At 41.8% G+C, this 72,089-nt stretch overlaps 5 non-coding genes across 5 annotated transcripts; all 5 read left to right on the forward strand.

Annotated features, from left to right (window-relative positions):
• The first annotated feature begins 26,049 nt into the window (after positions 1-26,049).
• On the forward strand, positions 26,050-26,123 carry TRNAN-GUU (transfer RNA asparagine (anticodon GUU)). The gene has a single exon. It is a non-coding gene; the product is annotated as a tRNA-Asn (tRNA).
• Positions 26,124-33,766: 7,643 nt separating this feature from the next.
• On the forward strand, positions 33,767-33,840 carry TRNAN-GUU (transfer RNA asparagine (anticodon GUU)). Its single transcript has one exon. It is a non-coding gene; the product is annotated as a tRNA-Asn (tRNA).
• Positions 33,841-34,747: 907 nt separating this feature from the next.
• On the forward strand, positions 34,748-34,819 carry TRNAD-GUC (transfer RNA aspartic acid (anticodon GUC)). The gene has a single exon. It is a non-coding gene; the product is annotated as a tRNA-Asp (tRNA).
• A 25,911-nt stretch (positions 34,820-60,730) lies between these two features.
• Positions 60,731-60,804, forward strand: TRNAN-GUU (transfer RNA asparagine (anticodon GUU)). The gene has a single exon. It is a non-coding gene; the product is annotated as a tRNA-Asn (tRNA).
• A 904-nt stretch (positions 60,805-61,708) lies between these two features.
• TRNAD-GUC (transfer RNA aspartic acid (anticodon GUC)) lies at positions 61,709-61,780 on the forward strand. The gene has a single exon. It is a non-coding gene; the product is annotated as a tRNA-Asp (tRNA).
• Positions 61,781-72,089: the final 10,309 nt, after the last annotated feature.

Raw genomic sequence — 72,089 nt, forward strand, 5'->3', positions numbered from 1 at the left:
CAGCTCTCACTCGCACTACTTTCATGCCAACAACACTGCTACTTTCGACTCTCTTACCAGAAGTTTCATTAATCTCAAAGTCACCATTTTCACACATAATGGACCTAACTTTACTCTCCTCACGTACACTTAAATTAACACAAACATCCTCATGATGTATACTCCGTGAACACTCTTCACTCACAAAACAACCTTCATCAACTTCACAAAAAACTTCACTTTCAATTTCAGAAACTTCCACAAGATTATCGATCGCAATACCGCTATTACCATCACCACTAGCACACAGTAAGACATCCGACACATCATTCTTACTTTCATCACGCCCCCTATACACAAAATCTCCCTGATCACAAAACACATGGTCATACAATAATTCCTCTTTCACGCCTACCTCGTAACTTACCTGTTTCATCACGTGAATAGGAATTTCGGTATCGGACTGCTTATCTGACCCAACTAAGAAGTCCGATTCCGGTTTAAATTACTTGACGTGGACTGTTCACTGTTATCATTTCTCGGCACTTGATCTGGAGGTCTTTGATCCGTACGCCCCCTACTTTCTGATTCCTCTTGATTAGGTCTTCTGCCATAATATTCCTGGTGATTAACTTCCTGATTAGACTGCTTCCCCTTCCGGAATTACCACCCTGATTCCCTTGCCTAGAATGACTGAAATTCTGATTATTCCTATCTCCCGCTACCTGATTACCTTGTCTCCCATTATCCCCGTAATTTCTACCTTCACTTTGCCTAGTCCTCCCCTGCCCTTCCAAAGCATCAAACCTCTCTAACAGCTGCTCTAATTCCTTGATCGTAACAATATTCTGCATACATGCAGCTAATCCGACCTTCTCAGGAAAATGCCTCAACATCTGGCGGACTGTATCTCTCTCCGATGCTAGACATTCAATATTCTGGCTGATCAGAACATGCGCTAAGAAATATTCCGTCATAGACACACCTTCCTGAGGTCTATATTTGTCAAATAGCACGCGATCTCTTTCCCTTCCCTGAATAGCTTCACTCCAAAATTTAGAACTAAATTTCTCCCTAAATTCCTCCAAACTCGAAATACCCTGTCTGTAAACTTGAAACCAATATCTCGCTTCTCCAACAAATGCAACATCCAACAGCTCATCAACCATACTCCAATCAATCAAACCATCGTCAAGATTCTTGGAAAACCGTTTCTCCACCGTTTTCAAGAATTCCATCGGATTAAACTGCCGACCATTAAATTTGGGTAATTCAGAGTCCTTCGTACAAGATACGTACCTATTACATATACTGCTACCTACTTGGATTTGACTGATTTCCTGCCTTAATTTCACATGACATGATTTAATTCCTTCTTCCACTACCATTCTGGCATTTCCTTCTACTGACTAGAGGTCATCTTTTACCGACTTAAGGTCTTTCTCCAATTTCTCATTCTTCTCATCTATTCGCTTCACTAAAACATTCTGACTGGTTTTCATTCTGTCGATTTCTTCGACTTTATCTTCCACTATTTTTATTCTTTTATCACATTCCTTGCTGTTTTCCACAAATTCCTTCCTAACTACATTAAATCGACATTCGATTTTCTCGGTCAGTTCCAAACATTGAGCTTCTACCTTATTGTTGACTTCCTGAATTTCCCTGTTTTGATGGTCAAACTTCTGGTTTAATTCATCTATTCTACCATTTACAGCACTACTTAAACTATCAATTTTACTAGACAATTCAACACTCACTAAATTTAACTCCTTACTTTGATTCTCAATCTTACTGGACAATTCCGTACTAACTGAATTTAATTCACTATTAATACTGTATACTTCATTACTTAAAAAACTCAGTTCACTCTTCAACTCTTTACTCTGACTATCAATCTTACTGGACAGATCACCCTTCAACTCTTCATTCTTACTGTTTAATTCATTACTTAAAGAATTCAATTCACTCTTCAACTCTTTACTCTGACTATCAAGTAGTGATTTAAGCATAATAAGCATTGAAGCCTCGCCTTGATCCCCTACATTCTGAGTTTGAGACGGGTTACTCGGTTCCTCACCTATCGTTACCGATTGATCTTTCCTACTATCAGCCATTTCGCTATTCTCACTTAAATTAGATAAACTCGATGTGGTGGAATTCTTTTGACTTCTCTTTTCCTGATTCTTAGTACCAGCAACTTTAACAACCTCGCTACTTCTCAATTTTATAATACTCGACTCACTACAACATTTCTTCATACTCCAACATACATATCACGTACATATAAAACACTTCACTGACATATTTTGCAGAATTCCAACCACACCTGACAAGTGCACCTACGCTTATCAGCCTAACATATGTACCAATCATTCAGCCACACGATGGGAAGCCAATTGTAACTTATATTGATGATAATAAATAAATAATATCATGAATATAATATATAAATAAAATTAATCAAAAACTTAATAAAATTAATAAGCATAATTAACCGAAATGTCCGTAGTATGGGCGCCAGAGTTCACCAGAATGGATCCCTCAAATTTAGATAAGAGCATGATAAACTTTATATCCCAGGGCGTGTACATAATGCTGCGTACTGGTACATCTGCTGCAGGCCTTACCTAACCTCCTGAAAACGACTAATTAGGTAGGAACTGCACCTAGGTTCATCAATAACACTGATTCTAAAATAGCTACCTATATTCTTAACAAATTCCGTGCATGAGCACCTCATCAACATACAACATTATACATATAATACACACATAAAATATTGCTGGAAGACTCCATATTTACAACAACAACAACAATAATGAAAACAGTGGGAAAACGAAAGCAAGAACTAAGCTACCATTTGTAGATAGTCCGATGAACAATGTACATGTATGAAGATAAATACCCTTCACTGTCTCTATATCAATTCGACTTACCGATTCTCATAATCGGCAGTTATCACATCACACAGATACTGTACCTTGTACTACTGTGTTCACATATTTTAACACTTGTTGTAAAGATATATACACACGTCTGTCGACCCTCAACATATAAATTTATGGAAAGTCTGAGATAGCTTTCACCAACATATAATGCTAGGCCGCCACAAGTGCTACAATACTTAATGCGCAAGCACTCTCCACAATCAGCCACTTTCCACGAACATAACAAGACTACGCTCCACGAACGTTTGAAGTCCAGTCCATTGCAGCCGTCTCACTCCAGTACCGTGTATCAGCACTACTTCCTTCCCGTACAGTACGTCAGTTGTAGTTCTCTTATACAGTGTTCATACCTGCCAACTTTTAGAAACCAAAAATAGGAAGATTTTTTAATTCTTGGATTTCATCACATATATTCCAGCACTGTCTACGTGAAAAAAGGTCAGGATAAAAGGCATACTTATCTACAGTTACAATGCGAATTGACCATTAAATTTAAAATCTTAAACTAAGAAAACATAAAAATGGTTACAAGAAAATGTACCTAATCACTCATTTATGACAGTTACATGCGAATAATATTTGTCACACCGACACACGCAACAAAATGCATACTACCGTATTTTCTCGCATAATTAACCCACTTTTTTGAAGAAAAATACAGGCGAAAACTTCGGATGCAATTCAAGGAATTCGGATATTTACAAAGTATTTACAATTCATTTACATTTAAAAGATACATCAAATATAATCCAAACACAATTGGTTCAACCCATTTGCAGTTGTCGTCATTTGGCGTACAATTCCGGCGTGAGATTTTTTCTGAAAAGTCAAATAGGGTACATCAGATAAGTTAGACACGTGGGTTTGAAGTACCGACACTGGAAAATGTTCTTCCCATTACGAGCTGACAATACGACCTGAATGACATACCGGCAAAAAAAAAAAAAAAAAAAAAAAAAAAATTTAAATAAATTGTCCAACACGAGAAGGGCCGGGCATCGAAGGAGGGACCCTGTTACATTACCCCAAACCGTTCGTATGCAATCTTGTACGAGTGACGTGTCCATCCAGCCTTTTTCTTGAATACGAACGTGGATCACTAGCGGAAATTTTGCTTTAGGCATTGGTTTTCGTTTTAGAACAATGTAAGGTGCAAGCTTTCTGCCATCAGCTGTTACAGCAAGCATTGCAGTACATCGTTGTTTTTTTGCTTCCGGTAGCGCGTGCGATAACACTGTATGTTCCTTTCTTATCGCTTGTTCGACTTTGTGGTACTGTACTGTATATGGAAACTGATTGGCGCCTGACCTGCGGTTCCTATAAGGGAGATAAAATATTCCTTCACTTTACGCTTCTCAATCACAAAGCGTTGACAATGGTTGAAATCATTCGTCACTTTTTGGCATAATGTTGTTCTTCGAAGAGAAAGTCCATTTCTCTTCATAAAATTAATTCAGCCTCGGCTAACCTTCAAATACGAGACAATGATTCCACGTGCCGCGGCTATTTCTCATTCTTTAAAATGCAGCATTTTGTGAGAAACGGCTTATCCGACATTGCGTAACAAAATCATATGGTTAAGCAGATAATCCTCCACTTGCGGAAACTTGCCGCTTTTTGGTCCGCGAAATGCTTTGCGAGACTTGTTGGCCGCTTGAAGTGCACTTCTGTTACCGCGGTAGCGCATGTTTCATTTGGACACTGAAAACTTGCTGCCCGCTGCTCTATTCCCGTATGTTTCGGCGTAGCTGATCACCGCAAGTTCGTATGATGCAGTATTAATCGAGTACTGTGGACTGACAAACAATTTTGAGACCACAGAATGTTCCGTACGCGAAACACTCGTAAAACTAGTGCAGTGAGATTTCCTGCCGGCTAATACAGCACGTTGAATGCCCGCTTTCGCAATAGGAAGTCTGCTACCTGAGTAGTTGGCATCTTAATTTCGAAATCCATCCGGAGCTGAGTGATGGATGATCGAAGTTGTGGGTGTGTCAAATTCCACTTTGGACCCAAAAATATTGGGATGTGTAAATTATGCAAGGGCGTCGATTACGGTACGCGAGAAAATACGGTAGTTTCCTTTAATAGCCGGTAAAATGTACAGAAATTTATAGGCATCTCTGAGCACTTGGAGATAAAGTTTGTCATATTTTTGGCCATAACGAGAAAAGAAAATACCAGAAAATGTCGTAGAAATGCAAGAAAAAACACGTGGCCTACAACTCCGACGAAACTACGCACAGAAACGATGTTAACAGCGCGCGAACAACACAATAACAAACTCGTTATTTCGTCCCGATTAACTCTTGCTTGCAGGACGATTGCCGCCCCGAATCCCCAGTTCAAAGCTCACACGCTGCTGTGGTGAGCGGGAAACACGATACATGAAGGCGAAATAAAGCATCAAATACGCTTGAAAATTAGGTTTCGTAAATTACACAAGCACATAAGAATAAATCCTTTTTTTCTAGGGGAAGAGTATTGGCCGTACTAGAGGTTATATTAGTAAAAAATCGAAAGAAGTAAAAATAAATCGGAAAATCGGAAGACGAGTTAAAAACCGGAAAGTTTCCGGGTAAATCGGAAGGGTTGGCAGGTATGAGTGTTACTGCTTGTAGTTATCTTCCTTCTCGTTCCTTTACAATCACCTTTACAATCACCCTTACAATGTCTTGGTTGCCGCCGTATGATCAACCTTTATAGACATCAACATCCTCCTTCTCTCAGATGAGACGTCTGGATTGGTGCTTGCCCACCAATCATGGGTGGTCCTCTTCTCAAGCCCAAGCCCTGAACTACTTCTTCCTCCCAAGACAGTAACAAACTCTGGGGTATATTCCATGAATCACCAAACTTTCCTAATACAACAACAAGCTCATCTCATCAGGCTGGGATATATACATGACTCATGAATTTCCCGACACAAGTACATCACAACAAACACTGGGGCAGCCATATGACTCATTCAAATTACCAGAGTTATTAAAGCAATGTTTTCCCACTCGTGCAAAACAAATTACTCATACCTACATATGTGGATATCTTCCAGCTTACCAATATAAATGGCAAAATATACAAATGAAATACTGATAATAATAATAATAATAATAATAATAATAATAAGTCGAATACTGACAATAATATCTCTAACTTCTACATATAATTCTGGGGTGTGATATATGTACTATCACACTACAACCCCTAAATATCCTCATAACCACGTGCAGAGATCTGTACCCTTTATTTACAATTCCATTTATGTGATTACCCCAACGAATATCTTTTCTTATATTAACACCTAGATACTTACAATCCTCCCCAAAAGGAACTTTTGAACATTTTATATCACAGTAGCATTTTTTGATTGGGCCAACTCTGACTGGCATAACTGTGAATAACTTAGGAAATGGTCCTTTGTTAATCATGAACAATAACATCACACTGCATGACTATTGATGTGCGTTCTCTCTCTTCTACTGGCACTCATCTCCGCTGTACCGTATAGCAAGGACGAGTAGCCTAGAACAACTAGTCTGTTATAATCATCATCATCATCTGTTTACCCTCCAGGGTCAGCTTTTCCCTCGGACACAGTGAGGGATCCCACCTCTAGCGCCTCAAGGGCAGTGTCCTGGAGCTTCAGACTCTTGGTCGGGGATACAACTGGGGAGAATGACCAGTACCTCGCCCAGGCGGCCTCACCTGCTATGCTGAACAGGGGCCTTGTGGAGGGATGGGAAGATTGGAAGGGATAGGCAAGGAAGAGGGAAGGAAGCGGCCGTGGCCTTATGTTAGGTACCATCCCGGCATTCGCCTGGAGGAGAAGTGGGAAACCACGGAAAACCACTTCCAGGATGGCTGAGGTGGTAATCGAACCCACCTGTACTCAGTTGACCTCCCGAGGCTGAGTGGACCCCGTTCCAGCCCTCATACCACTTTTCAAATTTCGTGGCAGAGCCGGGAATCGAACCCGGGCCTCCGGGGGTGGCAGCTAATCACGCTAACCACTACACCACAGAGGCGGACGTCTGTTATAATACCAGCATTTAACACAGTACTTTACTGATCAGTGGTCTCTATCTTTGCGTATTACTACTCAGAGCAGCTGCTTTTGTGGATCAGTGGTAAGAGTGTCGGCCTCTGGATCCCAAGATAGCGGGTTCAAACAGAGAAGAGGTAGTCGAATTGTTGAATGGCGGAGAAAAGTCTATTCGACACTCATGTCGTACGATGTCGGCATGTAAAAGATCTCTCGTGACACATTTGGTATTCTTCTTTCTGTCTTAGACTCGTTGGCTGAACGGTCAGCGTACTGGCCTTCGGTTCATAGGGTCCCGGGTTCGATTTCTGGCGGGGTCGGGGATTTTAACTTTAATTGGTTAATTCCTACGGCACGGGGGGCTGGGTGTATGTGTTGTCTTCATCATCATTTGATCCTCATCACGACGTGCAGGTCGCCTACTGGCGTCAAGTAGAAAGACCTGCAACTGGCGAGCCGAACCCGGCACTAAAAAAAAAGCTATACGGCATTTCATTTCATGTACGCTGAAGTTCCTGGTCCGAAGTTGTGCGAAATTCTCGCCACTTCTCGGTTACATATTGTTGTTTCTCTGACCACTGGAGTGCGTTGTATCTCATGAAACCCATCGTTGATGATAACCTCCCTTATTATCCGTTCAATCGAAAACAGTAAAATGGCTTTTTAGTTATTCTCGTCAACCCAACTTGACGTGACATGCACGAAGTGTTCCACGGGACTTGGATTCAAAATCCAAAATTTCGTAAGAATCTGCATTATTTACCGTTGTACTATAAATACGTATACGGCATAAAACAACGGAAATAACACATTCTTAAACTACGTTATCTACAGTCTTTTGATAGACCGAATTTAACAAATAACTATTGGGAATATCTTTCTATAAAGGCGAACTCCAAATGATACCTTGACGTCATACGCACCTGATAACACAATCCTGAAATATAAACTACACCTGCTTTTGGGCTACTGGAAATCTATCAGCCCTAATGGAAGTACAAAGTTAACCTAAAGCCGAGAAATGTAGCTCTATCTAAGGTATAGACGAAGGGATCGAGATACGACAAAATGTCATAGGACCAAAGTTATAGATATCTCCAAATTGAGCCATGAATGTGCTGTTTTGCGATACGACTTACCCTTTATCCACCAATTACCCCGAAACAAAGGTCTGCACCGTCATTTAAATTTTCTCCACATTTCGATATTTTTCAGGTGAAAATGTTACTCAATTGAACATCTTGGAATTTTTCCTCAAAGGAATAGAGTCGTTTTCGGGATTAGCACTCGCATACAAACGGAGAAATTAAGGAGGAAAGTAATACAGTTAAGAAGGTTTAAATTAATTGAAGACAGGGTAACTGAGGACAGCCGGATAGGACAAATATGTAAATACCAAGTAATTGTAAAAGTGAAATGCCCCTCACTAAATAGTCATTATATGAATGACGGATTTAAGAAAGCGGTAACAGAGGAGAAATTTAGGCAAATCAGAGGTAAGAAAATAAAGCAGAAAACGGAATTGGAGGAGAAATACAGTAAACATTACAGTAAATGCCATAAAATACCTTACGGTGTGAAATAATGGGCTACACTCTGTGGTACTGTTGACATTTTAACAGCCACCCTTAGTGCTATTCGAAGACGATTGTAACCTCCAGAGGTATTCCGCAAATATCCCACAGAACGGCAGCTTGACGTCTCTCTCGTCTTCTACCCAACGAACAACCACATGTTTACAGGAATGACTTTCAAAGACATTCCAACGATGTTCTTAAAATTAAACACAGGTACTTCTTCAAGTGCCCTGGTAGGGCGTCTTTTCAATTAATGGAAATATGAACTTTCCGCCAGAGACGTCAAGGATTAACGACGAAAATTTTAAGAACCATATAATTTATTTGAAACATTAAAAGTCGTTATTATTATTTATTTATTTAATCCGTTTACCCTCCTGGGTTGGATTTCCCTAGGACACAGCGAGAGATGCCACCTCTACTGCCTTAAGGGCAGTGTCCTGGAGCGTGAGACTTTGAGTCGGGCATACAAATGGGGAGGAAGACCAGTACCTCGCCCAGGCGGCCTCATTTAGTATGCTGAATAGGGGCCTTGTGAGGAATGGGAAGATTGGAAGGTATAGGCAAGGACGAGGGAAGGAAGCGGCCGTGGCCTTAAGTTCCGTACCATCCCGGCATTTGACTGGAGGGGAAGTGGGAAAACATGGAAAACACTTCGAGGATGTCTGAGGTGAGTATCGAAACCCCCTTCTACTCAGTAGACCTCCTGAGTCTGAGTGGACCCCGTTCCAGTCCCCACTTTTCAAATTTCGTGGCAGAGCCGGGAATCCAACCCAGGCCTCTGGGGGGGGGGCAGCTAATCACACTAACCACTACACTACAGAGGCGTAAAAATCATTAACTAAAATAAAATGATGGGGAAAGATCATTTCGAAATTTCCAAGGTATCATGTATAGTCTTACCTGGTGATGATGTCTTTATGCACCGAGTGAGTTGGCCGTGCAGCTCTGAGCTTGCATTCGGGAGATAGTGGGTTCGAATCCCACCGTCAGCAGGGCTGAAGATGGTTTTCCGTGGTTTCCCATTTTCACACCAGGCAAATGATGGAGCTGTACGGTCGCTTTCTTGCCACTCCTAGCCCTCTCCATTCCATGAACGCCATAAGACTGATCTGTGTTGGTGCGACGTAAAGCAAGTTGTAAAACAAGTCTTTATGCGACAATAAAATCAAGAAAATGAAGTAATATCGTTTCCTTGCAAACTTGTTATTATTCCAGCCCCGTGCGAAAAATATACAGGCAAACCCCGTTATACGCGGATTCGTTATCCGCGTTTTCGCATATACGCGATTTTGGCTTTAGTCTAGTGCTGCCATCTGTTAAGAATACTGTACGTGGAAGCTGTAATGCCTTAAGGCCGGTACAGACATGCGGTCCTAACTCTAACCTACACTATATTGCGCGCCAAGGTTAAACGAGGCGAGCATATCTCTACGCGGATCTTCTGTCGTGTTTGTCGAGACTTGAATCGTCAATTCCGATCAGTAGAGCTGTGAAGTTGCACTCTTGACAGGCGTATTTAAAACGCCGGATAAAAGGAAAGAAAGTGTGCCTGTCGAAGTCATATTCGTTAGAAACAAAGTTAGTTTTGGATCGCTATGAGAAAGGTGAGCGTATTGTTGATATTCAGCGTGCTTTGGGACTTAGTGAATCTACTGTGAGAACTATTCGTGACAATGTCGAATCAATTCGAAAAAGCTGTTCAATCTTTTGCTAACTTAAGTGTGACTGGAATGGCCAAATCTCGCTCGGAAGCGATGCAAAGAATGAATCGGATTGAGCATCTCAACCAACAACACATGCCTTTCTCCGGAGCTGCTATTCAAGCTAAAGTCAGGAGCTTGTATGTAGAGTTTATTTTATTGTTGTGTGTTTAAGTGTTACATTTTAAAGTGTATAACGTTTGCATTAAAATGCGTTTAAGAAACATGTTAATGATTTTTTTTAATAGAAATACTAATAATATTTGCTATTTTAAACATAACATGTGAGTAAATGGAAACCTAACCCTATATTTTACATATAAAATGACTCGATTTACGCGAATTCGGTATGCGCGGCAATTCCGCGGAACGTAACTATCGCGTATAACAAGGTTTACCTGTATGTGACTTCCTTAAGACTAGCGTTCTGTAAAGTAATTGTAATTTGACTGATTACTCGTTGAAACAGTAATTTGTAATTTTAATTAAGTAACATATTTCTCAGGTAACTCTAATTTAGTCCAGTTTTTTCTTGTACTCTTCACATCACTGTCGAAATACCACGATTATACACCGGCGTATTTTGCAGTCAGAATGGACTGCGCGTGTCGTAGGTTTGCTATCGAGTCTTATCAGATCCTGTAAATGAATTATTGAGCACGCTACACTAGCAGGTAATGAAGTCTAAACCGACTGGTGCTGTCCGTTTGCCAAGCTGCCGGCTTCAAATTCCAGTTCACACTCAACTACACTAGCGGCAGTGAGCTTTCTCTGCTGTATTACAAGACGGACGCAGAATCAAACGTATTTGATCATCATCATCATCATCTCCACAGTCCAATGTGGGCCTCGCCTCCTGCAAAACTTTCCTTCAGGTTTCTCTACTCCTGGAATATGTCCACCAGCTATTCACTCCACTAGCGTAGATACGATTTTTCCTTGGGGGATAATAATAATAATAATAATAATAATAATAATAATAATAATAATAATAATAATAATAATAATAATAATAATAATTGTACCGGTTGGTACACCTATACGCCGCACATTTGAATTTTCCACCTTAAAGTTCTCCTCTACAGTTGAAATTCTGAACTTTGAAACTGAATTAATTCAACCGTTTATCAGAAGATGTCACTGTGTTAATTTCGAATTGTTTTTGTTTTCTAATTATCAAGAAGTGTGGACATTCGCTCACAGATGTCTCTGCCAAAAACTATGATCATGCACCCTGGTGCGAAGTGAAGGAACTTTCCTTGAAGATATTTTGTATTCATAAGTTGTTGTCTTTACTAAATTTCGTTCTTTCGTTGGTGGGTTGGCAATATTAATCCTTTCTTTCCGCCTGTTGTGAATTTACCCAATCAGTAATTTCTGTAATTAATTTCCCTCCAATCACAGGTTTCTTCTTCATTTTTGACTTGTAACTATTAGCCGACCAATAAACGCATGTGGGTGTGTCTTAATTATTCATGAAAGGTCTCGAATCATCCGCGAGGGTATAAAAGCTGCTGATTTTCTGGTCTCTCGGCCTCTCGTACAACATCTAGCTTAGTGTATGGAAGAATAGCAGGGGGCGGGAAGCGCCTCTTTCATCAGTCAGCAGCCCTTCAAAGAGGCAATGGCCGTTTAACATCTTTAATTTCTTGCTATCTCAGCAGTTTAATCCTCGGGAAAGGTCCGAAACCGTTTTGATGTAAGCTATACCATTTCGATGTAAAATTTTCATGTTACTTTAACTGTAAATCGGGGAGCTCCCCTTCATTTTGATCTGAGGTGACTACGTTTTCATAACCGATTTTCTTCTCTTTCCTAATGTATTAACATTTTCTGATACGAGTCACCTCCCTAGTGTAAGAATAGCCCCTGTTGAATCGGCCTAGTGCCACTTAGGTTTTAACAAGCTTTCATGTAGGAGTGCAAGTACTCGCCTCCATTCAGTTGTGTATTTTGGGCCATTAACTTAACCCGTTTTCTTTTCCTTCCAGCGAAGGCCCAGTAGATTGGGTACGAGATACCCCTGTTTATATTTGTAAGTTCTGCCTTGATGGCAGTTAATTGTAAGGTCTGGCATTGCCTTTAATAGGCTTGAAAGATTGAGAGCGGGTCAGCTCTTTCTGGTATTTTTGGAAAGGTGGCTCTGGGAGGCTTGAAATTACTAGGTGGGAGCAAGTGCTCCATGGAATTAGGGGCTTTATGCCCTTTGGTATTTTGTGGTTATGAGCTGAGAGCTGAAGGATTGTGAAATTGGGGCTCGAAGCCCAGGATTTGTAAGGACTCCTTAACTTGTGCTTTAGTTTCTAAAGTTATAATTGTACCTGATGTTCTTCATTGTTATTTCACCTAGTGAAAATTTGTTGAATCTTGTTGTCTATTGAAAATATAACCTTTATTTAAATTTTTAATTCATCTTTCGGACTTGTAGTTAGACCCATTCCAGCCCGCACCTTCTTTCACCTCTGCTGTTCCACAGATACCTCGGAACAAGTGGTAGCAGAGCGTGGTTGAATGGGTTTCATTTTAGCACTTTTGATGGCTAAATATTGCTTTTGTTTTGTACTCTAACAGTTTTCTCAGTCGCTGGAATTTTTCGATTTTTCTAAACTTGTAAAGTGTCTGTCATCATGTCCGGTCCTCGCGATGTCCTCCATCCCGGCTATTTGCGAAAGGAGGAGTTAATTTACGAATTAACTATTAGAAATGTTCAATCTGGAGGCACGGTTGCGGCCGATACCGCTAAGCTTAAAGATTCTCTTGATTTGCCGATTAGTATCCCCATTTTGGGGGAGAAAGATATTGACAACGCTCTCTCCACGATCACTGATAACGCTACTGAGCTAGCATCTGTAATTAGTTTTTTGAAGGGGGTGATCCATCACCTAATCAACTTAAACGTGTGCAAGCTAGATTGTTCCATTTTTACAATAGGGTTACTGATCTATTGTCTCTTAAGTTAAATGACATTCAAGGGAAGGAGGCTAGTGCTGTTCTCGAAAACCTTTCTAAATTGTCCAGTTAGGTTAGCCTATTGTTAACTGGGGCAGTACCCCCAAAACCGACCAACCCACTCTGGTAAACGTAGTTAGCGAGGAGCATTCTCCCACGGGTGAAGGAGGTAGAAAATCCGTGGCAACTCAACAAACATCTGCCCCATTAGAAACTGAGTCCGGTCGTCGCACATCCATTCCACCCTTTGTTTTGAATAATGCAGTCTCTGAAACAGCTTCTTCGCCCCCTAGGCCTTTACCCGTTATGTCACTCGGCTTCAACAGTTTGCCCCACCCTTTAGCAATGTTGCTCAGGGGTATTTCTAAATTTTCCGTTAACTCTACTAATGAGGTCATTGCGTTTTAAGATTTTTAGTTGAGTTTCAGGATCATGCTCTTGTTTTTTCTCTTTCTCCGTGTCAAATCCTTCAGATCATTTACCCTTATTCCATTGGTGTCCTCTCAGACAAAATAGTAAGAGCCATTGCTGAACAATCATCTATTGAAGACTTCCATGCCCACCTGCTAGCTAACTTCATCCCGCCTCGAGCTAAGTCATCTCTAATTCAGAAGTACTATTATAGAGTACAGCGATTGGATGAAAACTTGGCAGACTTCATGCAAGATATTAAGTTCTATACTAGGGTATTTGCTCTACATTTCCCTGAAGATCAAATTGTACAGGCTATTGTGGAAGGAATTTCACCATCTTACAGGTCATACTTGTGTTTTGCGTCGCGTCCGCAAACTTTTGCCGAATTAGAAGCTATGGCTGTCTCAGCTGACGGAGTTAGATATGCGGACACATTACGTGTCGCGAAAAAGCCCCCTCCATTTTCTGGTAATGTTCGACCTTCACCTCGCCGAACACCCCGCAAATGTTATGCTTGTGGGTCGCCTGACCAACTGTGGAACAAGTGCCCTTTGATCAGATCCAACGGGACAAAGAATGGAGCAGGGTCATCTCGAGGCTGTTTTAAATGTGGCGCTTTTTCCCATATTGCCAAAAATTGCCCGAATTCTAATAGCACTCCCTCCTGCTCAACCTCGGGTGCAACTTCCACCAATAATCAAAAGTGACTAGTGGCATCGGTTGAGTCGGCGTGTCCACCTTCTTCAGGCTCAGCCCCGGTTAAATCCGATCAAATCTCAGGGAAAACTCAGTCTTCTAATTTATCTTTTGAAGGTCCCAAAGAATGTCTTAACATTGCGGCGGATACCACCGCACCTGTACCATTTCTCAAAATTGAATTGAATAATGAACCGGTAAAAGCTCTATTAGGTTCTGGCAGTGTGTGTTCCATTATTTCGGTTGAATGGTATTCCAAATTAAAATCCGTTTGTAAATTTTCTGATTTTTTTGTTCGTCTTCGGTTCAGTGCATTTCGGCTAACACTTCTCCATTAGAAATTTTAGGTTTTCTGTATGCCAAAATTCGAATTTCTAAATTTACTTGGAAATTTAAACTGTTTGTGGCGAAGCATTTGCCTTGCCCCATTATATTAGGAGCGGATTTCATGTCGCACACCGGTCTAATGCTCGACATTCAGAGCAAGTCGTGCACTTTCAAATTTGCTAGTAATTTCAAAATCCCCTTACTTAAATGTAGTTTTGTGTCATGTTCATCTGTTTCGCCTATCCAGGATGAGATGTTGTTAGACCTTAGACATCTACCTGAGGAGCAGGCCGATAGTATTCGTAAGTTGTGTCAGTCGTTTCCAGAAGTTTTCTCCGATACTCTTGGTGTTACTGACCTTATCGAATACAAGATTGAGGTTACTGATGCGATCCCTGTTAGGTTTCCACCTTTTAGGTTATCTCCTCCTAAAATGAAAGCTCTGAAAGAGATCATAGATCAGATGTTGAAAGATGGTATAATTCGGCCCTCTAAGTCGGCGTATTCATCGCCTATTTTCCTAGTTCCGAAACCCCAAGGTGGCTTCAGGCCTGTGATTGATTATAGGGCTCTCAATCGGAAGGTGGTGTTACAATCTGTGTCCCTTCCCGACCTTCACTCTTGCTTTTCATGGTTTCGAAAAGCTAAGTTCTTCACCATCTTAGACCTCAATCAGGCGTATAACCAGACCCCTCTGGCGGAAGAATCTAAACATCTTACAGCGTTTGCCACGGACTGGAACTTGTACGAATACAACCGCGTGCCTTTCGGGCTCACCACGGGAGCAGCTGTGCTTACAAGACTGCTAGACAGGGTCTTCTCCGACATCAAATTCGATTACTGTTGTCGTGTTATCAGCTGCTGAAGTTAGCCAATCAGATCGCTTCACGGGTGATTTCAAGTGGGGTTTATAAGACGGTGTTGCTAAATCTGAACGTGTCTTGTTCGGGCTTGAGAGTCATCTAACACATCGCGGGTTTCAGCCAATACCACCGTAGCGTGCTTGCTATATGCCGAGCCTATCAGCAGGGAAATCGTTTTTCATGTCCCTCCCCTGGATAAGTTTTCTTCTATTGACGCTCTCAAGCCGGTCATAAGCCACGTGCCGATTTAGCAACACTGCCTCACAAAGTCCATCTGAAGTCGTCAGTGAAGTGCTCTGATTGGCTGATAAAATGACAACGGTGTGAGATATCGACGTAATTTTTTTCAAATTACCTATCAGTATGACCAACATTCTAACGCTCATATACACGGTTCATTTCGTTTCCGACCACCCTGTATTAACGAAGTACTCATCAATATGCACTCCTAGGAGGACTACAGAGACTAAGGTGGATCAGTGAGGAAGAAATGAACATTCGAATGTTAAAAGCTTTCGAGGAAACACATTCTACAAAGTTATAATTACAACTGTTCTCAAATGTCTTTATTAGCTCCATACATACTTCCCCTCATGGAAGTTCAAACGACTGTTAATTAATTAGATGAAAGTAAAGCACTACGTAACTTTCAACTTTATGTGTTCCTTCTTCGAATAAACAGACGAACGAGAACGCATGCCCGCTCAAAGTTAGTGAGTTACTGTACATTTGGTTACGACATGGAACAGCAGATGAAACATGACAGAAATTAATATTAAGAAATTATTCGCGTTTGTAATACCAAAGCGAGGAATTAAGCTCTAGACTTGGACGTTAAATAACTTTGAATCATTTTGTAATCGTAAAACCCGGCAGCAGTTCACTTCACCTGAGGTCGGGGTAATCATGCAGTAGTGTACGTGTGTATCTTTTAATATAGACTTTAGAAGTTTAGCTAGGCAATAAGTTTGTGTTTTTCTTCCAGTATTAATTCCCTCTATGGATCAGCAGCGAAGTGCCGGCTACCCGTTCCCAAGTTTGTGGATTTAACTCGGCAGAAATAGTCAGAATTTTGAAGGACATAAAGAAAAAATACAATTCGGCACCCCATGTCCTACGACGTCGGCATGTAAACGCTTTCTGGTGAAAAAATGAGTGTTTACCTAATACAAAACATTAAAACTCAGCCATCCTACAAAGCTCCGTTCATCTGGCATCTGGTAGAGTAAAATGGACCGACGAAATTGACACGCAGGCAGCCTATATTGTGTCAAACCAAAATATCTGCACACGGTAGCTAAAACCACTTAGTTAGTAATAATAATAATTGTTCCGGGGTTTCCGTGTTTCAAACAGGAATAGGAAACGCCTGGTTTGAATGGTTGGACAAGGAATTACTTTTTTTTTTTTGCTTTACGTCGCACCGACACAGATAGGTCTTATGGCGACGATGGGATAGGAAAGGCCTAGGAGTTGGAAGGAAGCGGCCGTGGCCTTAATTAAGGTACAGCTCCAGCATTTGCCTGGTGTGAAAATGGGAAACCACGGAAAACCATTTTCAGGGCTGCCGATAGTGGGATTCGAACCTACTATCTCCCGGATGCAAGCTCACAGCCGCGCCTCTACGCGCACGACCAACTCGCCCGGTAAGGAATTACTTAGGGCAGCACTTAACATAACTAATTTGGAAATTTTATTTCTTTCCTGTCTTAAAATTGAGAGATAGAAAATTTGAATGAATAAGAAAAACAATAGAACAGCTTAATAATGAGCTCGTCAGCTCTAACAATATCTGGGACTTAGAAGTCCTGAAATCAGGTACAAAAACATGAGATAATTATTACCAATTACACGGAGAAGAGCATTAATTATTGTTCCAGACAGGTACAATATTTTGCAAGAGCAAGATTTTTCCCGAGCAGGTACACTACGCAGGAGATTGAGCTCCAAAATACAAGAGTATAGCAATAAGTTTGTCATGACGCAGTTAAAATTTCACTAGGCAACCCATCGGGTGACTCCACTTCAAAGTTTTCAAATTGCTCAGTAGTCACTGTTCCCAAAGGGAACTAAAACGAAGAATAGTTACCTTATGAATAATATAGGATAAACAGGGGCATAATTACCCATACTACAAGGATTTCTGGGTAAAAAGGAAAGGTTGCACATAACCGGCCATTAACGAAATGCAAGGAGGCGAAACACCAGCACTCTTTAGAGAAATTACTAGAAACCTAAGCGGGCTACGGTCCAAAGATACAGAGGCTAATCCCATACTACAGTACAAGGGGGTGACTTGAGGAGGAACATTTAAAGCCGAGACAAGATTTACAAAATTTAGAGGTTGAAAACTTTAGTCACCCTATTGCAAGGTTGAATGGGAGACGGGAGAGGGTCACAACTACACCACCACTCAGTCCTAACGCACACAAAATACTTACCTCGAGGATGCGATATTAGAATTGTGCAACACATGCCAAACTTGGTGTGGTACACATTCGTGCCTCTTAAACTAATGAAAGGAAGTAGAAAAGGCATATACACACAATAAAAGATTGGGATCACAAGAATAAGGTTTATTAACATAACATGAAATTCGAATGAATATGCAAACAGAAAAAAAAAGTAGGGATACAGAGAAAAGGATTTAAAGACTTAAAGAGAATTGTACACGCAGACATATTTTTTTTTTCTCAAACCACAGAATTCTGCCTTGTAAACATCGACGGGGATGCAACAGAGGCGTTGCGAAATGTGATGACAATTGTGATCAAAATAGATCTTTCTTGGAAAAATAAATTAACTCTTGACGCAAGGCATTCCTTTCTCCAGAGTGAGAAGTTGGACACGCGTGAAAGAAACAAACATTACTTTAAAACCCACACAATCAAAGCATTCGGTAAAGCTAGATTGAACTCCAATTATACATTCAAAGATGCGAATACAACAATTGTCTCCACAGATACAGCACCCCCAGATACAAAAAATACCGAGAAGTAGGCCCGGTAAAGGAAACAAAACAAAACAAGGAGACTGAGAGGTTGCCATAGTTACGAGATCAAGAAGCATATCTAACAATTAAACATATAAAACAGAAAGAAAAATCTATTGAAATAAACAAGTAATCGGGCATGCAAAGCCGAGAGCAAATGTAATGATGGTGTAAAAATAACACCCGTGAGATGCGGAAAAATAACATAAATCCAACCAGTCAATCCACACAAACGCACGTACGCACAGCGTAGAGACCAGAATGTGCAAGACCAATAGATAGTGGTGTCAAAACACGTTACGAGACAATCTGTACAGCATAACAAGCAAAATCACAGGCTCGCGAGCTTGATTCAAATACCCAGATCGTAACCCTGGATCGCCGCATAGTAGGCCAGGCTCATCCAGTTACAATCGTGACCGTCAAACATTATGCACGCTACATGACATATTCATATCGTCTCACCCAAGGCGAATATGAAATGCATCGCATTAGCGTTAAACAATATCAACACCAAACATGCTCAGCTAGTAGTAGACAGGCAAGCACATCATTCACACAGATCGATGTTACCCTCCGCCCTCACATATGAATAAATGTACGAAAAACAGACGCACAAAACGAAAGACATAAAAGGTCTGCAGAACACCATGTCAGCATAACTATGACAAATCAGAAAGTGATATAAATACCTTAAACCTCGTAGGATAGAACCCGACGATTCTATGTAATTATGAACATTGACTCTAGATAGAGAGTCGTGTAGGGCAAATGGTAAATCGATTTATAATAGGCTACCATATAAAATTTAGCATAATCATTTCACAGCCCAACGCTTCCATCTTCTCAACACAAGTCATTGTTGACTCTCTCAGAGAGCAAAAGGCAAAGAGTAGCAAGAGAGAATTGCTTCGTCAACTCTGATGGCAAGAGGCGCCATCTGCCTAATAGAAGCGAATTACATGCCACGTTCTGTAATATTACAGTTTTATATGCCTGTGACATCGCCATCCCCCACAAGGGCCCTGTTCAGCATAGCAGGTGAGGCGATGTACTGGTCGTCCTACCCAGTTGTATCCTCGATCAAATGTCTCACGCTCCAGGACACTGCCCTTGAGGCGGTAAAGGTGGGATCCCTCGCTGTGTCCGAGGGGAAAACCAACCCTGGAGGGTAAACTCATTAAGAAGGAAAGATAAAAAGAAAGAATTTACTCCTTGAAATGAAGTTGCAATCATTACATTCTAGTAATTGATAAACATCGCACGGAAGCAGAAACTGGGTAAACGAATAAATTAAAATGAATTTAATTTCTTTTCCGGGTTGAACCGTGTTGTACTTGTACGCATATCACGTACAGTTTGCCGACGTTTCGAATACATTGCAGTATTCATTGTCAAGGCGACTGAAATACCCCTACTCGATCCGAGGTAATCAGTCTCCCAGGCAGAATTACACTACTAGGGTGGCCTTGATCTTGGCCTTTTATATCCTAGGATATATATAAAAGGCCAAGATCAAGGCCACCCTAGTAGTGTAATTCTGCCTGGGAGACTGATTACCTCGGATCGAGTAGGGGTATTTCAGTCGCCTTGACAATGAATACTGCAATGTATTCGAAACGTCGGCAAACTGTACGTGATATGCGTACAAGTACAACACGGTTCAACCCGGAAAAGAAATTAAATAATTCTTCACACCGTGGAAGCTTCACTTCTAAAATTAAAATGAAGATAACTTTTTTAGTTCTACTACAGGAAAACCAGTAGCTTCACCAGTGCTTTTTTACCTGTCTAGTACTTCCAAAGACATCACTCTTATCCGAACGATTTTCTTAAATTTGTCGTGGTCCTAACGATTGGACAGGCTGAGGACTTGGGTTCGGACATTTCGGGAGCTTACTCTAAGTAATGACAAGACTAACTCTCCGTCACACACAACTCCCTTCACCTGTTTTATTCTAAAATTTAACACACAGTACAAATACACAAACTCTACAAAAGACTTGATCTTTTGACAAATATATACAACTCTTGGTTTAAGGTAGACTCTTTTCAAGTCCTTGTCTTCCCAATTTCTTTCTACACTCTTCACTTCAGTAATGCTAAGCTTTGTAATACTTGGTGAGTACTTACCTTGTGTTCGAGGGCTTCTTCCGTCTCCTCTCTTGATACTTCTCTCTTCGTGACGCCGTAATCATCTTGCGCGTCGCGATGCTTAGTTGAAGGAAGGTGCAAACTCAGAACTCAAACTTGGCACCTCCAATCTCCCTTCGCTACTATTTGTTAATCTGAGTCGACTATAGTCTCTCCTTGCTTTGCGCATCCTTCGGAATTTCTGGACTGATTCGCTCGGCCACATACAACTTACTGTATTCTGCGGCTCACTGCCACACACCCGTCTCTCACAGATTCTGCAAAGCTTCTCCCCCAGGTCTCTCGAGACCTCCGCCTATATTCCCAGTTCGAGGTTTCTAGAACATCACCCCTTTCCCAGAGATCTGTTGTGTTAAAGTCTGATTAGCTCACGTGTTCCTCCCACTAACTGATGGGGAGTGTCATACTGTAATAATCGTGGTAACCACGACATTTACATAATTTGATTGCCCACCCGAATTAATTATATATATATGTATCATGTATCATATGTAATTTTATTCATTATTAACGTCCATCATCATCATTTATGTAATTGTACGTAAGAACGAGATATAATTTTTAATTGTAATATATTAGAATATTCCGTGCTAATGTCAAAACAGGTCTTGCGCTAACAGGCTACTTGGTGTTTCGCAATAGTCCAGGAAGTTTAATTTTGGATGGTTCTTGGAAACGTACGCAACAGCAAGAGGAAGCTACCTAATTTCGTTGTTGCGACGCTAAATTACCCCATATCACGTGGTCCTATCAGGGGGGCTTTTTCTGTCAAGGACAGACACTTCATCTATATATCGAGAGGGTAGTGACGTATATCGGCTCTCATTGGAACGAGATGTCATGTGACACCAAGGGAGGAAGTGGGAATCTGAAGAGGATTTATATAGATCTACACGGCGTGGTGAAGATCATTCCTCTTCATTCTGTATTCTGCATCCGACTCTGCTATTTGGGTGCATCGCTTACGATGTGCTTATACTCACCATTTCTTATCGGCTCTGTGAGACTTACTCAGATTATTTAGAAAGACAAGTTCAAATAATATAGAAGGACTGGATGTTTTCCATTCTCTCTATTCAGTTAATTCCGATGTGGAATTTCATATTGTAAGGCTGGTACTATGGTTTTGGTACTCAGCAAAATAGGGAGTGATAGATTCAGGGTGGAATCCATTCCATGAAGCAGATGACAAGGATGATGCTGTTGGAAGAGGGACGACAACGATCAACCACGGAAGCAGACTACGAAAAGATCAACCTACGGTGAGCATGAGTTAGCCCTGTTATCGCAAGTCCACGAGTGTAGTATTGAATTGTAATCTCAGTCAGTAATTTTTAATTTTGATAAAAAAAAACTCGTTTTTACGCAATTTCATATATTTTAGAATAAAACTTTTTGCTTTTTACATCGTTAGATAATTTGACTTTTTAGTAGGTTCCCTTTGTTTTTCCTTATGGTATTTAATGGTCAGTATCCTCATACCGGGATAGTCTCATTAAATTATGTTTGTTACTTTTTATATCTAAATTCGGTTTCAAATTCAATTTAATTTCGAAGTCTGGCGCCCAGCTTGCAATTGGTTTTAATTATCTATATCGGGCGTTTGATCCGTTACAATAGAATATACTCGAACACAATATCTTCCTAACGCATCAAAATATCTCCGCAAACCTACGCGACATTTTCTTCCACTGGCTTCTCGAAATACCCTCAGGGCTTCCTATTGCGCTTCTGTTTTACAATGACGCCGCCGTCGTGTTGTCGGCTATTTCACAACATTACACATGCACTGGCTTTGCGTTGAGCTAAACTTGCTTTATGTTAAACTGCGATGAAATCTTATGCCTTGAATACTTCGAATATTCACTTAATAAAATTATCACTCAAACATCCCAAGCACTGTAACCTCCTGTCACTGTTATACATTCATTTAACCTCTGGACTAATACTCCCTATCTCTATTCTCGGAGGTCACGGATTCGAGACTCTCTCTAGTACGTTCGCTGGACACTAAGACATGAAAGGGGCGCGGTGCGACACGCGGTCGTGACAAATTATTATTATTATTTTACAACTTGCGCCGCACCGACACAGATAGGCCTTACGGCAATAATGGGACTGGAAATGACTAGGAGTTGGAAGTAAGCGGCCGTGGCGTTAATTAAGGTACATCCAAAGCATTTGGCTGGTGTGAAAATGGAAAACCACGGAAAACCATCTTCAGGGTTGCCGACAGTTGGGCTCGAACCCACTATCTCCCGAATTCTGGTTCTTAAAATTAAACAGATGTCTTCCTTCAATTGTTCCTGTAGGGCGTCTTTTCAGTTAATGCAAAGATTTATTTACCCGAACGAGGTCGCGCCTTAGCGATGAGAATTTTAAGAACCAATTATTTTATATCCGCCTCTGTGGTGTGATTAGCTGCCGCCCCCGGAGGCCCAGGTTCGATTCCCGGCTCTGCCATGAAATTTGAAAAATGGTACGAGGGCTGGAACGGGGTCCACTCAGCCTCGGGAGGTCAACTGAGTAGACTGGGTTCGATTCCGAACTCAGCCATCCTCGAAGTGGTTTAGCGTGGTTTTCCACTTCTTCTGCAAGCAAATGCCGGGATGGTACCTACTTAACGCCACAGCCGCTTTCTTCCCTCTTCTAGCCTATCCCTTCCGATCTTGCCATCCCTCCCAAGGACCCTGTTCAGCATAGCAGCTGAGGCCGCCTCGGCGAAGTACTAGTCCTATACCTTAGTTGTATCCCTGACCGAATTCTCACGCCCCAGGACACTGCCCTTGAGGCGGGCGGAAAAACAAACCCTGAACTGTAAACGGATTAATAAAGAAAGGAAGGAAGGAAGAAAGAGAAAGAATCACTTTATTTTTATTGCAAAGCAAAGCAAAGCAAAGCAAAGCAAAGTCACCTCCGTACAGGCCATGAAGGCCCTTGGGGGAGTGGAAGGTAAAGGCTTCCACCATCGTTAACCTCGGCACGTTATGGGGTAGGTGGTTTGCTCTACGCCCGGCCGCCTTTGCCCCCAGGAATTAACCTGTAGGCTGAGTGAACCTGCAGGCCAAATGCACCTCCGGAAGTGGAAATTTCGTTTCTTAAATTTTACGACTTCCTGACAGGGATTCGAACCCACGTCCTTCCGGGCGGACCGAGCACGCCTTTACCGCCTCGGCCAGGCAGCCCCTTTATTTTTATTGTAAATGGTAAATTATTTGAAATACTGAAAGTCAAAACAAAATATAAATTATCCGAAGAAAAATATTTTACAAGTTTGAAGGAATCATGCTTAGGCCTAGGACCACGTAGTGCTGATGCCCACTTAATGCCAACTTTACACTTAAAAATACTACACAATTTTGTTTTTGCTAGCGGCTTTACGTCGCACCGACACAGATAGGTCTTATGGCGACGATGGGATAGGAAAGGCCTAGGAGTTGGAAGGAAGCGGCCGTGGCCTTTATTAAGGTACAGCCCCAGCAATTGCCTGGTGTGAAAATGGGGAACCCTGCAGAAAATTAGGTATTATTTTACAAATGTTTGTATTATTCCAGCTCCATCCGAAAATGTGTCAGTGATTTCCTTAAGGCTGGTTTTCTGTAAAGTAATTGAGGAGTGTCGATTCAAAGGCGCTATTTCCACCATCAGAAAGTTGTGGAAAAACGCAAGGAAATGTACACTGGCTGAGCAAATGTCATGGGATAGCGGAGCACTGATGCGCAGGTGTGTTGTCTGCGCACAATGGGCCCCCTAGTTGTTCTGGAAGAGACTTTGAAGTACGCGGTATGTTGAGCTCCTCGGATACCATCTCCACCCTTTTTTTGCCTTCCAGCGCCCAGGCGGTTCTGCGGTGTTTCAAGATGATAATGCGCCGCTACATCGCTCCTACGTCACCCGGGAATGGTTCCAGGAACATGCAGCGGAGGTCCAACGACTGCCATGGTCACCCAGGAGCCCCGATATGAACCCTATCGAGCATATCTGGGATGTCCTGGAACGCAGGCTCCGTGCCATGGATCCTGCACCCACGAACAGACCAGCATTGGTGGCCGCTCTGCAAACGATTTGGCGTCAGCTGCGTCCAGAGGACTACCAGGGACTTGTCGACACACTTCCACGGCGTCTCACTGCAGTTCGCAGGACCAGAGGAGGCCCCACACGCTATTAGGTGACAATCCCTTGACATTTGCTAAGTTAGTGTATAATAAAAAGCTCATGGAACGTACCCATGATCGAGTATGTCGATACTTTTAAATAATTGGATCTTTCTGGACTGAATTATTCATTGCATTCAATAGTATCCAACTAATGCAATGCGTATGGACGAAATATTGTCTTTCTTTCTTTCTTAATCTGTTTAATCTTCCGGCTGGTTCTTCTCTCCGACTCGGGGATCCCACCTCCACCGTTCAAGGGCAGTGTCCTGGAGCGTGAGACTTTGGGCTGGGAATGGAGTTGGGGAAGATGACCAGTACCTCGCCCAGTCCAGGTGGTCTCACCTGCTATGCTGAGCAGGGGCCTTGCGGGTGATTGGAAGATCGGAAGAGATAGGCTAGGAAGAGGGAAAGAAGCGGCCGTGGCGTTAAGTTAGGTACCATCCGGGAGAATGGCCGAGGTGGAAATCGAAGCCAGTCTACTCAGTTGACCTCTCGAGGTTGAATGGACCCCGTTCCAGTCCTCGTACCACTTTTCAGATTTCGTGGCGAATCGAATGCGGTCCTGCGGGTTTGGTAGCTAATCATAACAACCACTATACCGCAGGGATGTACAACAGGGAACTTAGAAAAATAAGTTTCCTGGGCTTGTAAAGCTTAGGAAGTTTATCTTCTTCTTCTTTATCTGTTGACTCTCCAGGTTCGGTTTTTCCCTCGGACTCAGAGAGGGATCACACCTCCACCGACTCAAGGGCAGTGTCCTGGAACTTTAGACTCTGGGTCGGAGGATACAACTGGGGAGGATGACCAGTACCTCGCCTAGGCGGCCTCACCTGCTATACTAAAGGGGCCCTGTGGGGTGGATGGGAAGATTGGAAGGAATAGACAAGGAAGAGGGAAGGAAGCGGCCGTGGCCTTAAGTTAGGTACCAACCCGACATTTGCCTGGAGGAGAAGTGCGAAACCACGGAAAACCACTTCCAGGATGGCTGAGGTGGGAATCGAACCCACCTCTACTCAGTTGACCTCCCAAAGCTGAGTGTGCCCCGTTCCGGCCCTCGTACCACTTTTCAAATTTCGTGGCAGAGCCGGGGGTGGCAGCCAATCACACTAACCACTACACCACAGAGGCGGACTAGGAAGTTGTATCACCACCATTAAACAGTAGTCGTGTTTGAATTCTGGACATCAGTTAAGCTAAATGTATGACTATGATTGTTAGAGATCTTGTCGGAGGCTTGCAGTAGACGCCTCCGTGGCGCAATCGGCTAGCGCGTTCGGCTGTTAACCGAAAGGTTGGTGCTTCGAGCCCACCCGGGGGCGTTAACACTTTTTTTTGTAGTGGCTGCTATTTTCCTACCAATAAATTAAAATTGCTCTATTGTTTGCAGCATCTAAATAATAACCAATCAGTTTACATTTTGAATTCACGAAGAGGTATAAATATGCAGTTCTAGATACAATCATTATTTTACTGGGTAAGACATCTCGTACAATTGAATATAACAAACATATCACCACGAAAATAGCCTCCGTGGCTCAGGCGGCAGTGCGTCGGCCTCTCACCGCTGGGTTCCGTGGTTCAAATCCCGGTCACTCCATGTGAGATTTGTGCTGGACAAAGCGGAGGCGGTACAGGTTTTTCTCAGGGTACTGCGGTTTTTCCTGTCATCTTTAATTCCAGCAACACTCTCCACTATCATTTCATTTCATCTGTCAGTCATTAATCATTGCCCCAGGGTGTGACAGGGTTCGGCAGCCGGCACAGTTCCTATCCTCGCCGCAAGATGGGGCTTCATTCATTCCATCCCTGACTCGGTCACTGACTGGAAAACAGGTTGTAGGTTTTCATTTTCATTATCACGATTAAAACACTCTCTGTTTTATTATTATTAGAATTAGTATTATTATTGTTATTACATCAATTTACCGTGCAGCGCTGGTTTTTTCCCCCGGACTAAGCGAGGGATCCCACCTCTACCACCTCAAGGGAAGTGTCCCGGAAGAGGACCAGATGGTCTCACCTGCTATGCTGAAGAAGTACCTTGTAGGGGATGGGAAGAATGTAAGGGATAGGCTAGGAAGAGGGAAAGAAGCGGCCGTGGCCTTAAGTTCGGTACCACTCCGAAATTTGCCTGGAGAAGTGAAAAATCATGGAAAACCACTTCGAGGATGGTTGAGATGGTAATCGAACCCCCTCTACTCGGATGATTCCCCGAGGCTGAGTGGACCCCGTTACAGTCCTTGTACCATGTTTCAAATTCCATGGCAAAGCCAGGGCTCGAACCCGGGCCTCTGGGGGTGGCAGCTAATCACACTAACCATTACACCATAGAGGCAGATACTGTTCCTTTTATCGATCCAATTTAATGTAGGATGGCCCAATCAGTACACACATATACATCAACAGCTCCTAATTAGTGGCTGTCCTCCTCACAGCAGGTATTAGCTGAGACGGTGATAATCCTCATTGACAGCTCAGCCCTCACATGACTCCGCACGCTCCGTCACTTCACACAGCAGTTGCATGCAGTCAGATTCGAACATACGGCTTCTGACCATCACAGCACACGACCACTTTTCACTTGTTTCGACTCCGGATAAATCCGACGACTCACACAGTCAGTACAGTCAATTCAATGTGGCTGCTCCGCACACACACTGGCCACTCAACAGCTACCACACTACTCCAGTGACATCCAACACTACTACTATCCAATTCCAAACCTCACACTGCCTCTTGTTGAATATCCACCACACACTGGACATTCCAACACAGCAACAACTCCTACTTGGCGGACTTACATCTCTGGTGATGCTGGAGTCTTGGATGTTCGGTTGAGAAGTTATAGTCTCGTTTCGTCTTCACGAAGGCCCTCGAGGAAACCAGAGGAAAGTGCTATAGAAGGCGAGGGTGCGGCATGTCTTCGGATCTGCTGGGAGGTCTCCGTCCTGACTTACTCATCCCTTCCAGAAAAAGCCTAAGTGGACTTCTGAACGGCTGGCGGTCGCCTGAGCACGTAAGAGTATTAAAACACCCCTTTATACAAGCTGCAGAAAATTTTGTTTCGTAAATTAAAGCAGTATTAAGATACTTGACATATATCCTTTAATTCCTAGGTGAAACATAGGGCCTCAACAAAATTTCTCCAGCTTGTTCTATATGCCATGAATGATTTTATCTCTCTTCGTGTCTTGTTGACTCCAGCTGTCTCCGTGTCTATGGTTCTCTTCCAAGTAATCCTCGGTCTGCCTTGCTTGTCACTACCTTGTGGATTCCAGCTCAATGCCTGCCTTGTGATACCTTCTTGTGGTCTTCTCATGGTGTGACCAATCCATCTCCATTTTCTTATCATTATCTACTGCTATGCGGTACTTTGACTTATGGCCTCCCGAAGGTCTTTGTTTGAGATGATCTTTGGCCACCGTATTCTCATAAGATACCTCAAGCAACGATTTATAAAAGTTCTGTATTCAGAAGGAGGAGATATTATTGTCATTATTTGTATTATTTATTATTATTATTTAATTTGTATATGTATTCTTTATATCTTAAGCTGGAAGATCTCCATATGTGATATGAGTAATTTTATTTTGTATAAACGGATGGGAAAACAGTGCTATTTTCAAACTCGGATACTTTGTATGAATCATGTGGACAGCCCAGAGTCCGTTGATGCTGTTATTGTCTTGGGATTCGGAAGTGGTTCGGGGTGTGGTCTTGGAATAACAAGAGGATCTTCCACTCGTGATTGGATCTTCAACATCAATCTAGACGTATCATGAAAGATTAGAGGGAAGCTGAGGTCTATTTTGGTATGTAAGAAAACGGCGGAGAAGAAGTAGGACTTCAAACTTTGGTATGAAAATGAGATGTAAGTTTGGTGGAACGTGGTTTTATAATGTTTGTGGAATGTGAAGTGCGGTACTAAGCTACAACTGTGGAGTGCTTAGGCACTTGGTATTGTATCAGTTGTATTGTATGTTGTTGAAAGCTATGGGGTAATGCATCTCAGACTTTTCAGAATTTATATTTTGGAACGGCAAGCATGTGTTGGTCAAGTGAATGTATCTTTAAACCGAGTGTTAGAGTCAGTGAACAAAGTATATAAAGGTACAGTATCTGTGTGATATAACAATGAGTGTACGCAAGTTGCTTTTTTTTTTTTTTGCTTTACGTCGCACCGAGACATATAAGTCTTATGGCGACGATGGGATAGGAAAGGCCTAGGAAGTGGAAGGAAGCGGCCGTGCCCTTAATTAAGGTACAGTCCCAGTATTTGCCTGGTGTGAAAATGGGAAACCATGGAAAAACCATCTTCAGGGTTACCGACAGTGGGGCTCGAACCCACTATCTCCCTATTACTGGATACTAGCCGCACTTAAGCGACTGCAGCTATCGAGCTCGGTGTTTGCAAGCTGCGTTGACATACAGAGACAATGAAGGGTACTTATCTACGTAAATATGCTTTGTAATGAACTTTCACCGGGCTGACTGCAAATGGTAGCTTGGTCCTCGCTTTTGGTTTCTCACTGTTGTTGTTGTAAATATGGAGTCTTCCAGCAGTATTTTGTGAGTGTATTTTATGTATATTTTTGTGATAGTACATATATCACACCCTCGCACTATATGTAGAAGTGTGAGATATTATTGACAGTATTCGATTTATTATTATTATTATTATTATTATTATTATTATTATTATTATTATTATTATTATTATTATAAGTATTTCATTTGTATATTTTGTCATTTATATTTGTAAGCTGGGAGATATTGCTATATTGGACTCTGGCAATTTGTATGACTCATGCGGGCATCCCAGTCTGATGAGTTGAGCTGGTTGTTGTACTAGGAAAGTTCTATGACTCATATGAAACACCCGAGAGTTTGTTTATAACTTAGGACCAAGGAAAAGTTCAGGGCATGGTCTTGACAAGCGGAGCTACCATGATTGGCTGGCGAGGATCTATCTCGGCGTATCATCTGAGAGGAAGGGAGAAGCGGATGTTTATATAAACTTGGACATCACAGAGGAAAAAACCACAACTGACACACTGTAGAGAAGGAAGTAGTGCTGGATATATGGTATTCGAGTGACACGGCTACAATGAACTGGACTTCAAACGTTCGTGGAACGTAGTCTTGTTATGTTCGTGGAAAGTGACTGATCGACAAATTGTGGAGTGTTTACGCATTAAGTATTGTAGTACTTGTGGAGGTCTGGCATTATATGTTGGTGAAAGCTATCTCAGACTTTCCATAATTTATGTTCAGGATCGACAAGCGTGTGTTACTCAAATGTATATATCTTTACAAGTGTTTAAAGTCTGTGAACACAGTATTACGTGGTACAGTATCTATGTGATGTTATAACTGCCGATTATGAGAATCGACAAGTCGTATCGATACAGAGACAATGAAGGGTATTTACCTACATATATGTACATTGTTCATCGGACTATCTACAAATGGTAGCTTAGTTCTCGCTTTCGTTTTCCCACTGTTTTCATTATTGTTGTTGTTGTAAATATGGAGTCTTCCAGCAATCTTTTGTGTGTGTATTATATGTATAATTTTGTGTGTTGATGAGGTGCTCAAGCACGGATTTTGTTAAGAATATAGTTAGATATTTTAGAATCAATGGAGTTATTGATGAACCTAGGTGCAGTTCCTACCTATTTAGTCGTTATCAGAAGGTTAGGTAAGGCCTGAAGCAGATGTACCAGTACGCAGCATTATGTACACGCCCTGGGATATAAAGAATTATCCTGCTCTATCAAAATTCGAGCGATCCATTCTGGTGAACTCTGGCGCCCATACTACGGACATTTCGATTAAATATTTTTATTAATTTAATTTATTTCAAGTATTTTATGAAGTTTTTGAGTAATGTCATTTATTTATATATTTTTATTTATATATTATTCATGATTTTATATATTAGTATTCATCAAATTGTTAAAATTTTAGTGTGTCGATGAGGTGCCCATGCACGGATGTTACTTAGAATATAGTTATCTAAGACGAAATTATAAAAGAATTCAATTGTATTAGGTCCACCTATTCAATACATTTATGTCATTTATTAAGTGGTCTGTTTAAAAGTTACATAGTTGTTTAAAATACCTCGGATATGTTTCGACCTGGCTTAGAGGTCATCATCAGTAAAGGAACAAAGAAGAAAGACATACGACAAAAACAGTGATACATAAAAGTCCCAGATAAAACACAGTCGTTTTGGGAGTTTACGTTAAAATGTACATAGCTCCAATATTGAAAAAATATATTCAACAAGTACAATGAAAAACTATAAAAAATATACATGGATTCAAACTTGGACAAACGTTGATAGTGTGGGTTCCAGCGTATTTAGTACTATATTACTTGGCTTGATAAAATACGTTCCTGTAACTCTTTACTCTATGTTGTTCCTAACGTTGTTGCCGTTTTGTTGTTCTTATTCTTGTTTTGGTTTCCGCCATGTATCCTCAAGGAACTTGAGACATTTTACTAAATTTCAAAGGATGTGTTAAGTTTGCTGAAGGCTTATGTACAGTCTGTACAATTGCATGTTTGGAATTAATTGGATTATTGTTGGTCAGGGCGTGACATTTACCGTTTGTTCGTTAAACGGTAAACTGTAGACCAAGAAAGGGAATCTGTTATGTGAAGCAATACTCTATCTCTGCTACCTTATATTCAAACATGCCTGATAACAGACCACCCATTCCACATCACGGAATCTTGAATATAAAAAGCGAGAGTAAATCTGATGTCCGCCTCTGTGGTGTAGTGGTTAGCGTGATTAGCTGCCACCCCCGGAGGTCCGGGTTCGATTCCCGGCTCTGTCACGAAATTTGAAAAGTGGTACGAGGGCTGGAACGGGGTCCACTCAGCCTCGGGAGGTCAACTGAGTAGAGGTGGGTCCGATTCCCACCTCAGCCATCCTGGAAGTGGTTTTCCGTGGTTTCCCACTTCTCCTCCAGGCAAATGCCGGGATGGTACCTAACTTAAGGCCACGGCCGCTTTCTTCCCTCTACCTTCTTTATCCCTTCCCATCTTCCTATCCCCCCGCAAGACTCCTGTTCAGCATAGCAGGTGAGGCGCCTGGGCGAGGTAATGATCATCCTCCCCAGTTGTATCCTTCGACCCAATGTCTCACTGCTCTTGAGGCGGTAGAGGTGGGACCCCTCGCTGAGTCCGAGGGAAAAGCCAACCCTGGAGGGCAAGCAGATTAACAAAGATGTTATGTGCACGTTAGGAGAGTATGGAGACAAGAAGGATTTCTAGGTCTGAATATACCAGTGTGATGTTTCAGTTCGACAGGAAATATTCGATCGGGCGAGTTGATGACTCTGCGGTACAAATCTCTCAGTTTCAAGCATTGTGGCTGAAACTTCATTGGAGTTTTCGTATCAAAGTAAATTTCCGCCCTCTTCTGTTCTGACCGAGCTCGATAGCTTCAGTCGCTTAAGTGCGGCCAGTATCCAGTATTCCGGAGATAGTAGGTTTGAACCCCACTGTCGGTAGCCCTGAAGATGGTTTTCCGTGGTTTCCTATTTTCACATCAGGCCGTACCTTAATTAAGGCCATGGCCGCTTCCTTCCCACTCCTAGCCCTTCCCTGTCTCATCGTCGCCATAAGACCTATCGGTGTCGGTGCGACGTAAAGCAACTAGTAGCTCTTCTGTTCTGTATGGATTCTGTTCAGGGAAGTTTGCCCTCCACCTTGAGTGAATCTGTTTGCTAAATATCTTAATCGTAATCATTCAACAGTACCAAGCATGTTTCATATGTTTTCTTTTTTTGCTATTTGCTTACCGTCGCACCGACACAGATAGGTATTATGGCGACGATGGGATAGGAAAGGCCTGGGAATGGGAAGGAAGCGGCCGTGGCCTTAATTAAGGTACAGCCCCAGCATTTTCCTGGTGTGACATTGGGAAACCACGGAAAACCATCTTCAGGGCTGCGGACAGTGGGATTCGAACCCACTATCTCCCGGATGCGAGCTCACAGCTGCGCGCTCCTAACTGCACGGCCAATTTGCCCGGTTTTCATGTGTTTAGTGGGTACTGTACGGATGGTTTCGATTAACCTTAATCTTACCTCCATGGATGCGATAAAATTCTGCTCAATGCATTGAAGACAGGTTAGAACTGCATGTTCCCGAGGTTTGTACCATAGGTCCCGTGGCTTATCATCTCAGATAAATCCCGGAAGGAAGGGAAGAATAACTCATTCAACTTTCTACTGAAGAAGAATAAATATGCAATAAACAAAACTGAATAGAATGCTAGAAAGACAGGAGGGAAGGCCTGAGTTGTTTATGCTAAGAACAACCTGTCCACTAGTTTCTTAAATACAGTTTGACATGGAGATGTATTGTCAAAATGGGTATTTGCTCAGTGCTGGTGGGATATTTTTCCTGTTATAGTGTTGGCTATATGATAAGGCCGTTTTCCAGACGTAATTTTATTTCAACTCCAAGATAGTTATATAAAACCTGTAACTTTGCTTGCTGAGAATTCAGCATCCAGTATTCGGGAGACAGCTCTGAAGATGGTTTTCTGAGGTTTGCCCCGTTCTTAAATGATATTTACTTTACGTCTCACTAACTACTTTCTTTTAGAGTTTTGCGGATACGCCGAGATGCCGAAATTTAGTCCCGCAGGAGTTCTTTTACGCGCCAGTAAATCTACCGACAAAAGGCTGACGTATTCGGACTCTTTCAAATGCCACCGGACTGAGTCAGGATCGAACCTGCGAAGTTGGCGTCAGAAAGCTAGCCAATGAGCCCGGCGTTTCCCCTTACATCATTTTCACACCACGATCGCTTCCTTCCCCACTCATAGCCCTTTCCTATTCCATCGTCGCCTTTAGACATCAACAACACTTATTCAGAGTACAAATTGTATGACTCTACTATTTTATCAGCTTCTTATCAGAACGGATCAAACTAAGCCTCCGTGGCGCAATCGGCTAGCGCGTTCGGCTGTTAACCGAAAGGTTGGTGGTTCGAGCCCACCCGGGGGCGTTTATGTTTTAAGCTGTTTAATACTATCCCTGCATGAAGTGAAGACCTTTGTATGGTCTAAATAAAAACCAGTTTAAATCATGTGCGGCCTACGTTCTGAATCACATTTAAGAATTTCCATGTTTTATGAAGAGAGTAAGTCACAGTCCGCCTCTGTGGTGTAGTGGTAAATGTGATTAGCTACCATCCCCGGAGGCCCGGGTTCAATTCCCGGCTCTGCCACAAAATTTGAAAAGTGGTACGAGGGCTGGAACGGTGTCCACTCAGCTTCGGTAGGTCAAATGAATAGAGGGGGATTGATTCACTCGATTCCCTCCTCAGATATCCTCGAGGTGGTTTTCCGTGGTTTCCCACTTCTCCTCCAGGCAAATGACCGGATGGTACCTAACTTAAGGCCACGGCCGCTTCCTTCCCTCTCCCTTGCCTATCCTTTCCAATCATCCAATCCCCCCCCCCCCCACAAGACCCCTGTTCAGCATAGCAGGTGAGGCCACCTGGGCGAGGTACTGGTCCTCCTTCCGGGTTGTATAAAACCCCGACCCAAAGTCTCAAGCTCCAGGAGACTGCCCTTGAGGCGATAGAGGTGGGATCCCTCGCTGAGTCCGAGGGAAAAACCGACTCTGGAGGGTAAGCAGATTAAGAAGAAGAGGAAGAAGAAGAAGAAGACGAAGATGATATAAATACTATATTGTCGACTGAAGAGAAAGCGAATGCCAACACGTTTCAATTATATTAGGGGAACACAAGAGTGTGAGTACGCGTTGCTGGCAAATTGAAGTATTTCTGTTAAGTGATTTGTTAAGCAGACTTCTTACTGCTCTGCTGATGTATTTACGTGTTTTATCTTTTGCCTCAAGGTCGCGATAAACTGTCTTAAGATATTTTCATAGCAGTTCCGGTGGCTGTGTCCTCGGTAGTATAGTGGTCAGTATCCCCGCCTGTCACGCGGGAGACCGGGGTTCGATTCCCCGCCGGGGAGGTAGTTTTTTCCCGCGAGGGAAAGAGTTAATTGTAGACATGAAGTAATTAATTCCACGTCATACAAAACGCAATCGCTTAACATATTCCCACTAAGATATAATATTCTCTAAAGAAGTTGTATGTATTAAAGGGCCTTTTGATGTACATCTGTAATGCTCGTGAAAAGTGACACAGGTCTTAAAACCTACTTTTATAGGAGAGGCAAGAAAACAGTCTTTGTGAACAGGTCTACAACTACATGCTTTATATTTGAGTACTTCAGTTTCTTATTTATTTAATACTAGTAGTGCGTCCACCTCTGTGTTGTAGTGGTTAGCGTGATTAGCTGCCACCCTCGGAGACCCAGCTTCGATTCCCGGCTCAGCCACGAAATTTGAAAAGTGGTACGAGGGCTGGAATGGGGTCCACTCAGCCTCGGGAGGTCAATTGAGTAGAGGTGGGTTCGATTCCCACATCAGCCTTCCTCAAAGTGGTTTTCCGTGGTTTCCCACTTCTCCTCCAGGCAAATGCCGGGATGGTACCTAACTTAAAGCCACGGCCGCTTCCTTTCCTCTTCCTTGTATATTCCTTCCATTCTTCCGATCCCCCCACAATGCCCCTTTTCAGCATATCATGTGAGGCCGCCTGGACGTTGTACTGGTTATCCCCCCAGTTGTATCCCCAGACCCAAAATCTCACGTTCCAGAGCACTGGCCTTGATGCGGTAGTGGTGGGAAATACCAGCCCTGAACGGTAAATTGATTCAGAAAGAAAGAAAGAAAGAAAGAAAGAAAGAATACTTAATTTATTTAATAACTATTTCGTGTAACTAGCTTTGTGCAGCACTTGAAAGTGTGGACGGCGCTACCGTGCACAGGACACTGTGAGTTAATGTGATGGAGAACAATGCGGTGTTCGGTGTACGAGTTTCAGGAATGTTAGGTACAGCATAAACACCCGATCCCATAACCAAGATAAATTACAGATTCCATATCTGTTGTTCTCCTAGCCTTTTCGTAAACGATTTCTAAGAAATTGGAAATTTATTGAACGTCTCCCTTGGTAAGTTATTCCAATCCCTAACTCACCTTTCTATAAACAATTGTTTGCCCCAGTTGTCCTCTTGAATTCCGACTTTATATTTTCCTACTGTTAACGACACCACTCAAACTTATTCGTCTACTAATGTCATTCCACGCCATTTCTCCGCTGACAGCTCGGAACATACCACTTAGAAGATCAGCTCGTCCTCTCTCTCCCAAGTCTTCCTAGCCCAACTTCTGCAACATTTTTGTAAAGCTAATCTTTTGTCGGAAATCACCCAGAACAAATCGAGCTGCTTTTCCCTGGATTTTATCCAGTTCTCGAATCAAGTAATCCTGGTGAGGATCCCATACACTGGAAACTATTTTGCTATTTGTTTTACGTCGCACCGAGAAAGAGAGGTCTTGTGGCGACGATGGGATAGGAAAGGCCTAGGATTGGGAAGGAAGCGGCCGTGGCCTTAATTAAGGTACAGCCCCAGCATTTTCCTGGTGTGAAAATGGGAAACCACGGAAAACCATCTTCAGGGATGCCGACAGTCGGGTTCGAACCCACTATCTTCAGATTACTGGATACTGGCCGCACTTAAGCGACTGCAGCTATCGAGCTCGGTACACTGGAACCATACATTAGTTGTGGTCTTACAAGAGACTTACATGCCCTCTCCTTTACATCCTTACTACAACCCCTAAACACCCTCATAACCATGTGCAGATATCTGTACCCTTTATTTACAGTCCCATGTATGTGATTACCCCATTGGAGATATTTCCTTATATTAACACCTAGGTACTTACAGCGATCCTCATAAGGAACTTTCACAACTTCAACGCAGTTATTAAAACTGAGAGGACTTTTCTTATTTGTGAAACTAACAACCTAACTTTTATCCCCGTTTATCATCATACCATTTCCGGCTGTCCATCTCAGAACATTATCAAGGTCATTTTGCAGTTGCTCACAATCTTGTAACTTATTGTGAGCCGTATCCTACCGGCCCATAATAATAATTGGAATATTATTTGACCAATATGTAAAATTTATTCAGAAAAGTTACAGTCTAACATGTGAAAGCATCGTATCCTAAGATAGTTGATACCGGATGTTGAGCAAGACAGTGGTTCGCTGGATGTTGCTTCATATTTCCGTATGACCGTGAGAAAAGATAGCGTACCCAAGCGTTGGCAAAGATCGACACGTGTATTAGATGCTGACCAAGCAAGATATTTCAGCCAATGGGAACTTAGGGATTTGGCAAACCTGGAGGCTACACCGCGCCAAATATTAATTCCAGGATGACCAACGTGCTCTGTGGATAAAGTCAGTTTCTGTAAGAGATCGGTTTTCCACAGTTTCTGAAGTCAGATATATTTGGAAATGTGTTATAAAAATTGGTGGAAGAGATTTGCTAGTGTTTGAACTGTGTTTTGTAAATATATTACAATAAGTATTATGTCATCATACATGACGAACTCTCTGATTGGTGGTTGGTTCAGACACCCGGGAACCCCAACATTATTGGCGTCACCGAAGCCTCCTCAGTAACCCTAGCTCTGGAGAGCGTCATTCCGTAGTTGAAATTTGAGCAGTACGGATGTACCAACTCTGTATCTCTGTGGTAAAGATTTGAACAGTGCGGATGCATTAGCTCTGTGACTGGTGTTATTCCAGTAATAGTAACTGGTTATCATTGATACTGTAAATTGTGCAGTCGCAATATTTACTGTACTTGAGTAAATGAAATAGTATAATTTTGGCAGAGTTTACTTTCAATTTATAAAGACGGTGTTTAGTGACCGCTGAGTAACAAGTGTATTGGAAACGTGCTATTGTTTCACTATTTCGCGACGGGCGCGTATTCGCGTGGAACTTCCGTACCGAACCGTGGGCTGCTTTTTAAACTGTATTTTTACCCTTTAAGTGAAGTGTGTTATATATATGTGAATCAGTGTGTTAGCTGATCTGGTGAAAGAAAGGGTATTGCGGCTCGCAGCATTAAGCAGCGAAGAGATTATCAATAATAGTCTTCTGTGTTCCAGTGAATTATTTTCCAGCAAGATGATGGATACGCCTGTAGAGGAAGGAAGTGCATTCCCACATGTTAATGCTGTGATTAACATGGAGTAGACCCATAAAGCAGTGGGGATGTAAGCTGCTATCCTGGTTTCCCGAGAGTCATGTAAAGTAAGACGCACGTATTATTTACGGCATGATATGTAAGTTATGTTAAGGTACTAGGGCAGTGTAGATAGAATTTTAATTTTCATTCAAAGTAAGCCTGACGGCATGTGTTTGTTTAACTTTGTTTCTATGATAGATTCGGATACGAGAATAATGCATGTTTATTTTATTTTCATTTTGCTTTATGAGTAGATGTTTGGGAAAATGAGGGATTGATAGGATCAGTTATTGTTGTAAATATAGTACTTAGCGTAGGATATTCCGAGTTTTCCTTAAATATAGGCTAGAAGGGCTAGATCGACAGGTTCATTTTTATATTACGTCAAACACGTATCAATTCATTTTATTTTGGGTTATTCAGAGAGACAGGTATAGCTATTTTGCATGATGCATGGTTTTACAGAAGCTGCCAGAAGGAGCGGCAGAACGTCGTTGTTAAATTAAGATCTTTGAAGTTAAGTTGGATTCTGTTTGCCTGATGGTCTGCCAAGGACTTGAACTGCGTCTCATTATGTGGAAAGGCCAGTAGGATTCATGAGGAATAATGAGATAATAATTGCATGCTGAATTATAATGTATTGGTGCAGGCTGATGGTATGCCTGACAAGATAAAGAGTATTGTGCAGATGTGTGTGCCTGCCTAGTGTCTTCTGAGTGTATATTGTGATCAGAATGGACAGTGTTAATTCCAGACTATTGAGTCTGATGTTGTTAAATGGCCCAAGCATGCCAAGAAGGAATGAATATATGGGAGTTTCCGTGTAGTTGATGATGGGCGTTATCTCATGGCAAGCTGATTCCTGGCCTGTGTTATCGGTATGTGTGAAAGAGACAGTATTTCCTTGCGGCGGCCTCGGGAGACAAAATCCAATCTTTAGCATAGAGGAGTTCAACATTTCTTTACAGCTCGTAATCTACCTGGAAGTACATGACGGATGACCGCGCTGTTGAGCGCTCAAACGCAGCAGAAGGAGGCAATGTTGCCCATTGCTTTCTTCATGATATCAAGGATTATTTATATGTTTTTCCCTTACAGGATGGTTTTACATTATTATTTATGATTGTATACCTTGTCTCGTTGCTTTTAAAGGGAACAGCCCGAGTGCTGAAGTATTGTTGGTTTATCTAGTTCTGTCTAGATCTTTTGTAGTGAACCGGGATTCACATTAGAAGCAGTGTAGCACTTAAGACTTTATTCGATATCCGATGTATATATATGTTTAGTTTGATTATTTGAATTGCTGTAAATATAGTGTAGGATTTGCCCCTAGTATTTTGTATAACTTACATAGCGTCCGGTGCGTCTTAATTATTTTTCTTTCCATCGTAAATTTTCTTATAATGTAACTTTTATTTTATGGAAATAGTTTGACGACTCTCGGGAGTAACTTAACTTTGAAACCGTATCGTTGGGATACGATAGTGTGAAACTCCATACGGAAATACCACATGGCTGTGTTTGCGTACACTTGTTGCCATACAACATAAACATTGGACTATAAGAAGAAATTCAGTCTTGATTTATATAAATGTTCTTTGTTGAACTTGTTTTTTTAATGTCAAATTTGTATAATCATTTAATTAACGATTTTTAATTTCGATTTATTTCTATACTTTGAGTTCATTTTTCTACAAATTATTATTATTTTTTTGATTTAATTATTTTCATGTGACTTGATCGGGGATATTTATTAATAAATCCATCTTACCCCCTATGATTGTTTCTCATTCGTGTTATACCTCCATTTCCTGTCATTGATTGCTATTTAGAGTAGAACTTCGACTTTTTATCCTGACCAAATCGACAACCAACCCACACTCTGCCCAACCCTGAGTTAGTCGGATGTTCATACAGGAATGGAGGCATCGTCCTAGAGGGTATTTACCCCTGGGTACGGTACAATTGAATACTCTAAACAGAATAACATCATCTGCAAAAAGCCTTATCTCTGATTCCACTTCTTTACTCCCATCATTTCTACACCGGGTGGTTCAATAGCCCCTTATTTTTCTCTCAGATAGGCAACCCAAATAACGCGTATAACTTAAAGATCATTGTAATTTAGTTTCAAGAACACCAAATAACTTGGAATTTCTCCTTATGGTCAATAATGCTCTACCCTGTCCGTCTCTGTGGTGTAGTGGTTAGTGTGATTAGCTGCCACCCCCGGAGGTCCGGGTTCGATTCCCGGCTCTGCCACGAAATTTGAAAAGTGATACGAGGGCTGGAACGGGGTCCACTCAGCCTCGGGAGGTCAATTGAGTAGAGGTGGGTTCGATTCCCACCTCAGCCATCCTGGAAGTGGTTTTCCGTGGTTTCCGACTTCTCCTCCAGGCGAATGCCGGGATGGTACCTAACTTAAGGCCACGGCCGCTTCCTTCCCTCTTCCTTCCCTATACCTTCCAATCTTCCCATCCCTCCACAAGGCCCCTGTTCAGCATAGCAGGTGAGGCCGCCTGGACGAGGTACTGGTCATTCTCCCCAGTTGTATGCCCGACCAAGAGTCTGAAGCTCCAGGACACTGCCCTTGAGGCGGTAGAGGTGGGATCCCTCGCTGAGTCCGAGGGAAAAGCCGAACCTGGAGGGTAAAGAGATGATGATGATGATGATGAAGGCTCTACCCTACCTGTGTGTCATCACTGTAAGTTGATCCATAGACCAAGCAAAGGGAAGACTACTATACACAATTCCGCGCCAAATACTAAGGACCCTTCTGCATACATGTGGTTTATTTGCGCCTTAAAACAACACAGGTTCCCTTAATACGATATAATTAATAGGATATGCCACGTGCTCTGTAACGTAAAGAAGTTAAATGAACACTGAAAAGTCATCATTGAATACTTTGACAGGATTATTAACTTTCGAGGTGAAACGGTCATAGCAGGCGTCATGTGCGTACGTGCGTTGACTTCGTGGCTGAATCGGTCAAGGGCTGGCGTAAAACGTGTGTGTGCATCGGCGGCGTAGTGGTTCGAATCTATAATCGGTCAATTTTTCGAACGATAGAGGTGCTCCATTTTAGCGGGGATACAATAATAATCAATAATCTTTTGCTAACGCTTGCCCTCTGATTTGGCGCCTTTCTCCTAAGGATTGGTGGAGGAAGTATTGGGAAGGAAATCAGTCTTTTACAAAAGTAAATTCTCGGCATTTGCCTGGTAATGAAAATGGGAAACCGAGAAAAATCAGTTTCAAGATGTACATCATGGGATTCAAATCCACAATCTTCCAAGTCCAACGCACGCAAATAATAATCTACACCTACCAGGTCACATCATAGCACTTATCATTTCCTCATGATGTATTCCCATGAAGAGTACGTTGGACTGTTGCTAATCTATGGAGAAAGTACGTTTGAATTAAAATGTATGCCACGTGCTTCGAAATGGGAGAAAGTTAAGAAAACACTGTAAATTGGTCAATATTTCGAACACTTGTTACTTGGAATATGCACGGCACTCCACTTCCTACCTGCAGATCATCATGCCGCAGTCTGACCTCTATATGTAACATCGGATAAAACGTTCCTTGTCAGAGCCAAATAAAAATTCACTCTTTGGAACAGGATAATACGGGGCCATATTACAGTCACTGTAAACGGCGTTAATCGAAAAAAAAACATGTACCAGCCTGTTAATCGAGCCTACTATCACACAGCTTGGCTGATGCAACAACAGTAAAGCGTGATATAGCCACGCCAACTACCGCGAGCTGCCCTACATCATTAGCACATTGTAGTCCTAGTAGACACTTTCCGTCCGAACGTAAGTTAGTGTTATTCGCAGCTGTCATCGTTTTACACAATCATTAGAATTGACGTAATACAAATAACACTGCCGTTAATGATTTCTACCATATCCGCGAGCGTTATATAAATGGTATGGTTGTACTAAGGCCATAAAAAAGGAGGTACTAATATTTTTCAGATGACTATGATATACGCGTTAGTTGGGTTACCTAACTCCGAAAAAATAAGGGGCTGGTGAACCACCCGGTGTATAAGAAAATATAAAGGTCCAATAATACTGCCTTCAGGAATTTCCCTCTTAATTATTAGAGGGTCAGATAAAGCTTCGCCTACTCTAATTCTCTGAGATCTATTTTCTAGAAATATAGCGACCCATTCAGTTACTCTTTTCTCTAGCCCATTGCACACATTTTTTCCAGTACTCTCCCATGATCCACCCTACCAAACGTTTTAGAGAGGTCATCTGACCTCCTGAACCAAGATATCTGCTATATCTTGCTCGAATCCTACAAGTTGAGCTTCAGTGGAATAACCTTTCCTAAACCCGAACTGCCTTCTATCGAACCAGTTATTAATTTCGAAAACATATCTAATATAATCAAAAAGAATGTTTTCCCAAAGCCTACATGCGATGCAAGTCCAACTTACTGGCCTGTAATTTTCAGCTTTATGTCTATCACCCTTTCTTTTATACACAGCGGCTATTATAGCAACTCTCCATTCATTTGGTATAGCTCCTTCATGCAAACTATAACCAAGTAAGTACTTCAGATATGGTAGTATACCCCAACACATTGTCCTTAGTATATCCCCAGAAATCTTATCAATTCCAGCTGGTTTTCTAGTTTTCAGCCTTTGTATCTTATTGTAAATGTCATTGTTATCATATGTAAATTTGAATACTTCTTTAGCATTAGTAGCCTCCTGTATCTGGACATTATCCTTGTAACCAACAATCTTTACATACTGCTGACTGAATAATTCTGCCTTTTGTAGGTCTTCACATACACACTCCCCTTGTTCATTAATAATTCCTGGAATGTCCTTCTTGGAACCTATTTCTGCTTTAAAGTACCTATACTGAACCCATGACCTTCGTGTCCCAAGAATTTTCAGTCTTATAGTTACCACATGAGGCCCCATGTCAATCGTAATGAGAAGCTTGAATATATATTTATATCGCAGAGGCGACACGAGGCAGGAAGATGGCTGCTTTCTTTGCCACGCTATGTGACGTCATCCGCACGTGTCGAAGGTGGATGGATACAGAAGAAAGTTTTGGATAAATAAGTATGTTTAAGTAAAGGAATTAGCAATGAACGTAGTATAATGAATGTCCTGTAGTTATCTGTAAGACAATTGGTCTTTAGTAAGACAGATTTGAGATTGCTAAGCCGTTTCCGTGGATTATTTATGAAGGACGCGCGTGTCTATTTTACCCACGCCAAGTCGTCAGAATATAGTGCCTATCAAATGAGGTCAATTAACCAGTTATTTTGGTATGAGATGTTTTTAAATGTTCATAAACAATGTCACTAGCAAGTTAGCAAGTACTTGGTCACAGCAAAAACTGTTTAAAATACATTTCCACAAAGTCGGAAAAGTACGCAAATTTTCTTGGCGGCAAGAGAAAATGCCTGAGAGGGGAGAACAGAATCTATAAATATAAGGGGACGCCATATTGAAATCACCCTACACTGTATCATTGAAGCTCGCCGGAGAGGGTTATACTGTTGAGTCAATCGATCGTCGAGTGGAGGTAGATTTTTTATCACAGAATTAATCTGATGCAAAGATACCGAAGTAATATTGGTGAAAATATAATTATTGTGTTGTCAAGAAAAGTATTTCGTGTGCGGGCAACAAATACAATCATTCGCGTTCGATCTGCCAAGACACCGAGTGAAGGGCATTTCTTTTTTATGCTTTGTCTTTCAGGAAAGAAACAAGAATAAAACCAAATGTGAAGCCAGAAATATTAAAATGGCTAAATAAATGCCAGAGGATTGCTGGTGAGCCAAAAATGGAAGCTGACGTGCAGTTAAGGTAGGTGGAATGTCATCTTACCGCCTATTATATCTTGGTTTTTGATATTAAACTTATACGTATGTGTAATGGGTATTTATGACGCAGTTTGGTCACACATTTGTTTCGTGAATGTCAGAAATATGACGAAAGGTCATTTGCTTTCTTTTTCTACTTGGATAAATTTAGTAAATTATTACGAGTGCCGTGTAATTTGTTGTAAGTAGTCAATGATGAGGGTTACAAAGTGACATCACGTCCAAAGTAGATCGTCATTTCCGTGAAGTTATTGCCTGTATTTTGTGGTGTCAAGTTAAAATGTTTTTATCCGACGTAACATTTTTCTATTTGAATTGATGGAGGCGGCGCAAGATATCCGTGATTACCAAGTTTCAATCGGGTGTAAGCGCGCTGTCGTGTTGAGTAATGCAGATCGGTGAATACCTGTCACGAAGGGTAATGTGTACGTTTAGACTGTGTCTGATTGACAATAAATAACAGTAAAATTTGTCAGTCATCTTTTTTGAAAATCCATTAAAAAACACTAGATCGTGTTATGTGAAGTTGTTTACTATTAAAGTATTGTGCATAATTATGCGTCGTGGATTCTAGGGATTATTATTCCATTCTTTTATCAGTGAGATTTGTCGAGTTTGAGACAAGAGGTTAGATTTGTGGTACGAATTGAGGTAGGATTTGTGAATCAGGTGATTGGAAGCCTGTAAATGACGCCGGGACTTCTGGGTGAGCCCGAGGAAGATATTTGTATAATGTTTGGGATGGGAAAGTGTGATAGAATCAACGTAAGTGTTAATTTGCGACGTGTATAATTATTGAATGCCATCTTAAAAGTAAATCTATGTGCATATCTGTTTGGGTCAGGAATGTTGTATTTATAATTCTATTTGCGAAGTCGAAGATTTCATTCTTGTGAGACCAGTTAAGCGTGAACATAGGACAGGTGTTTTGTTTCAAAGAGCTGACAAGGAGGGTTGCTTGTTTCCGATGCCGACAGCTGATCGAGGGTTTGCAGCTCGAATATAGCGGTATTTGTGCTGCCTATTACGTGTTGAAAATGAGAATGTATTCTTTAGAAGGGGATCGTAACTTTGCGAGAACTAGTTGAAATTTTCATCCGGGAGTAACGTGTAAGTTATTAATAGTAATTTGTTTAACCGAGATTTGAATGTATATTGGAAACCACGAAGTTAGTCTATAATGAGCGAATTCAGCCAATTTCAGGGTGCCCAAAATAGAGTGATGGTAGTAGTGATTGATTTATTTTGGAGGGGTGCCCAAAGGTTTACGAAATTGTCATGGTGGGATATGACATAGTAATTGGCTTACATTTTACGCCGAGTTACTTATGCAGATTTTTGTTTTGTACTTAATTATTAGGGTTATCCAAGTATTAATAATTGCTAGTATTAGATTAAACGTAAAGTGTGATATTATGAAACAGGACATAATACTGGAAATAAATTATGTAAATTTTCTTCCAGTTGCACGATAACAAAAGACGATAAACAGGATAGAGGAATTAAAATTAATTTGAGTAGGGACTTGTTAAAGAAACCATTCGTCCGCGGAGATAGAATTTGTTGTTAATTAAGATTCATAAAATCATTTCGACTTATTAAATTATTAAACTCAGTGGACACAGTATTTGTAAAATAACTTAAAACCAAGTGAATAACTTGAAGGTGCATTCTGGAAATCTTAGTTTATTTTTCTGGAAAAGTTCGAATATTAACGTAACGCTTAAGGGGACATATCCGAAGGTAATGGATTTTGCTGCCACAAAGTATTGTGAGCGTTGTTGTTGTTGTAGTATTTAACTTTGATTGATTGAGCATTAAATGTGCTGGGATTAGTAAAGTGGAAACTTTGATCATCAACCGATGTAACTAAATTGTGTTTAGCCTTCAGCTTAGAAACTTGGATGGTCATGGGGTCATCAACCTCAGTGACTTAGATTAAGGCCATATGCCACTATAGCATCATTTTATTTGCGGTCATCATCCACAATGACTTTAAAGTAAGTTAGAAGTTTAGATGTCGGTCCATGGCATAGTCGCAGGTCACCTCGATTCAATTAAGGGTCCATGCCGTACAACCACTGTGTAGCACACACCGATTGGACTGCCTTAATTATACCCAGAGTCCAGAGTTCGTGTTACGAGGGCTGGGCCATCACGAATCATTATGATGGTACATGCAGTCTCACATGCAAGCCAAAGTTGAGGATTTGCAGACTTTCTTTACTTCATTCATAATTTGTGACAATGGTTTCTAGTAAAGATGCCCATCAGGGAGTTAAGCCAAAGGCTCAAACCAGTATTCTGCTCCTCTGCGTTGTAATTATTGTGTTGTTGATTGGACAAGATGAGTCCAAATTATATATTGATTTCTAAAAGTTTTTCTTGCTATTTCTTTAATAAACACAAAATATTTCCTGAATATACCTTTCATTCGAGTAGCTAGATTAAGTAATGACACCCCACCTTACCTCAGCAAGTAACGAAAAGCCCGTAACGACCCAAGAGACAGATCTCATGCTAGTTGCTGACAGGTAAGGAAGGTAGGTATCGTTTATGGACCACCAAGGGTTCAATACATATCCTTCCATTTTTCACTAAAATTTGTATGACTGCCAACTAGGCTTGCTATTATGTTATCCTTAGCTGACTTCTTGGCTAAATTCAATTTCCTAGTTAGTTCCTTCAAATTCTCCTTACGTCCACAGTCATTTCTAACACTATTTCTTTCCAATCTGCACCTCCTTCTTAGACTCTTTATTTCTCTATACTGATAAAGTGGGTCTTCACCATTCCTTATCACCTTCAGAGGTACATATCTGTTTTCAAATTACTCAACAACTGCTCTAGACCCATCCCAGAGTCTGTTTACATATTTATTTACCGTTTTCCACCGATCACAGTTACTTTTTTAAACTCCCTCATGGCTGCTTTATCAGACATATGGTACTGCTTAATAGTCTTACTTTTAAGACCTTCCTTTCCATCACATTTGTTTTCAACCACCTCGGTTTCTCTATACAGCTCATCTGGTTTTACCAGCACCACATCCGGGATATTCTTCCCTCTAGTTAGTTCCATCACTTTCTGAATCAGTTGTCCTTCCCTTCTTAACTTATTTGCCATTTGTTGGTCGTGCTTCCTGTCGTTCGCATTAACTTCCCAATTGACATTTGGTAAATTCAGATCTCCCGCTACAATCACAATCCTTTCCATATCGTTACCCACATAGCTGATTATCTTATGAAATAATTCTGAATCAGCGTCAGCACTACCCTTTCCAAGTCTGTACACACCAAAGACATCAAGTTGCCTATTATCTTTAGAAATGAGCCTTACACCTAGAATTTAATGTTTTGCCATCTTTAACTTTTTCGTACTGGTACCTTACAAATTATTCCTTCACCAGAAATAATACTCCCAATCCACTATCTCTGCGATACACACTTCAGTTCCGTGAGAAAGTGTTGCATCCATTATGTTACCATGTTTTTGCGGTAGTTATGCGTGAAAGAAGGTGCGGGTGTGAACGGGTCTCAAGCTACGAAATTATAGTGCATGTAAAATTAACAAGGTTATATTTTCTTTTCCAAATAACGAAATAACAATCATGGCAGGTACAGAGTAGCAAGGCAATAAAAATACAATTACAATATTTACAGGATTTGGGCTTCGAGCCCCAGCCTCACACTTCTTGAGCAATTAGCCCAGTTTTACCCCAAAACACAAGTTTCAACAGAGAGGCAGAAAACCCCATTCATGCCTAGGAGCACTTGCTCCAAAATACACAGAAAGGCCTCCTTGAGGCGCGCAGAAAACAAAATTTTCGGGAAAGTAGCAACTTGCTCTCAAAATTCAGGCCTGTCAAAGGCCACACCTAATTCCACCTTCAAGCTGTCCTCCAAGGACATATACACAGGGGTAAAATACCCAACCTACTGAGGTCTATTAAATGAGAAGAAGGTTAATTACATGACCTCTAAAATAACAATTAGAGAGGAGGCGATCTGCACTCCTAATGCATTTGTTTTTAAAACCTAATCTGGCTCTAGGCCACTAATACAAGGGCTAATCCCATACTACAGAGGTGACTTAAGAAGGAAACAATTTACATTACGTTAAAGAAGAATAGGTAGAGAAAAAAATAAGTTCACCTCAAAACAATATGAGTGGGAGCTCGAGAGGGTTAAGCACTCTCTATCCCAATATGTAGTTTAAAAGATAGAATAGATACAAGTTTCTTTACATTTTAAGGAAGGTTACATTATGGAAAAACTTCGGACCCGCCCCGAGAGTTTAACTGCTGAGTTAGCAAAGAAAGCAAAGAAAGAAATTATTAATCGGCCATTACCTTGTTGTTGACCGCTGCCGGAGAAAGAGGCGCTTCCCGCCCCCTGCTATGTACTTTACACACAGAAAGATGGAACAGAAGTGGCGCAGAGACCCAAAAATCAGCAGTTTATATACTCTCGCGGAAAGTTCTAGGCGTTTTTGGGAAGAAAACACCCGCCCACAATCACTTTATTGGGTAGGATACAGCAACATATTCAAGTTGGGGGAAGATACATCAGATTGGTCAGAAATTAATAAAAGAAATTCGGGATTGGCTAAATACAAAACAAGGGGAAAGAGAGGGGTATACAGCCAACTTAAACAATAACAGAAAGAAATTTAACAAGAAACAAACTTTTGAAATAAAAATTTCTCCAAAAAATAGTTTTTTCACGTCGCACTAGGGTGCACTATTGTTGATCTTCAGTAGTGTCCTCTAGAAGAGAAAGTTCACACTTTTTACTACAAGCAAAACAAAAATACGTCGAAAATGACACAGTTCAAAAACTCCAAAATTTCCAGGTAGTGACATCTTCTGAGAAGGTAGAAAATTAATACCGTAGATAAAGTTCAGACTTCCTCCAGCAGAGGAGTATCAACTGGCGCACATTTTAAATTAGCGGCGTGGAGGTGTACCGCCCGGTACAGACCTCCCCCCCCCCCCAAAAGTTCCTCCAGGGGTGACACATGCAATTTGTTTGGAAACAAGGTCCAAGTTTTGATGTTGATATGGAGATTAATTGCAGAAGTATTTATAGGATTTTCTTAATGTGGTTTGATTCAGTTTCAAAATTTTTGTTGTGGCTGGTGAAGTAAAGTCTTTATGTTTGTAGAAGTTGAATTCAGAAGATAAACTTTTAATACTTGAAAGTAAAGAAAAATTTTGCAAGGTCCGCCAAATATTGCTATTGAATTCCCAAGTGTAGTAATTGCTGATAGTAACTGTCCATGTAGTTGATGTTGATTAAGTTGGATGGCCAGACCGGCCGTTGCGGCTTGCGTCCAAAGGCGGCCGCTCGGACCCCACAAGTACCCTGAGATACCGCTCGCCCGCACTATGAGAGGAGTAGAGGTGTTGAAGCACGCCGCGCCCGCGGTGAACATATACAGGCTGCGGGCAAGTAGCAGGTCGTGCGCCGCACATCAGCCTTGGCCGGGAGGAGAGCTCCGGCTCGCCGTGCACATGTCGTCCTCGCTGGGGCCGAGGGGGCCCTTCCTCTAACCCAGTCGCAGCACGGCGACGCGTGGCTGCGGGGGCACTGAAACATTAAAGCTAGGCGGCAGAATTGTTGGACCATCATCATTTTCTTTTGAGGGCACAGGCTTTGTGGAGAGGTTGAGGGGCCAGCGGCGTGCAGAAATTCATTTCAGATGCGAGCCACTGTGTGTAGAGGAGCAGGAGACGGGAGCGTGGTAATGGCCGTGGCAAGGACAGGATGGCAGTTTAATGGTTCGGGGCAGGTTTCACAAAAAAAATGCTTACATATAAAACAAAATACTAGAGAAGGGGCAGAAAGCCTTAAAAGTGAAACTCAAAAAAAATATAACCTTCATATTCCTTTCACGATTATATGAAGCAAGTTAACCCAGAAATTACACCGGTTTCACCTGTGACAGGTGAACCCTAAATATCCTCTCGGTGGCTGGATTGCTTAATAACAACGTAACCGGCGTAAGGAAATCGAGAATGATGACACACGGCCCATGGAATCTGGGGGCAAGCTTGCCCACGGGAACAAAATTCTTGACCATTACTTGGTCACCTACTTTCAAAGGGGTAGGTCTCCGTCCACGATCATACCTTTCCCTAACCTTTTCATGAGACACTTTAAGATTGGCTTTAGCCTTCTTCCAAAGATCTTTAATGTTGTCCGGATCTATTGTCTCAGGTAGAATGTCACTCAGGGACCAGAGGTTAGAGAGCGGCGTGTTGGGAACAAACTTGAACATCAAAGAGGCTGGAGTAAATTTATGTGATTCATGAACCGCCGAATTCAAAGCAAAAGCTAACCAATGCAGGGACGTATCCCACCTGGAATGATCTTCATGATGATAGGCAATAAGCGCGGACCTGAGATTACGGTTAACCCGTTCAGCCAGAGATGGTTGAGGGTAATAAGCAGAAGTAGTTACATGAGAGATGGACAAGTCAAAACAGAATTTACGAAAAAGATTTGATGTGAACGCCTTAGCATTATCAGACACAATATATTGGCACGGACCAAAAGAAGCAAAAATAGAATTTAGGCAAGTAATGGTGGACTGAGCGGTAGCCAGCTTAGTCGGAAATAACCAGGAAAATCTTGTAAAACCATCTACGCAAACAAAGATGAACTTGTTGGCATTTCCCTTTGACTGGGGGAAGGGTCCTACATAATCAATATACAGGCGTTCCATGGGGCGCGACGCTTGATGCGAAGACAAAAGGCCTACCTTGGTGGGCATAGTTGGTTTACTAAGCAAACAAGATTTACAAGCTTTTACTAGTTCACGGATTTCACCGTCCATACCCTTCCAGATGAACCTTTCACGAATCTTTTCACGAGTTTTAAAGATTCCAAGATGCCCCCCTAATGGGGTCTCATGATAGTATTTGAAGATCATAGGCACAAGAACAGCTGGATCGACAACCTTCATCATCTTATCATGCCTCGAAGGGCAACATAAAACACCATTCCTCAGAACATAAGGGACGACATGATCCCCAGAAGAAAGGGTTTCCATTATCGGAGCCAGCGTCGGATCTTCACGTTGGTATTTCTCGATATCCCTAAAGAGCATGGGAGCATCTGTTAAGATGGCATTAACATCAGATAGTATGGACTTGGGAGGTGATGAACTGTCGACCAGTTCATGGGTCTCGATGTCGTTGGAAAACATGCGGCTGAGTCCATCAGCGACAACATTTTCGGTACCACGGATATGCCTGACATCGAATTGGAAGGCAGAAATACGGATGGCCCAACGGGCTATACGACCAGTACGACGCGGCCTACCTAAGACCCAGCTTAAGGCTTGATTATCTGTCTCCAGGTCGAATTTGACATGTTCCAGATAGAGACGGAACTTCTCTAAGGCAAATAAGACTGCCAACCCTTCGAGCTCATAGATAGAATACTTGGCTTCTTGAGCCGATAGAGTCCTAGATGCATAGGCGATGGGTCGCCTCCCTAGTTCAGTCTCTTGAAGAAGGACTGCAGCTACTGCTGACGACGACGCGTCGGTTTGGACGATGAATTTCTTCGAGAAATCAGGCATAGCAAGTACAGGGGCATTACAGAGAGCTAATTTAAGATCTTCAAAAGCGGCTTGTTGAGAAGGTCCCCACTCGAATTTGATGCCTTTCCTACGAAGAAGGTTCAAGGGCGCCGCTCTATTAGCGAAGTTAGGAATGAACTTCCTGAAGAAATTCACCATACCAATGAACCTGGCAATACCTTTGATGTCCTTGGGAGGTTTAAAATCACGGATGGCCTGTGTTCTAGAATGATCGACTGCAACAGCATCAGGCGACACAATATGCCCTAGGAATGACATAGAGGGCTTAGCAAAGGCAACCTTGGACAACTTGACAGTTAACCCAGCCTTACGAAGGCGATTGAGAACTTCTTGCAGATGATCTAGATGTTCTTCAAAGGTCTCCGAAAATACGACGACATCATCCAAGTAGTGATACAAGTACTCAAATTTGATGTCGGAGAAGACCCTATCTAGCAGCCTAGTGAGTACAGCTGCTCCCGTGGGGAGCCCGAAAGGCACGCGGTTGTATTCGTATAAATTCCAGTCCGTGGCAAACGCTGTAAGATGTTTAGACTCTTCCGCAAGGGGAATTTGATTGTAGGCTTGATTCAAATCCAAGATGGTGAAGAACTTGGCCTTACGGCACCATGAAAAACAAGAATGAAGGTCAGGAAGGGGCACAGATTGTAACACCACCTTCCGATTGAGAGCCCTATAATCAATGACAGGCCTGAAGCCCCCTTGGGGTTTCGGGACTAGAAAAATAGGTGATGAATACGCCGACTTAGAGGGCCTAATAATACCATCCTTCAACATCTGATCGATGATTTCTTTCAGAGCCTTCATTTTAGGTGGAGATAGCCTATAAGGTGGAAAACGGACAGGAATTGAATCCGTGACCTCAATTTTGTATTCAATAAGGTCAGTAACACCAAGAGTATCAGAGAACACCTCTGGAAATGACTGACATAATTTACGAATACTATCAGCCTGCTCCTCAGGTAGATGTCTAAGGTCTAACAACATCTCATCCTGGGTAGGCGAAATAGATGAACATGATACAGAATTACACTTTAACAAGGGAATTTTACAATTGGACGCAAATTTGAATGTGCACGACTTACTCTGAAGATCGAGCACGAGACCAGTGTGAGAAATGAAGTCAGCTCCCAATATGATGGGGCAAGACAGGTGCTTAGCCACAAACAATTTGATTTTCCATGTAAATTTAAAAATACGAATTTTGACATTTACAGAACCTAGGATTTCCAATGGAGATGAATTAGCCGAAACATATTGAACAGGAGATGAGACATAGTCAGGTAGTTTACAAACAGATTTCAATTTAGAATACCATTCAGCCGAAATAATCGAACAAACACTGCCTGAATCTAAAAGAGCTGTTACAGGTTCATTATTTAACTCAAGTTTGAGAAAAGGGACCGGTGCGGTGTTATACGCCGCAATCCTAAGACACTCTTTGGGGCATTCAAAAGATAGATTTGCAGATTGAACATTCCCTGAATTTACGACCTGTTTGCCAGGGGCTGAGCCTCGGGAAGATGGATTAGTCGACTCAGCCGAAGCCACTAGTCACTTTTGATTGTTGTTGGAAGTTGCACCTGAAGTTGAGCAGGAGGGGGTGCTATTCGAATTGGGACAATTCTTGGCGATATGTGAGAAAGCCCCACATTTAAAACAGCCTTGTGATGTGCCAGTTCCATTCCTTGTCCCACTAGATTTGAGCAATGGGCACTTGTTCCGAAGATGGTCGGGCGACCCGCAAGCATAGCATTTACGAGGTGTGACTGGTCGGCGAGGAGGAGGAGGCCGAGGATTACCAAAAGAAGGAGGAGGTTCTTTCGCGACACGCAAAGGATCGGCGTATCTAACTCCTTCCGCTGAGACGGCCAATGCTTCAAGTTCAGAGAAGGTTTGCGGGCACGCCGCGAAACACAAATATGACCTATAGGATGGTGAAATTCCTTCTACAATAGCCTGTACAATCTGATCTTCAGGAAAATGAAGGGCAAACACCCTAGTATAGAATTTAATATCTTGGATGAAGTCTGCTAAGTTTTCATCCAAACGCTGTACACGATAATAGTACTTCTGAATAAGGGAGGACCTGGCTCTAGCCGGGATGAAGTTAGCTAACAAGTGGGCGTGGAAATCCTCAATAGATGATTGCTCGGCAATGGCTCTTACTATTTTGTCTGAGAGAATACCAATTGCATAGGGATAGCTGATTTGCAAAATCTGACATGGGGAAAGAGAAAACACAAGGGCATGATCCTGAAATTCAACTAAAAATCTTAAAAATGAAATTACGTCACTGGTGGTATTAACGGAAAACTTACAGATACCTCTGAACAACATTGCCAATGGATGAGGCAAGCTGCTAAACCCGGGTGACATAGTAGGTAAAGGTTTCAGTGGCAAGGAAGTTAATTCAGAACGTATATTATTCAACGATGCACGGCGTTCAGACTCGTTGTCCAATGGGGCAGAGATAGTTTGAGCAGCAACGGTTATCCTATTGGCTTCTCCCTTAGGAGGCTCTTCCTCGCTACCTACATTCATCGTGGTGGGTTGATTAATTTTGGGAGGAACTTCCCCAGTTAACAATTGAGTGACCTTGCTAGACAATTCAGAAATACTTTCAAGCAACGTACTAGCTTCCTTCCTCTGAACGTCATTCAACTTCAGAGACAACAGATCGTTAACTCTATTTGAAAAATGATATAGCCTGACTTGCACGCGCTTAATTTGATTAGGAGAAGGATCATTTTCGTCAAAAAACTAACTACCGATGCTAGCCCAGTAATATTCTCGGTGATCGTGGAAAGAGAGTCGTCAATTTCTTTCTCTCCCAAATTGGGGATGGAAATGGGCAAATCAAGGGACTCTCTAAGCTTGTTGGTGTCTATCGCAACCGTGCCTCCAGATTGCACATTTCTGATAGTTAACTCATAGATCAACTCCTCCTTGCGCAAATAGTTAAGATGGAGAACATCGCGAGGGCCGGGCATGATGACAGAACAATCTTGAAACAGGAAAGATCAAAAATTCCAGCAACTGAGAAAATTGTTAGAGTTTGAATCAAAGCAATGTTTAGCCGTCAAAAGGGGCTAAATTGAGACCCATTCAACCACGCTCTGCTACCACTTGTTACCGTGTTTTTGCGGTAGTTAGAGGTGAAAGAAGGTGCGGGTGTGAACGGGTCTCAAGCTACGAAATTAGAGTTCATGTAAAATTAACAAGGTTATATTTTCTTTTCAAAATAAAGAAATAACAAGCATGGCAGGTACAGAGTAGCAAGTCAACAAAATGTAGTTACAATATTTACCGGATTTGGGCTTCGCGCCCCGGCTTCACAATTCTTGGGCAATCAGCCCAACCTTACTCCAAAATGAGTTTTAACAGAGGGGCAGAAAACCCCATTCATGCTCAGGAGCACTTGCTCCAAATTACACAGAAAAGCCTCCTCGAGGCATACAACACTCAATTTTCAAGAAAGAGCCACTCGCTCTCAAACTTTAAGCCTCTCAAAGGCCACACCAAACTCCACCTTCAAGTTGTCCTCTCAGAACATAGACACAGGGGTAAAATACCCAACCTACTGAGGTCTATTAAGTGAGAAAAAGATTAATTACATGACCTCTAAAATAACAATTTGAGAGGAGGCGAACTTGCGCTCCTAATACACTTTGTTTAAAACCTACTTGGCACTAGGCCGTTAATGCAAGGGCTAATCCCATACTAAAGAGGTGACTTAAGAAAGAAACAATTTACATTACGTTAAAGAAGAATAGGTTGAGAAAAAATAAGTTCACCTCAAAACAATATGAGTGGGAGCTCGAGAGGGTTAAGCACTCTCTATCCCGATATGTAGTTTAAAGATAGAATAGATACCAAGGGTCTTTACATTTTAAGGAAGGTTACTTTATGGAAAAACTTCGGACCCGCCCCGAGAGTTAAACTGCTGAGCTAGCAAAGAAAGAAGTTATTAATCGGCCATTACCTTGTTGTTGACCGCTGCCGAAGAAAGAGGCGCTTCCCGCCCCCTGCTATGTACTTTACACACTGAAAGATGGTACAGAAGTGGCGCAGAGACCCAAAAATCAGCAGTTTATATACTCTCGCGGAAAGTTCGAGGCGTTTCAGGGAAGAAAACACCCGCCCACAATCACTTTATTGGTTAGGGATAAGCAGCATATTCAAGTTGGGGGAAGATACATCAGATTGGTCAGAAATTAATTAAAGAAATTCGGGATTGGCTAAATACAAAACAAGGGGAAAGAGAGGGGTATACAGCCAACTTAAACAATAACAGAAAGAAATTTAACAAGAAACAAACTTTTGAAATAAAAATTTCTCCAAAAAATAGTTCTTTCACATCGCACTAGGGTGCACCATTGTAGTTTTTCAGTAGTGTCCTCTAGAAGAGAAAGTTCACACTTCTTACTACCGGTAAAACAAAAATACATCAAAAGTGGCACAGTTCAAAAACTCCAAACTTTCCACGTAGTGACATCTTCTGAGAAACTTGAAAATTAATACCGTCAATAAAGTTCAGACTTCCTCCAGCAGAGGAGTTTCAACTGGCGCACATTTTAAATTAGCGGCGTGGAGGTGTACCGCCCGGTACAATTATTATTATTATTATTATTATTATTATTATTATTATTATTATTATTATTATTATTATTATTATTATTATTATTATTTCTTTTGTATATTTTGTCATTTATATTTGTAAGCTGGGAGATATTGCTATATTGGACTCTGGTAATTTGTATGACTCATGCGGGCATCCCAGTCTGATGAGTTGAGCTTGTTGTTGTACTAGGAAAGTTATATGACTCATGTGAAACACCCGAGAGTTTGTTTATAACTTGGGACCAAGGAGAAGTTCAGGGCATGGTCTTGACAAGAGGAGCTACCATGATTGGCTGGCGAGGATCTATCTCGGCGTATCATCTGAGAGGAAGGGAGAAGCGGATGTTTATATAAACTTGGACATCACAGCTGGAAAACCACAACTGACACACTGTAGAGAAGGAAGTAGTGCTGGATATACGGTATTCGAGTGACACGGCTACAATGAAGTGGACTTCAAACGTTCGTGGAACGTAGTCTTGTTATGTTCGTGGAAAGTGACTGATCGACAAATTGTGGAGTGTTTACGCATTAAGTATTGTAGCACTTGTGGCGGCTTGGCATTATATGTTGGTGAAAGCTATCTCAGACTTTCCATAATTTATGTTCAGGATCGACAAGCGTGTGTTACTCAAATGTATATATCTTTACAAGTGTAGTCTGTGAACACAGTATTACGTGGTACAGTATCTATGTGATGTTATAACTGCCGATTATGAGAATCGACAAGTCGTACCGATACAGAGACAATGAAGGGTATTTACCTACATATATGTACATTGTTCATCGGACTATCTACAAATGGTAGCTTAGTTCTCGCTTTCGTTTTCCCACTGTTTTCATTATTGTTGTTGTTGTAAATATGGAGTCTTCCAGCAATCTTTTGTGTGTGTATTATATGTATAATTTTGTGTGTTGATGAGGTGCTCATGTACGGATTTTGTTAAGAATATAGTTAGATATTTTAGAATCAATGGAGTTATTGTTGAACCTAGGTGCAGTTCCTACCTATTTAGTCGTTATCAGAAGGTTAGGTAAGGCCTGAAGCAGATGTACCAGTACGCAGCATTATGTACACGCCCTGGGATATAAAGAATTATCCTGCTCTATCAAAATTCGAGCGATCCATTCTGGTGAACTCTGGCACCCATACTACGGACATTTCGATTAAATATTTTTATTAATTTAATTTATTTCAAGTATTTTATGAAGTTTTTGAGTAATGTCATTTATTTACATATTTTTATTTATATATTATTCATGATTTTATTTTTTAGTATTCATCAAATTGTTACAATTTTAGTGTGTCGATGAGGTGCCCATGCACGGATGTTACTTAGAATGTAGTTATCTAAAAGAATTATATTAGGTCCACCTATTCAATACATTTATATCATTTATTAAGTGGTCTGTTTAAAAGTTACATAGTTGTTTAAAATACCTCGGATATGTTTCGACCTGGCTTAGAGGTTAAAGGCTTACAGGAACAAAGAAGAAAGACATACTTGGCTTGAGGAAACACGTTCCTGTAACTCTTTACTGTATGTTGCTCCTAACGCTGTTGCTATTTTGTTGTTCTTATTCTTGTTTTGGTTTCCGCCATGTACCCTCAAGGAACTTGAGACATTTTACTAAATTTCAAAGGATGTGTTAAGTTTGCTGAAGGCTTATGTAGAGTCTGTACAATTGCATGTTTGGAATTAATTGGATTATTGTTGGTCAGGGCGTGACATTTACCGTTTGTTAGTTAAACGGTAAACTGTAGACCAAGAAAGGGAATCTTTTATGTGAAGCAATACTTTATCTCTGCTACCTTATATTCAAGCATGCCTGAAAACAGACCATCTATTCGACATCACGGAATCTTGAATATAAAAAGCGAGAGTAAATCTGATTTCCGCCTCTGTGGTGTAGTGGTTAGCGTGATTAGCTGCCACCCCCGGAGGTCCGAGTTCGATTCCCGGCTCTGCCACGAAATTTGAAAAGTGGTACGAGGGCTGGAACGGGGTCCACTCAGCCTCGGGAGGTCAACTGAGTAGAGGTGGGTTCGATTCCGACCTCAGCCATCCTGGAAGTGGTTTACCGTGGTTTTCCACTTCTCCAGGCAAATGCCGGGATGGTACCTAACTTAAGGCCACGGCCGCTTCCTTCCCTCTTCCTTGCCTGTCCCGTCCCATCTTCCCATCCCTCCACTAGGCCCCTGTTCAGCATAGCAGGTGAGGCCGCCTGGGCGAGTTACTGGTCATTCTCCCCAGTTGTATCCCCCGACCCAAAGTCTGAATCTCCAGGATACTGCCCTTAAGGCGGTAGAGGTGGGATCCCTCGCTGAGTCCGTGGGAAAAACCGACCCTGAGAGTAAACAGATTACGAACGAACGAACGAACGAACGAAGTAAATCTGATTATGCCACAGATAACGATACCGGTTCTCGTATAAGGGAAGATAATTGGCAGTGAATTAAATGTAGTTATGATGTTATGTGTTCGCCTCTGTGGTGTAGTGGTTAGTGTGATTAGCTGCCACCCCCGGAGACCCGGGTTCGATTCCCGGCTCTGCCACGAAATTTGATAAATGGTACGAGGACTGTAACGGGGTCCACTCAGCCTCGGGAGGTCAATTGAGTACAGGTGGGTTCGATTCCGATCTCAGCCATCCTGGAAGTGGTTTACCGTGGTTTTCCACTTCTCCAGGCAAATGCCGGGATGGTACCTAACTTAAGGCCACGGCCGCTTTCTTCCCTCTACCTTCTCTATCCCTTCCCATCTTCCTACCCCCCCGCAAGACCCCTGTTCAGCATAGCAGGTGAGGCGCCTGGGCGAGGCAATGATCATCCTCCCCAGTTGTATCCTTCAACCCAATGTCTCACGCTCCAGGACACTGCTCTTGAGGCGGTAGAGGGACCCCTCGCTGAGTCCGAGGGAAAAGCCAACCCTGGAGGGCAAGCAGATTAACAAAGATGTTATGTGTACGTTAGGAGAGTATGGATACAAGAAGGATTTCTAGGTCTGAATATACCAGTGTGATGTTTCAGTTCGACAGGAAATATTCGATCGGGCGTGTTGATGACTCTGCGGTACAAATCTCTCAGTTTCAAGCATTGTGGCTGAAACTTCATTGGAGTTTTCGTATCAAAGTAAATTTCCGCCCTCTTCTGTTCTGACCGTGCTCGATAGCTGCAGTCGCTTAAGTGCGGCCAGTATCCAGTATTCCGGAGATAGTAGGTTTGAACCCCACTGTCGGTTTCCCTGAAGATGGTTTTCCGTGGTTTCCCATTTTCACATCAGGCTGTACCTTAATTAAGGCCATGGCCGCTTCCTTCCCACTCCTAGCCCTTCCCTGTCTCATCGTCGCCATAAGACCTAAAGCAACTAGTAGCTCTTCTGTTCTGTGTGGATTCTGTTCAGGGAAGTTTGCCCTCCACCTTGAGTGAATCTGTTTGCTAAATATCTTAATCATAATCATTCAACTGTACCAAGCATGTTTCATATGTTTTCTTTTTTTGCTATTTGCTTACCGTCGCACCGACACAGATAGGTCTTATGGCGACGACGGGATAGGAAAGGCCTGGGAATGGGAAGGAAGCGGCCGTGGCCTTAATTAAGGTACAGCCCCAGCATTTTCCTGGTGTGACATTGGGAAACCACGGAAAACCATCTTCAGGGCTGCGGACAGTGGGATTCGAACCCACTATCTCCCGGATGCGAGCTCACAGCTGCGCGCTCCTAACTGCCCGGCCAATTTGCCCGGTTTTCATATGTTTAGTGGGTACTGTACGGATGGTTTCGATTAACCTCAATCTTACCTCCATGGATGCGATAAAATTCTGCTCAATGCATTAAAGACAGGTTAGAACTGCATGTTCCCGAGATTTGATCCATAGGTCCCGTGGCTTATCATCTCAGATAAATCCCGGAAGGAAGGGAAGAATAACTCACTCAACTTTCTACTGAAGAAGAATAAATATGCAATAAACAAAACTGAATAGAATGCTAGAAAGACAGGAGGGAAGGCCTGAGTTGTTTATGCTAAGAACAACCTGCCCACTAGTTTCTTAAATACAGTTTGACATGGAGATGTGTTGTCAAAATGGGTATTTGCTCAGTGCTGGTGGGATATTTTTCCTGTTATAGTGTTGGCTATATGATAAGGCCGTTTTCCAGACGTAATTTTATTTCAACTCTAAGATAGTTATATAAAACTTGTAACTTTGCTTGCTGAGAATTCAGCATCCAGTATTCGGGAGACAGCTCTGAAGATGGTTTTCTGAGGTTTCCCCCGTTCTTAAATGATATTTACTTTACGTCTCACTAACTACTTTCTTTTATAGTTTTGCGGATACGCCGAGATGCCGAAATTTAGTCCCGCAGGAGTTCTTTTACGCGCCAGTAAATCTACCGACAAAAGGCTGACGTATTCGGACTCTTCCAAATGCCACCGGACTGAGTCAGGATCGAACCTGCGAAGTTGGCGTCAGAAAGCTAGCCACTGTGCCCGGCGTTTCCCGTTACATCATTTTCACACCACGATCGCTTCCTTCCCCATTCATAGCCCTTTCCTATTCCATCGTCGCCTTTAGACATCAACAACACTTATTCAGAGTACAAATTGTATGACTCTACTATTTTATCAGCTTCTTATCAGAACGGATCAAACTAAGCCTCCGTGGCGCAATCGGCTAGCGCGTTCGGCTGTTAACCGAAAGGTTGGTGGTTCGAGCCCACCCGGGGGCGTTTATGTTTTAAGCTGTTTAATACTATCCCTGCATGAAGTGAAGACCTTTGTATGGTCTAAATACAAAACAGTTTATATCATGTGCGGCCTACGTTCTGAATCACATTTAAGAATTTCCATGTTTTATGAAGAGAGTAAGTCACAGTCCGCCTCTGTGGTGTAGTGGTAAATGTGATTAGCTGCCATCCCCGGAGGCCCGGGTTCAATTCCTGGCTCTGCCACAAAATTTGAAAAGTGGTACGAGGGCTGGAACGGTGTCCACTCAGCTTCGGTAGGTCAAATGAATAGAGGGGGGATTGATTCACTCGATTCCCTCCTCAGATATCCTCGAGGTGGTTTTCCGTGGTTTCCCACTTCTCCTCCAGGCAAATGACGGGATGGTACCTAACTTAAGGCCACGGCCGCTTCCTTCCCTCTCCCTTGCCTATCCTTTCCAATCTTCCAATCCCCCCCCCCCCACAAGACCCCTGTTCAGCATAGCAGGTGAGGCCACCTGGGCGAGGTACTGGTCCTCCTTCCGGGTTGTATAAAACCCCGACCCAAAGTCTCACGCTCCAGGACACTGCCCTTGAGGCGATAGAGGTGGGATCCCTCGCTGAGTCCGAGGTAAAAACCGACTCTGGAGGGTAAGCAGATTAAGAGGAAGAAGAAGAAGAAGAAGAAGAAGATGATATAAATACTGTATTGTCGACTGAAGAGAAAGCGAATGCCAACACGTTTCAATTATATTAGGGGAACACAAGAGTGTGAGTACGCGTTGCTGGCAAATTGAAGTATTTCTGTTAAGTGATTTGTTAAGCAGACTTCTTACTGCTCTGCTGATATATTTACGTGTTTTATCTTTTGCCTCAAGGTCGCGATAAACAGTCTTAAGATATTTTCATAGCAGTTCCGGCGGCTGTGTCCTCGGTAGTATAGTGGTCAGTATCCCCGCCTGTCACGCGGGAGACCGGGGTTCGATTCCCCGCCGGGGAGGTAGTTTTTTCCCGCGAGGGAAAGAGTTAATTGTAGACATGAAGTAATTAATTCCACGTCATACAAAACGCAATCGCTTAACATATTCCCACTAAGATATAATATTCTCTAAAGAAGTTGTATGTATTAAAGGGCCTTTTGATGTACATCTGTAATGCTCGTGAAAAGTGACACAGGTCTTAAAACCTACTTTTATAGGAGAGGCAAGAAGACAGTCTTTGTGAACTGGTCTACAACTACATGCTTTATATTTGAGTACTTCAGTTTCTTATTTATTTAATACTAGTAGTGCGTCCACCTCTGTGTTGTAGTGGTTAGTGTGATTAGCTGCCACCCTCGGAGACCCAGCTTAGATTCCCGGCTCTGCCACGAAATTTGAAAAGTGGTACGAGGGCTGGAATGGGGTCCACTCAACCTCGGGAGGTCAATTGAGTAGAGGTGGGTTCGATTCCCACATCAGCCTTCCTCAAAGTGGTTTTCCGTGGTTTCCCACTTCTCCTCCAGGCAAATGCCGGGATGGTACCTAACTTAAAGCCACGGCCGCTTCCTTTCCTCTTCCTTGTATATTCCTTCCATTCTTCCGATCCCCCCACAATGCCCCTTTTCAGCATATCATGTGAGGCCGCCTGGGCGTTGTACTGGTTATGCCCCCAGTTGTATCCCCAGACCCAAAATCTCACGTTCCAGAGCACTGGCCTTGATGCGGTAGTGGTGGGACATACCAGCTCTGAACGGTAAATTGATTCAGAAAGAAAGAAAGAATACTTAATTTATTTAATAACTATTTCGTGTAACTAGCTTTGTGCAGCACTTGAAAGTGTGGACGGCGTCTATCGTGCACAGGACACTGTGAGTTAATGTGATGGAGAACAATGCGGTGTTCGGTGTACGAGTTTCAGGAATGTTAGGTACAGCATAAACACCCGATCCCATAACCAAGATAAATTACAGATTCCATATCTGTTGTTTTCCTAGCCTTTTCGTAAACGATTTCTAAGAAATTGGAAATTTATTGAACGTCTCCCTTGGTAAGTTATTCCAATCCCTAACTCACCTTTCTATAAACAATTATTTGCCCCAGTTGTCCTCTTGAATTCCGACTTTATATTTTCCTACTGTTAACGACACCACTTAAACTTATTCGTCTACTAATGTCATTCCACGCCATTCTCCGCTGACAGCTCGGAACATACCACTTAGAAGATCAGCTCGTCCTCTCTCTCCCAAGTCTTCCTAGCCCAACTTCTGCAACATTTTTGTAAAGCTAATCTTTTGTCGGAAATCACCCAGAACAAATCGAGCTGCTTTTCCCTGGATTTTATCCAGTTCTCGAATCAAGTAATCCTGGTGAGGATCCCATACACTGGAAACTATTTTGCTATTTGTTTTACGTCGCACCGAGAAAGAGAGGTCTTGTGGCGACGATGGGATAGGAAAGGCCTAGGATTGGGAAGGAAGCGGCCGTGGCCTTAATTAAGGTACAGCCCCAGCAGTTGCCTGGTGTGAAAATGGGAAACAACGGAAAACCATCTTCAGGGCTGCCGACAGTGGGGTTCGAACCCACTATCTCCCGATTACTGGATACTGGCCGCACTTAAACGACTGCAGCTATCGAGCTCGGTACACTGAAACCATACACTAGTTGTGGTCTTACAAGAGACTTACATGCCCTCTCCTTTACATCCTTACTACAACCCCTAAACACCCTCATCTCATAACCATGTGCAGATATCTGTACCCTTTGTTTACAGTCCCATGTATGTGATTACGCCATTGGAGATATTTCCTTATATTAACACCTAGGTACTTACAGCGATCCTCATAAGGAACTTTCACCACTTCAATGCAGTTATTAAAACTGAGAGGACTTTTCTTATTTGTGAAACTAACAACCTAACTTTTATCCCCGTTTATCATCATACCATTTCCTGATGTCCATCTCAGAACATTATCAAGGTCAATTTGCATTTGCTCACAATCTTGTAACTTATTGAATACTCTAAACAGAATAACATCATCTGCAAAAAGCCTTATCTCTGATTCCACTTCTTTACTCCCATCATTTATACACCGGGTGGTTCAATAGCCCCTTATTTTTTTCTCAGATAGGCAACCCAAATAACGCGTATAACTTCAAGATCATTGTAATTTAGTTTCAAGAACACCAAATAACTTGAAATTTCTCCTTATGGTCAATAAGGCTCTACCCTGTCCGCCTCTCTAGTGTAGTGGTTAGTGTGATTAGCTGCCACCCCCGGAGGTCCGGGTTCGATTCCCGGCTCTGCCACGAAATTTGAAAAGTGGTACGAGGGCTGGAACGGGGTCCACTCAGCCTCGGGAGGTCAATTGAGTAGAGGTGGGTTCGATTCCCACCTCAGCCATCCTGGAAGTGGTTTTCTGTGGTTTCCCACTTCTCCTCCAGGCGAATGCCGGGATGGTACCTAACTTAAGGCCACGGCCGCTTTCTTCCCTCTTCCTTGCCTATACCTTCCAATCTTCCCATCCCTCCACAAGGCCCCTGTTCAGCATAGCAGGTGAGGCCGCCTGGGAGAGGTGCTGGTCATTCTCCCCAGGTGTATCCCCGACCAAGAGTCTGAAGCTCCAGGACACTGCCCTTGAGGCGGTAGAGGTGGGATCCCTCGCTGAGTCCGAGGGAAAAGCCGAACCTGGAGGGTAAACAGATACAGATGATGATGATGATGAAGGCTCTACCCTACCTGTGTGTCATCACTGTAAGTTGATCCATAGACCAAGCAAAGGGAAGACTACTATACACAATTCCGCGCCAAATACTAAGGACCCTTCTGCATACATGTGGTTTATTTGCGCCTTAAAACAACACAGGTTCCCTTAATACGATATAATTAATAGGATATGCCACGTGCTCTGTAACGTAAAGAAGTTAAATGAACACTGAAAAGTCATCACTGAATACTTTAACTTTCGAGGTGAAACGGTCATAGCAAGCATCATGTGCGTGCGTGCGTTGACTTCGTGGCTGAATCGGTCAAGGGCTGGTGTAAAACGTGTGTGTGCATCGGCGGCGTAGTGGTTCGAATCTATAATCGGTCAATTTTTCGAACGATAGAAGTGCTCCATTTTAGCGGGGATACAATAATAATCAATAATCTTTTGCTAACGCTTGCCCTCTGATTTGGCGCCTTTCTCCTAAGGATTGGTGGAGGAAGTATTGGGAAGGAAATCAGTCTTTTACAAAAGTAAATTCTCGGCATTTGCCTGGTAATGAAAATGGGAAACCGAGAAAAATCAGTTTCAAGATGTACATCATGGGATTCAAATCCACAATCTTCCAAGTCCAACGCACGCAAATAATAATCTACACCTACCAGGTCACATCATAGCACTTATCATTTCCTCATGATGTATTCCCATGAAGAGTACGTTGGACTGTTGCTAATCTATGGAGAAAGTACGTTTGAATTAAAATGTATGCCACGTGCTTCGAAATGGGAGAAAGTTAAGAAAACACTGTAAATTGGTCAATATTTCGAACACTTGTTACTTGGAATATGCACGGCACTCCACTTCCTACCTGCAGATCATCATGCCGCAGTCTGACCTCTATATGTAACATCGGATAAAACGGTCCTTGTCAGAGCCAAATAAAAATTCACTCTTTGGAACAGGATAATACGGGGCCATATTACAGTCACTGTAAACGGCGTTAATCGAAAAAAAACATGTACCAGCCTGTTAATCGAGCCTACTATCACACAGCTTGGCTGATGCAACAACAGTAAAGCGTGATATAGCCACGCCAACTACCGCGAGCTGCCCTACATCATTAGCACATTGTAGTCCTAGTAGACACTTTCCGTCCGAACGTAAGTTAGTGTTATTCGCAGCTGTCATCGTTTTACACAATCATTATAATTTACGTAATACAACTAACACTGCCGTTAATTATTTCTACCATATCCGCGAGCGTTATATAAATGGTATGGTTGTACTAAGGCCATAAAAAAGGAGGTACTAATATTTTTCAGATGACTATGATATACGCGTTAGTTGGGTTACCTAACTCCGAAAAAATAAGGGGCTGGTGAACCACCCGGTATATAAGAAAATATAAAGGTCCAATAATACAGCCTTCAGGAATTTCCCTCTTAATTATTAGAGGGTCAGATAAAGCTTCGCATCTCTAATTCTCTGAGATCTATTTTCTAGAAATATAGCGACCCATTCAGTCACTATTTTCTCTAGCCCATTGCTCACATTTTTTCCAGTACTCTCCCATGATCCCCCCTACCAAACGTTTTAGAAAGGTCAATCGCTATACAGTCCATCTGACCTCCTGAATCCAAGATATCTGCTATATCTTGCTCGAATCCTACAAGTTGAGCTTCAGTGGAATAACCTTTCCTAACCCCGAACTGCCTTCTATCGAACCAGTTATTAATTTCGAAAACATATCTAATATAATCAAAAAGAATGTTTTCCCAAAGCCTACATGCGATGCAAGTCGAACTTACTGGCCTGTAATTTTCAGCTTTATGTCTATCACCCTTTCTTTTATACACAGCGGCTATTATATCAACTCTCCATTCATTTGGTATAGCTCCTTCATGCAAACTATAACCAAGTAAGTACTTCAGATATGGTAGTATACCTCAACACATTGTCCTTAGTATATCCCCAGAAATCTTATCAATTCCAGCTGGTTTTCTAGTTTTCAGCCTTTGTATCTTATTGTAAATGTCATTGTTATCATATGTAAATTTGAATACTTCTTTAGCATTAGTAGCCTCCTGTATCTGGACATTATCCTTGTAACCAACAATCTTTACATACTGCTGACTGAATAATTCTGCTTTTTGAAGATCTTCACATACACACTCCCCTTGTTCATTAATAATTCCTGGAATGTCCTTCTTGGAACCTATTTCTGCTTTAAAGTACCTATACTGAACCCATGACCTTCGTGTCCCAAGAATTTTCAGTCTTATAGTTACCACATGAGGCCCCATGTCAATCGTAATGAGAAGCTTGAATATATATTTATATCGCAGAGGCGACACGAGGCAGGAAGATGGCTGCTTTCTTTGCCACGCTATGTGACGTCATCCGCACGTGTCGAAGGTGGATGGATACAGAAGAAAGTTTTGGTTAAATAAGTATATTTAAATAAAGGAATTAGCAATGAACGTAGTATAATGAGTGTCCTGTAGTTATCTGTAAGACAATTCGTCTTTAGTAAGATAGATTTGAGATTGCTAAGCCATTTCCGTGGATTTTTTTTATGAAGGACGCGCGTGTCTATTTTACCCACGCCAAGTCGTCAGAATATAGTGCCTATCAAATGAGGTCAATTAACCAGTTATATTGGTATGAGATGTCTTTAAATGTTCATAAACAATATCACTAGCAAGTTAGCAAGTACTTGGTCACAGCAAAAACTGTTTAAAATACATTTCCACAAAAGTCGGAAAAGTACGCAAATTTTCTTGGCGGCAAGAGAAAATGCCTGAGAGGGGGAACAGAATCTATAAATATAAGGGGACCCCATATTGAAATCACCTTACACTGTATCATTGAAGCTCGCGGGAGAGGGTTATACTGTTGAGTCAATCGATCGTCGAGTGGAGGTAGATTTTTTATCACAGAATTAATCTGATGCAAAGGTACCGAAGTAATATTGGTGAAAATATAATTATTGTGTTGTCAAGAAAAGTATTTCGTGTGCGGCAACAAATACAATCATTCGCGTTCGATCTGCCAAGACACCGAGTGAAGGGCATTTCTTTTTTTATGCTTTGTCTTTCAGGAAAGAAACAAGAATAAAACCAAATGTGAAGCCAGAAATATTAAAATGGCTAAATAAATGCCAGAGGATTGCTGGTGAGCCAAAAATGGAAGCTGACGTGCAGTTAAGGTAGGTGGAATGTCATCTTACCGCCTATTATATCTTGGTTTTTGATATTAAACTTATACGTATGTGTAATGGGTATTTATGACGCAGTTTGGTCACACATTTGTTTCGTGAATGTCAGAAATATGACGAAAGGTCATTTGCTTTCTTTTTCTACTTGGATAAATTTAGTAAATTATTACGAGTGCCGTGTAATTTGTTGTAAGTAGTCAATGATGAGGGTTACAAAGTGATATCACGTCCAAAGTAGATCGTCATTTCCGTGAAGTTATTGCCTGTATTTTGTGGTGTCAAGTTAAAATGTTTTTATCCGACGTAACATTTTTCTATTTGAATTGATGGAGGCGGCGCAAGATATCCGTGATTACCAAGTTTCAATCGGGTGTAAGCGCGCTGTCGTGTTGAGTAATGCAGATCGGTGAATACCTGTCACGAAGGGTAATGTGTACGTTTAGACTGTGTCTGATTGACAATAAATAACAGTAAAATTTGTCAGTCATCTTTTTTGAAAATCCATTAAAAAACACTAGATCGTGTTATGTGAAGTTGTTTACTATTAAAGTATTGTGCATAATTATGCGTCGTGGATTCTAGGGATTATTATTCCATTCTTTTATCACTGAGATTTGTCGAGTTTGAGACAAGAGGTTAGATTTGTGGTACGAATTGAGGTAGGATTTGTGAATCAGGTGATTGGAAGCCTGTAAATGACGCCGGGACTTCTGCGTGAGCCCGAGGAAGATATTTGTATAATGTTTGGGATGGGAAAGTGTGATAGAATCCACGTAAGTGTTAATTTGCGACGTGTATAATTATTGAATGCCATCTTAAAAGTAAATCTATGTGCATATCTGTTTGGGTCAGGAATGTTGTATTTATAATTCTATTTGCGAAGTCGAAGATTTCATTCTTGTGAGACCAGTTAAGCGTGAACATAGGACAGGTGTTTTGTTTCAAAGAGCTGACAAGGAGGGTTGCTTGTTTCCGATGCCGACAGCTGATCGAGGGTTTGCAGCTCGAATATAGCGGTATTTGTGCTGCCTATTACGTGTTGAAAATGAGAATGTATTCTTTAGAAGGGGATCGTAACTTTGCGAGAACTAGTTGAAATTTTCATCCGGGAGTAACGTGTAAGTTATTAATAGTAATTTGTTTAACCGAGATTTGAATGTATATTGGAAACCACGAAGTTAGTCTATAATGAGCGAATTCAGCCAATTTCAGGGTGCCCAAAATAGAGTGATGGTAGTAGTGATTGATTTATTTTGGAGGGGTGCCCAAAGGTTTACGAAAATGTCATGGTAGGATATGACATAGTAATTGGCTTACATTTTACGCCGAGTTACTTATGCAGATTTTTGTTTTGTACTTAATTATTAGGGTTATCCAAGTATTAATAATTGCTAGTATTAGATTAAACGTAAAGTGTGATGTTATGAAACAGGACATAATACTGGAAATAAATGATGTAAATTTTCTTCCAGTTGCACGATAACAAAAGACGATAAACAGGATAGAGGAATTAAAATTAATTTGAGTAGGGACTTGTTAAAGAAACCATTCGTCCGCGGAGATAGAATTTGTTGTTAATTAAGATTCATAAAATCATTTCGACTTATTAAATTATTAAACTCAGTGGAAACAGTATTTATAAAATAACTTAAAACCAAGTGAATAACTTGAAGGTGCATTCTGGAAATCTTAGTTTATTTTTCTGGAAAAGTTCGAATATTAACGTAACGCTTAAGGGGACATATCCGAAGGTAATGGATTTTGCTGCCACAAAGTATTGTGAGCGTTGTTGTTGTTGTAGTATTTAACTTTGATTGATTGAGCATTAAATGTGCTGGGATTAGTAAAGTGGAAACTTTGATCATCAACCGATGTAACTAAATTGTGTTTAGCCTTCAGCTTAGAAACTTGGATGGTCATGGGGTCATCAACCTCAGTGACTTAGATTAAGGCCATATGCCACTATAGCATCATTTTATTTGCGGTCATCATCCATAATGACTTTAAAGTAAGTTAGAAGTTTAGATGTCGGTCCATGGCATAGTCGCAGGTCACCTCGATTCAATTAAGGGTCCATGCCGTACATCCACTGTGTAGCACACACCGATTGGACTGCCTTAATTATACCCAGAGTACAGAGTTCGTGTTACGAGGGCTGGGCCATCACGAATCATTATGATGGTACATGCAGTCTCATATGCAAGCCAAAGTTGAGGATTTGCAGACTTTCTTTACTTCATTCATAATTTGTGACAATGGTTTCTCGTAAGGATGCCCATCAGGGAGTTAAGTCAAAGGCTCAAACCAGTATTCTGCTCCTCTGCGTTGTAATTATTGTGGTGTTGATTGGACAAGATGAGTCCAAATTATATATTGATTTCTAAAAGTTTTTCTTGCTATTTCTTTAATAAACACAAAATATTTCCTGAATATACATTTCATTCGAGTAGCTAGATTAAGTAATGACACCCCACCTTACCTCAGCAAGTAACGAAAAGCCCATAACGACCCAAGAGACAGATCTCATGCTAGTTGCTGATAGGTAAGGATGGTAGGTATCGTTTATGGACCACCAAGGGTTCAATACATATCCTTCCATTTTTCACAAAAATTTGTATGACTGCCAACTAGGCTTGCTATTATGTTATCCTTAGCTGACTTCTTGGCTAAATTCAATTTCCTAGTTAGTTCCTTCAAATTCTCCTTACTTCCACAGCCATTTCTAACACTATTTCTTTCCAATCTGCACCTCCTTCTTAGACTCTTTATTTCTCTATACTGATAAAGTGGGTCTTCACCATTCCTTATCACCTTCAGAGGTACATATCTGTTTTCAAATTACTCAACAACTGCTCTAGACCCATCCCAGAGTCTGTTTACATATTTATTTACCGTTTTCCACCGATCACAGTTACTTTTTTAAACTCCCTCATGGCTGCTTTATCAGCCATATGGTACTGCTTAATAGTCTTACTTTTAAGACCTTCCTTTCCATCACATTTGTTTTCAACCACCTCGGTTTCTCTATACAGCTCATCTGGTTTTACCAGCACCACATCCGGGATATTCTTCCCTCTAGTTAGTTCCATCACTTTCTGAATCAGTTGTCCTTCCCTTCTTAACTTATTTGCCATTTGTTGGTCGTGCTTCCTGTCGTTCGCATTAACTTCCCAATTGACATTTGGTAAATTCAGATCTCCCGCTACAATCACAATCATTTCCATATCGTTACCCACATAGCTGATTATCTTATGAAATAATTCTGAATCAGCGTCAGCACTACCCTTTCCAAGTCTGTACACACCAAAGACATCAAGTTGTCTATTATCTTTAGAAATGAGCCTTACACCTAGAATTTAATGTTTTGCCATCTTTAACTTTTTCGTACTGGTACCTTACAAATTATTCCTTCACCAGAAATAATACTCCCAATACACTATCTCTGCGATACACACTTCAGTTCCGTGAGAAAGTGTTGCATCCATTATATCATTTCTCAGCCATGATTCAAGTCCTATTACATTATCTGTAAGTATATATCTATTCAGTTACGTAATTAAGTTTTTTCACATTACTTGTACAGTTAAACACTAACATTTTCATGTCATCCCTACTTGACTTCCCAGATCCCTGTACCCTTGTCACCGCTACCTAGACCACACCATTTCCCTTAATGTATCCCCTATAACCCTTCTAAACAAATTTCCAAACTTATACGTACCACTGCGCTTTAAGTGAATGCCATCTGAGCGCAGACCCGTATCTCCTACCCACCCATTAGGATCTAGAAATCTCACTCCCAGTTTCCCACATAACCACTCCATAGTCTAATTTAAATCCCCAGTCACCCTCAGTCAGTATCCCTCCTGCAGAGTATTCCACTGATAACAATTTCCGCTTCCTTAAACTTTACCTGTGCAGCATTTACCAAATCCCACATATCGCCAACTATATTGGTACTTATACCTGCTTGACTTACGTTGTTGGTACCAACGTGACACAATACCACCTTCTCCTTTCCCTCCCCTTTCCCTTCTAATTTCCTCAAATTCTGTCTCAACCTAATTCCTGGATAACACTTTACCCAGGTTCCCTTTCCTCCACACAGTTTCCCCACATGTCTAACAAGGGAATCCGCCATGACCAAAGCCTGAACCTCAACCCTACTCACCTCATTTGATCCCCTCCCCTCCTGGTCAGCTCTGTCTTTCATGACAGCTGCAGAAGCTACTTCCTCCTCCCTTTTCTCTCTCCCATGACCCTGTTCCACCTGCCTTTCCCTGTCCTCTACTCTACATCTCCCTTTCTTACCTTTTCCTTCCTTCTACTTCCACACTTCTCAGCAACAGTTCCCTGTTCCTCATCTTCCCTCTGTTGTTCTACCTGCAATGACTGGTACTGATTTCT

The sequence above is a fragment of the Anabrus simplex genome, chromosome 5, assembly GCF_040414725.1.
Source record: "Anabrus simplex isolate iqAnaSimp1 chromosome 5, ASM4041472v1, whole genome shotgun sequence".
NCBI classification, from domain to species: Eukaryota; Metazoa; Arthropoda; class Insecta; order Orthoptera; family Tettigoniidae; genus Anabrus; species Anabrus simplex.